Raw genomic sequence first — 72,089 nt, 5'->3', positions numbered from 1 at the left:
ATCTATTCTGTTTCATTTTCGGGTATTTATGAAATTATATTAAAAGATACAAGTAAAATATTAAATAGGTGATCTTTTATGTACATTTTGATAAAAAAATTTGTAGACAGTCGATTTTTTAAAAACTTTAAAATTGCCTTAGTCTCATTATTTTTATTTTAATTATTGTTCATATTTTTTATGTGGCTTTGTGAATCAAATGATTCAACTCGAAAATGTGGTATATTTGGATAGGGGTGGCAATGGGTCGGGTCTGAGCCGGTAGGACCCAAACCTAGACCTGAAAGAAATTATGGGACCCAAACCCAGCCGGACCTGGAACTGGAACCAAAAAAAGTTATGGCACCCAGACTACCACCCAATCCGAAGTGATCAAACCGGGACCCAAACCCAATTGGATCCGACTGAGCCCGAACCCAGACCTGACCCAAAAAATGAAAAATATATTTAAACATATTTAAATGTTATTTTAAATATATGTATTATGTAAATATTATAACTCCAAATATATAAATATATTTATTTAAATATTAATTAAATATTATTATTAAAATATTATATATTAAATATTCCAACCCCAATTAATTGAAAACAAAGCTATGATGAAATTAAATATTATTTATATAATAACACTATTCCGGCGGGTCTACCCAAACCCAAACCCGACTTGAATAGTGTTCCGGTCCAATATTTGAACTCGAACTCGACCCTGACCCCAACCTGTTGGGTCCAATTCTCAGACCCATACCTAGACCCAGGTCAGTTCTGAATGTCGGGTCTTTAGTACGATCCAGATCTAGATCCATTGCCACCCCTAGATTTGGATCGGGAATAGTGATTCCATGTCAACCATAACCAATGCAACATATATTCCAATTCAAAATATTCAACTTTTATGCAAGAATCCTATTTCCAGCATACACTTTTCGGAATCAAAATAAAGTCTCATGCACATGTATCATGCAACACACATTTCTAAGTCAAAAACCAAGCTCACGCCATTTGGATACCTGGAAATATATTGTCTGTGAAACATATTACTAGCATAATACATTATTGCGTCATACATTACTTGTAAATGGATTGTTACTGTTTGGTTAGTATTTAGATGCAACCTGGGAAATATATTGTTATTGTTTGGCTATGTCTGAAAGAAATATAGGAAATATATTACCAATATTTTACTAGCACATGCCTATAAACTATCACTTCTTTCTTTTTTGTCACAAAATTCCACCAAAATGCAGAATTATCATGTCCTTGTTTTTTGTCACAAAATTCGATTAAAATACTAGATTAAAATCATCATCACACCACTCCAAAAAGATTTCTAATAATAACATTACTACCATTCCAAAAAGATTTTCTAATAATAACTTGTTCCATTTTACAGTAATGATGACACTATTTCCTAATTATTTTAAGTGCCTTTGGCACTTATATGCAATCACATGTTTTCTAACATGACATTGGTTTCAACATGATAAGTCATTGGAACAATATGATTGGAATAACATGATTTTATTATAATAAGCCATATTTTTATTTATTTTATATAGAAGTCTTTCAAATGTCTCTCTATATACAAATAAACAATAAATTTATGATACTAAATTCAAAATCTGTAGGGTACGAGCTAAAAAATGGGAAGAAGTCTGATTAGTAAACTAGAAGGTTTTGTAATTGCAATATAAAATTATTATTATTTTTGTTTATATATGACACTGATGCCTTCAGATGAGGGGTCGAGAATAAAAAAGAAGAGATCACATTATGTTGTGTGAAATTTTTTATTATGATTGTGTTGTATAATTTATCATTGATTATTGCTTTTTATTTTTATTATTTTTGTTTTGATATGACACTGATGCCTTCAGATGAGTGACGAGCTGAAAAAAGGAGGGATCACTTTATGTTGTGTGAAATTCTTTATTATAATTGTGTTGTGTAATTTATCATTAATTACTGATTTTTTATTTTATTTTATTTGTCTTTATACGACAGCTGATGGCTTAAAAAATAGGACAAGTTTACTAATTTTTATTTCTATTATTTTTGTTTTTATATGGCAGCTGATGGCTTGGAACGAGCTTAAAAAAGAAGAGATCGCATAGTTATTTGAAGAGAAGGCTTAGAATATTTTTTTAATCAGTGATAGGGTAGGCAAAAACGTAATAGATTTTCCACCAGTCACGGATCGTAATGGATTTTCTGCTTTTTGGGAAAAAATATCGTGTAATTTCTTTTTATTTTCTTACGATTAAGTGTACCCAAATAGTAAAAATACATATTTTTTTATAATCTATTATGAAATAATAAAAATACCATATTTTTTTGTAATCTATTGTGACGTAATAAATTTTTAGATACCCAAACAGCCCCTAAATGTACAACTTACTAATGCGGCTACTGAATTCCTCTCTCCCATACAATAAATTGAATTGGTCCCGAGTCCTCAAACCCTACCCAAATATTCTCGAAACAAATTTGTTGCAACTCCCGAGCTCTAAAAACAGGTCGGCAGCAAGTAGAAGAACTCGTTTACACCCGTCTCCCGTAAATAAAAACAGTATATGACCCATTCATTTTTAATACAAAGATGTCAAAATCACTTTTACCCGTACAATTTGACAATGAAAGTGTGCCACACAATTCAATCAATGGGCCCATTCAATCATATAAATGTCATAGCTATTCAAATTCATATTTAATGATTAATAATGATTGTAGTAAAAATAAATAATTTTATTTTATAAAATAAAAAAATCACATATCAACGCTCCATTTTGCAGGGATATATCTACAATAAACGAGCAGCCTTGACGGCCCTTGAAAAAGTAGGCCATGGGCTACATACCCAAGGCCGAGCTAGGATCATTTGCTGCCCAAATAGGCCCAACCTAGCTCTTATTATTATTATTATTATTTATTTTTTTTATTTTTTTTGGCCCAGCCCAAACTCGATGCCAACTACTAAACTACCCAAAATAACTACCCTTAGTACTCAAATGAAGGGGATGAGTGAAGGCTGCATTTTGCGTAGTAACCCACATCGAAATAATAGACAAAAATACAATGAGTTAAACCACACTTTGTTGGGTGCGGTTTGTATAGAGCTGAGGCTCTAAACAATTGAAGTTAAACGCACTTTTAAATAGTATGGAGAAATATAGTTTCAATACTGAAAATCTTTTTGATAGCTTTAAAAAATATTTTCATCTTTAATTATAAAATTCTTTTTGATAGCCTTAATTATAAAATTTAAAACTTCAAAAATAGTGTAGATCGAGCAGATCTATAAAAACTTGAAAATATTGAAAATTGATTTTCCAAAAATCTTGAAAATTGACTTTCCAAAAATGCGTTCCAAGATGCACTATTTTCAAAACTTGAAATCTTTTTTTTTCCAGGGAAAAGTTTATATAGAGCAAAGGCTCTAAACAATCAAATTAAAGCCTACCTAAAAATTATCACTAAAAAAGGCTGTTTTGATGTCCAAATACCCTCAAACTGGTCATCTCGATATCAAGATGCATAGACGTGAGAAAAAAAATGGATTTCAAGTTTTGGAAATAGTGCATTTTGTAACTCATTTTTGGACTTTCAATTTCCAAAATTTTTATGTTTTCATAGATATGTTGATCTACACTAAAATATATTTTAAAGGTATCACAAAGATTTTCTGTATTGAAACCGTATTTCTCAATACTATTTACAGATAAACTCTAATTTGATTGTTTAGAGCCTAAGCTCAATACAAAATTTGAGGGATATTTGCATCAAAACAACCTCTTCCATTCAAATTTTTGAGGTAGGCTCTGTTTTGATTGTTAAAGCCTCGGCCCTATATAAACTTTTTCCCACTTCGTTAAGGCAGCAGTTGGATTGGCTTTTGCAGGGAGTTTGTGCGAGAGGGACGATTTAGAGAGAGAAAGAGAGGGTCTACTTCCCTATCAGCTGGTTTGCATTCGTAGAGAGAGAAAGAGAGGGGTCTACTTCCATATCAGTTGTTTAGTACTAGTACAGAGAGAAAGAGTGCAGAGAAGAGGAGGATCTAAGTACCCGAAGAGAGAGATAGAGGATCTTCTTCTCGTTGTAGAGAGAGAAAGAGAGAGAGGGAGAGTCTCTGTATGTGTGCAAGGAATGACGAAATGGCATCCTCTGATGACCTGCAAATCAACACAGATTCTCTAACCCAACCTCAAGAGCAGCAACAGAGGTACGAACAAGAAGAGCCCCTCCTCCATGAAAGTCATTCCGAGCTCGACCATGCTCTTCATGGGCTCGAGCAGTTCCTGGGTTTTCTGGGTTTTTACCAGTCACCCATCACCAACATCTTGTTTTCATGGCTGGTCTTTTTGGCCCTCGGTTTAGCCGTTCCTGTTATAACTCTTAAGGCATCACAATGTTCAGGGTGTAGTCAAATTCAGATACTGAAATTTGAGGTTTTTTTATTGGTTTCTCAGTCGTCTTTGGCCGCTGTCTCTTTGATCTGTGTTTCTCATAATCTTCGAAAGTATGGGATTCGAAAGTTTATCTTCGTTGATAGATACCATGGCCAAATGCTTCGTTTTCACAAGGAATATGTGACGAAGATCAGAGTAAGCAATATGTATTTCAATTATTCTTTCTAATTTTCAAACATTTATTTTATTTTTCAATTCTTTTAGATCAGAGTAAGCAATATTCACCTCGATTTCTTCCTTCCCCTTCTTGAGACTTGATTTGTTTGTTCTTTCATTTTTAAATATTGATCTCTTTATAAACACTGTTTAATTACACTGTTTTTTCATTTGTTCTTGGTTTTCACTCTTAGAGTGGAGGCAATTATATGATGCCTATTTTTCCTTTTTAACATGCAATAATTTATGCTCTGGTTTCATTATTGGTTTTTCCTATCAGGGAATTGCCTTGTTGTTGGTTAAGTTCTGTTTTTTATTCACTGTTTATATTTTGTATAGAATTGATGCTCACAATGAACTAAGCATACCCATCTCATATTTTCTCCCAATTTCAATTCTTTTCAATACGATATTTGTTGCCTTATATAAACTTCACTTTATGCCATTTTCATATTTTGTTGTTTGCATCAAGGGGTCCCTTGTCATGGCATGTCATTGAGACCATGCCATGGCAAGGGATGTTACTGTGGTATAATAGGTCATCAGGTTAGGAAACAGTGACTGGAGATCGCAATTTTGTGCATGAGGAAGATTACTTGTTCCTGTATCCATTTAGATGATTGGGAGGACATTGTGATTTGTCGACAAATATATAAAACACAAATGAAAAGTATCAATTCAAGGGATATCTGTTAATTAACCTTATATAACTTTTAAGATAATCAAAAGACCATTGAATGTATAAGTTAAAGATACATACCATCAATTCTACATAAATGAAATATTTTATTTGTGGTCCGCCTCAAGGTGGAATGTTTTTTCTTCTCTGTAGTCTTAGGCATGCACATACTTTTTTTTTTCTTTTTTTTTTTGAGAAAACATGCACGTCTTTTTCCTTGGCGGGATTGCTTCTATTGTTACAATCGGAGGCATTTACATTCATGTCTTGGCTGCCTCTAAGCTCCTTTCATTTCAAAGGTTTGGACAAACATGCATAAACTGAACACTCATCTTGTGGTCATTTGACTTTATTCTACTGTTTCTTACATTTACCAAGTGTCCATCTCATCATAGATGGGCTGGCTATAGGACACAGGTGAATAGTGTCTGAACAATAAAGCAACCAATCTCATCTTCCTCTTCTTCTTAACAACCCAGATTTTCCTTCATGAAGAAAAGCATTCCAATTGTACTTTATCCCAGGCACCGTGGCTCTAAGACCCTTTGCAGTCAACCAGCATTATATGAATGTTCGAATTAATAACCAAAGAAATTCAAGTAGCAACATAGGGTTATAGTTTGTAGGGGAGGGATGGCTTGTAATAGCTCTTCCTCTTGTTTCGATTTCCCCTCTCTGAAGGAAGGCATTTTTAATAATTTAACTTCATATAGTTCCTTATGAAGCATGATTAGTATTTATACTTAAATTGCGTTTTCTTTCTGTATTTTTTATATTACTTAATTGAGGTGTCCTGTCCTGTGGAATTCTAGTTGTATGTATGTCTAGTTATTTGTTTAAATTGCTAGTTAACAGTTTTGACTTGCTATTAAAGTAATACACTTGACATGCTATTGGAATTCATTTTTTGCATTACACCTGTTGCATTGGAAATTAAAAACATTCTAGTATTTATTTGTTTAAATTGCTAGCTAACAGTTTTGACTTGCTATTAAAGTAATACAGTTGACATGCTATTGGAATTCATTTTTTGCATTACACCTGTTGCATTGGAAATTAAAAACATTCTAGTATTTATTTGTTTAAATTGCTAGCTAACAGTTTTGACTTGCTATTAAAGTAATACACTTGACATGCTATTGGAATTCATTTTTTGCATTACACCTGTTGCATTGGAAATTAAAAACATTCTAGTATCTCTGACCAGATGAACATAGACTTGGTTATTAGGTTTCAATACTGTGGTCCTGTTAAAAATTCTGACTTGGTATTTTTTTTTGCAGGGTGTCTTCTCACTGCTCATATGGTTGATATTACCATGTTTACTGGTGAAAACTATTCATGAAGTTCTACGGATTTCATCTATCCCTCACGTTGTTTGGTGGAAAGCTGCTGCTATTTTATTTGGTGTAGTCATATCATGGACTTATCTGACTGCTATTTTTTTATCATCTTGTGTACTATTTAACTTGGTTTGCAACCTTCAAGTCATTCACTTTGAGGACTATGGAAAGCTATTAGAAAGGGATTTGGATGTGTTAGTTTTTCTCAAGGAACACCTGCGCCTATGTTATCAACTGTCCAAAATTAGCCATAGGTTTCGCATATATCTTCTCCTCGCTCTATTGGTTGTCACCGCCAGTCAATCTTGGAGTCTCTTTCAGACCACAGGATATACCAGAACCGTAAATTTCATCAATGCTGGCGATTTGGCTGTAAGTGAACAATGATCTACTTTTTAATTATTTTTCATGGAAATTCTGGCTTCAGACTTGGCTGCTTAACTACTAGGGTACGAAAATCCTTGAAATAATGATCTCAATTTTTGTCAATGATTATTACTAATAAGTTTTAAGAAGTCCAAGATTCCCTGCCTCTTGAATTGATTCCATATTTGGACGCAAAGCCATAACGAAGGGTAACCGTATAGTATGATCCTTATGGTCTTAATAAGATCATGACTTTATCACCATGACTTAGTGGTTATCACTCTCGCGCCAATGGTTTGGACAGTGTTGGAAGAAGAAAATCACGCAGAAAAAATCCAGTTCATGAACTGCAGGACCCTACTTTCTCGCCATCACTGTCTGAGCAATTTAATTTTACAATGTGCATTGATAAGTGATAAACCCATAGGTCATGGTTGTCAGTGTGACACTATGAATCATATTATATTCTTTCTGCCAAATGAAGTCCAATCTTATTTTAAGAATGGCGTTGACAGGTTTCCTCAGTTGTCCAAGTTGTTGGCATAATTCTTTGCTTACAAGCAGCAACAAGAATATCCCATAGGGCTCAAGGCATCTCATCAGTTGCTTGCAAATGGCATGCTTTAGTGACTTGCACATCAACCGATATGACTTTACCAAGTGGCACAGATAATGCTGAAAACTTAGAGGCAGATCCTGCTGGTTTGTTTCTTGGCAGTGAGCTTGGTAGTGAGCTTGAGAGTGATTTGGAGTCTGTTAATGATATAACACTTCCGACGCCCATTCAAATAGCCACTTATTTGTCATCTTACCACAAGAGGCAGGCTCTTGGTAAGTTATTCGGATGCAACTAACAATCATATTTTGATTCATGTATAATGGCTGCATTTTCTAAAGTTGATGATATCATTTTGTCATTATTAGTGAGTCAGACACCTTTTGGTTGAGCATGAAGAATTTGCACTAAACCTAGTTAGTTCCAGCGTGATTAACACAGAAAAGTAATGTCAGCTCTTAATTTGGGAAACATTCACTGTGTAGGTGGTTTGTAACACTAAGATGTAGTTCCCACCCAGTGTTCTCGTTTATTTGATGGGTCATAACTGAAAGGTTATGAGCTGCATGTTGGGTGCATGAAAAGGGACAGGCTAAATAGAGGGAGAAAAAATAACAAAGTAGACTGGATTAATAGATTCCATTACCCTATTCTTAAAACATTTTTTCATTATATTTGTTCTATATAATGTTCTTAAAACTGAAATGAACACAGAATAGTGTGGGATGCTGGTTTGGTTGGCTTCTGGTCAAACAACATAAAATCTACAACGTGGTATGCAAACAAGTGTCATGTTTTATATTCACTTTTCTATGTAAAACCATGTGGTAAACCTTGTAGTCCTTGTCTTTTTTAATGTTCTTCATAAGAGGTTTCACGTTATTTCAAGCTTTTGCCATTGTATTAATATACACGGCGGTTAGTTGAACCCAGATTCAGTTGAATGAAGCTACTCTGGCTTGTACCATATCACATTTCTCTACATCATTCCTCCATTTTTAACTCCTCATCTTGGGAATCTTCGTTAAAATTAAGGGTGTGGTTTCTATAAACCTATAAGTTGTCAACCTTAAACAATTAAAGTGAGGCTGATCTCTAAACCTTGCTAAAAGTTGCGGTTCTGGTGTTGGAAATCCTTATGATGCATTAAAAATCTATTTCTTCACCTAATTATGAAATTTAAAGCTCCAAAAATGTTCTAGATCGAGCAAATCTATAAACAATTTAAAAATTTTGAAAATGGACGGATGAAATAATGTGCTACAAGATGCATTATCTTTAAGGCTCAAAATCTTTTTTTATTCGTATCGATATATCTCGAGGTCGAGATGATCAGTTGTAGGGTTTTTCGACGTCGATACAACCTTTTAGGGTGGGTTATTTAGTGTACCTTACTTTTACAGTATAAGTTCTAAAATTACTTGGTATTAACTTTTACTAGATTTATATTCGCGCAACCATGCAACTGTCATGATTGTTGTATGCTGCACACCAAAACAAAAAAGTATCAGAAAGCAATTAACTCAGTTCTAGAGAAGCTAGGTAAGTAGATTGTTTCGTAGGTTGAGTCAACATTCAGAGTATGTCGGGCGGCTTGACGAAGGTTGGTCAGGGCAGATTCCCCTCTCTTTAGGATTATCAAGTACTGCTTAGAGTCCAATTTGAACAAAACCAAGTTGAACTAACCTCTTTCAACAGGTTTAGGTGACACAAGTTCTCTATGTCCACATGAAAAGACTTCTCTCGCACTTAAATAATGGGCACATTGAACTAACAGTTTGGTCACAGAATTGGATTTTATCAAAGATTTAAGTAACCCCCCTCCTGTGTGCACACATGAAAAGATTTCTCCAATTCTTGAAAAATGGGCACAAAAGACTGAGTATTGGAATTTACTGCTAATGCTAAGGAGAGAGGGGGAAGAAGGTGTTTACTGCCTCGCTGAATTGAATTTTACTAGAGATTTGATTGCTATTGAAGTTTAGGAACATCTACTTTGTTCATTGCTTCATTTTCTCTTCTTTTAGCTACTTTTTTAAATAGCTGAGCCTATTATTAGTTGAGAGCAATAAATGCAAAGAATTGGCTAACCTGGTTTTTTTCCGCTTTCATGATATTGATTTAGTTTAATCTTATAAAGAAACATGCTTGTCTTTAGAGTGTTCTCTATCTCTGTCTCATGGAAACTAGTTGCGTAATATGAGCAGTTATGTACTTGCAAAGTAATCCTGGTGGCATCACCCTCTTTGGATGGACCGTTGATCGTGCACTGATCAACACTATCTTTGTCATTGAGCTCACCCTAGTTCTTTGGGTCCTCGGGAAAACCATCATATCTACTTCTACATGAAAGCTTCCACTCTACATTCAACCTCATTGGCTCCTCACCCAGTGTGAAATGATGATGAACCATGTAGCTTAGAAGCATACGAAGCAGACAACCACTGCAATATACGGAGTTAATCAATTTTTTAACTGAATACCAAATGCCATATTGTACTCAATGGCAGAGTTGTATTATAATCTCATGACCATGCTTGTCATATTGTACTCAATGGCAGAGTTGTATTATAATCTTATGAACATGCTTGTTTTTGAGCTCCGGTACTGTGTACAAGTACTAAATTGGCATACTATATCGAATGGAATAATTTCCTTTTTTGTCTTTCTGTATGTGTACACCACTGTAGGGATGCTTTCAGAAATGGAACAGCCAGGGAAGATGTCTATCAGGGAATCAAAGATTGAAGGCTTGATTTTTCAAAAAAATATATTCTCGAGACGGTAGTGGAGTGTTAAATTGAAGTAACAACTTCATAATATTAACTCTAAAGAAACGAGAAAATAGAAAACAAAGAGGAAGGTAGTGTTTAAATTATTAATAAAGACAAAGTGCAAGTAGTGTTTAAATTATACAAGAGCCATGTCTTTAATAATCTTCCCCAAAAGGTGGCATATCAACCCTACCTGGGGTCTTTAATAATCTTCCCCAAAAGGTGGCATATCGACCCTACCTGGCGTAACCTTGATAGTTATCTAAATATAAAGCTCCCTAAACTGTTTGAAGTACTTCCCTCTCATGAAATAGTAACACATGAAGACTACTAAAGTCGCCCCCTAATCATAAAAATCTTTATGCCCTTATAGCAAATTCTTTTCCAAGGACTGCCTAGTGCTTTTCAATCCCAATTTTTTAAAAAAGTTTAGAAACTTTTATTAGGATCCTTTAAAAAATCTAGTGATTTTAAAAAATATAGTGATTTTTCAAACTTTCTAGAAACTTTTCGTAGGATTTTTTTTCAAGAACGGCCTGGTGATTTTTCAAAAACCTTCCATATGACTTGTAAGGAGGACCTCAACCAAAGAACTTAGCAAATAAAACCATTTTCTTCAGTTTTCTATCGACACATTCTAAGGATCCTTATCATTGGCACTAATACGATGTTAAATTTGAGATTCGTCCCAAAAAAGCTTTTTGAGTTGTCAAAAGATGGGCTCAAAAAATTGGAGAAACAAGAACCATGCCATAGTTTAGGAGCTTATGTTTAGATAACTAAAGCATTGTAAGAATATAGGAAGGGTAGAGAAGGTTGGTTATTGACCACAAAGAAGAACACTGCTCCACTATTTTAGTGGTAGAGTACACTAAACCAAAATGAAAATTTATATATAAAACAAATATCAACTACTTCAAGACAAGCACAGCAATCCACAGGACAGCATCAAATAGGAAGATGTAGAGTACACTCGACCAAAATGAAAATTTATATATAAAACAAATATCAACTACTTCAAGACAAGCACAACAATCCACAGGACAGCGTCAAATAGGAAGATGTTATAGCCAAAGGCCATCGCAGAGCTCCAAAAGTTTACCTCCAAGGGCTCACAACTCAGTCTCTAAGATACTAATGCAGCTACCGATTGACGCAAATTGATGCGTAGCAATAATAACATCATAAAAATAACACCAAAAAAATAAAAAAAAAAAGTTTGAGAGAATATACCCTCTCTCAAGGTCTGAGAGGAAATTCACTCCAAAGTTGAGAGAATATACCCTTTCTCAAGGTTTGAGAGGGAATCCACCTCAAAAATCTCTTCACGAAACCAAATTTTATTAACTCGTCCACTTTTTTTACAATGAAGGGAAACCTCCTTTTAAATAGACTAAAAAATAATATGAACATTAACAACAAAAAAACTCTCTCTACACTTTTCCTATTTTATCTCTTCTTCCCTATTTTCTCTCTCTTAAAATCACATGCCAAATTTTCCCTATCCTCTCTCTCTTTAATTTACTACCAAAAATTAAGCTCGTTTCTATCCTACGTTTTGCCCAAAATTCTCCCCAATTTTGATTATTGTTGATAAGGATAAACTTTCTCTAAACTTAACCTTATCTTATTTATATTCTTAAACTGCCCCCCATAATTTAACCTTATCGATTTATATTCCAAACTAACTAACCCACATCAATCAATAATTAATTAACCCAAATCCATAAATATCAACTCACACACAAACTCAATGCCCACAAATATCCCTGCACGCCTCCTCTCTCATTGCTGAAGAGATAAACTAAATAATAATAAAAAATTAAAATAACCCCAATATTATTTGCATAAGATACTCATGCTTTTCCTTTTTCTTACACTTTATACCCAAAACATCTCTCTATATTGAGGTTTTTCTTGTAATTTTCAGCATAGATATTCAATACATCTTTTATATTTTAAAAATACCTCTTTGGTTCCAACACCCTCTAAGAACCTTCTTTTTCTTTTCTGATAATTCCACAGAACACTTGGAAGCCCTAGAAAAACGAAAAACAAACTACCCCTTCTGAAAGTTTTGAATTAAAATTTTGACATCATCAAATTTACTTAAAATTTATTTTGCCCGCCAAAAAAATGTTGGACACTTTTGAAACTTTAGTTCTTGCACCTCAAACAACTTGTTAATATTAGATATAATTTTTCATTACTTCAATTATGGATATTATGCTAGACTCACATAACTAGATTAAACTTTAATGCAAGTTGCAGTATATTGTTTAACTATACCTTTTATTAGGAACTAAATTTCGTTATATATCACAAGGGAAATCATATGCAAGTGTCTTCTAGGGCCTTATCTGAATTCGAAAAAAAGACACCGATTGGGAGATCTTATGTGTAGTGCATTTGGTGTTTTTTTTTTTTTTTAACAAAAGTAGTACATTTGGTGTTATGTTCTCATCACCAATGTGTACAACCATAATTATTGACCAAATTAGATCCCAGATCTGGTTGGAGCCATGGTAGCGACAAGCAGGAAACTCTCGGAGTCAGTATACCTTAAAATCTTGGGATCTTGATCCCAATATGTGGGGGAGTTTGATCCAAGATTAATATGGATTGTATGATAAATAGTAAAGGACCAAATTCATGTAGTGGTTAAAAATCGAGGTCCCCAAGAGTATTTAACTAGTTAAGTAGCACAAAATATACTACCATACTATACCACACTCCTATATAATAATATCCTGCTATATTATACTACAATACTATGTCATATAATATATTCTATTAGACTATACCGTATGCTAGTATATGTAAACTCACCATATACAACCAATGTTTGGTGTCTTAAGTGTCTAGTACGTTGGTTTAAAAAGCAGTATGGCAAAACATATCCGTACATTTATTTTTAGAATTACATTATTGCATTATATAATATAGCATTCCATCGTATAAGACTAAATAAATGGTTGGAGAGGTGGTAAGAGTGTTCTTAAAGCAAGGTATTGAGAGTTTGACTCGTTATGAGCATATCCTTTTACAACTAATAAAATATTTATTAAGTATATATATTTTAGCTGTACCTTTTTTTAACATTCAACAACTAATGGTGATGTAATAGCATGTGAGGCCGTGGAAGAGTTCAGTTAAAGTGGGGTCTGATTCCCATGATGAACATGGTTACCTTTTTATTACTAAATAATAGTAGAGAAAGAGAGAGAAAAATGTTGTAAGCCATGGGAATGGACCAATAGACTCGCCAAGAGAAAAAAAAATAAGTGTTAAAATTTGAAGATCTAATATTATATGTCAAAAATTATAGGATATTCAATTTAAACTCTCGATACTGTATTGAAAAATGATGCCATCAGCCAACACATATGTTCACGTTTGTGTTGGGCCCTTGTCAAAACATGCGTTAACATGCAATGCCGGCCAATACATGGAGTGTTGTGGTAACATGGTATATAATGATATAATGTACACTATACTATAATGTACATACTACAATAACATACCACACTACCATAATATACTGCTATAATATACAACATTGTTATGCTATAGTACATTATTATACTATGCCACATTACTAGGGAATTTAGATCACCTATAACTCAAAATCTCGATAGCTAAAAAAACGGATCGAGATTCCAAAATTTAAACAACGTGAATGAGTGAGATTCCCTTCCTTGGAGCGTAGAAGCAAGCATGCAGCACGGAATCGAACCCTTGGTAGAACAATCCCGGAAGCTAAATGTCACCTCAACACTCCATATATAGGTTGGTGTCGTGTGTCAACAGTTAGAAACACGAGCTACATGTGACATACGCATTGGCTGATGTCATCATTTTTCAATATTATGTTTTGAATTAAGTATCATATAATTGTTGATATATAATATTAGATCTCCAAATGGTAGCACTTACTTTTTACTTTTGGCAAATTCATGATTCCATTCACATGGCTTGCAATGTTTTTTTTTTTTTACTATTCTTTAGTAATAAAAAAGGTAGCCCATGCTCATGATGAGAATGGAACCCCTCTTCAACTGTTCCATACCTTCACATGCTATCACATCACCATTAGTCATTGAATATTAAAAAAAAGAAAATTAAATTATGCATATTTAATAAAATAGTTTATTAATTGTAAAAAAAATATGGTCACTATGGGATTCAAACTCTCAATACCTTGAATTAAACCAGCCGTTTAATTAATATCATAAAAAAAATACTACATTATACAATATTTCAATTATAAAAAATAAATATACAGATGTATCTTACCGTACTAGCTTTATAGATCGACATACTAGACACTTGTAGACTCCATGTAAAACAAGGTTATATGTATTTAACATTTTGTCATTTTCTACACGCAAAAGGGCATATAAAGATTACACCGGTCCTTGAGAAAGGTGTTTTACCTCCATTGTAGATAAGCCCACCTGTTTGTTAGCTATTCCCATAGGCCGTATACATTAGATAAAATATAAAAAGGAAATTTATCAAACCCGCCACACAAAATACACCATTTAGCATTTCACTCATTTGTTTGCTCCTAATTTCAAAAGCCCTCAAAGGATAATATTAAAATGGGTCAATAATGGGTTAGAAATTGTGGGAGGGGCGATGTTCACTTTTGCGACTAGGCAGTGTTCAAAAAGGCACCCACCTAGGCGGGCCAACGCCCTAGGCACTCACCTCGAGGGCTCACCTAGGATATTGATGTATTTTTTATTGTTCACCAAATTAAAATAATAAAAAATATTTTTAACAAAAAAGATGACTTTAATTGTTTTGGGGGTATTTTGGTCAACTATTTTGTTCAAAATTATCTTTTTATTATTTTTATTTGACGCTTCAAATAAAAATGCATTTATGCCTAAATTCTAGAAAATACCTAAATAAAAAATAAAATGCAAAACTTTTTTTGGGCCATTGGATGATATTAGGTTTAATTTGAACCATCAAAGTGTTCTTGTGCACTGTTCAAGCGTCCACAACACGTGGAAGCTATATCATCCCATAAAAGAATTTAAAAATTTATTTTAATATATGAAAATGTAGACAATGTGACAATTAACTTTTGATACAAGGAGGTCACAATCATCATTAACTGTTAGATTTGAAATTCAATGGTTGAGGATGTGCCATTGTTTTGACACAAAATCCAAAATAAAAATTTCTTGAATTGGATTTCACATCCAATTGTTAAAAGTAATTGCGACCTCATACCAAATATATACCTTACACATATAAATGCCAGGTCAAATAGGGGTCACCCTACTCAAACCAAATTGATAAGATTCAAGTTGGACTAAGAACTACACCCTAACTAAGATGGGTCTAGGTCAAATAAACCTATATCCGACCTGTCGGCTCCATTTTGTGGGTCTAAACTTGGACCCTGTTGGGTAAAGCTGTCGGGTTCATAAGTCCTTAGGAACAATGTTAAAAAATGCAGAGGCAGCCGTCGAGGCTGTGGCGCCTTGCCTACTTAATTGAGCGTTTCATAACTAAGCCCTCCCTCCCCCCCCCCCCCCCCCCCCCCCCTCCCTCTCTCTTTTCTCCCTCTTCTTTCTTTTCGGGGCACCTCAATCATCAAACGCATGCCTAGGTAGGCAAAGCGCCACAGCCACCGCCTCGACGGTCATCTCCACATTTTTTAACATTGTGCCTAGGGATAGGAAATGGTTCACATTGACTCGACAGGTCGACCCGACAATGTCTAGGTCTGGAACCACAAAATCGAGATGACATGTCAGAACTAGGTTTATTATACATAAACCCATCCCAGTTAAGGTCTGATTCTGCTTCCAACTTGGATCCTCTTACCAAGTTGGTTCAAGTTAAGTGACCCCCTACCTGACCTGGTATTTATGTGTATAAGGTATATTTTTTGTACGATGTCGCAATCACTTTTAGCAATGGACGTGAAATCCAATAAATGAAAATGTGTTACAACATTTGAGAAATTTTATTTTAGACTTTGTTTTGACATCCTCAACCACCCAATTTCAAATCTAACAGTCAATGATGATTGTCATATCTTTGTATCAAAAGTTAGTGGTCTCATTTTACATTTCCATATATAAAAATAATTTTTGATATTTTTTTATGGAATGGTATACCTCCCACATGCTGCGAACAATTGAACAGTGCACAAGAACCCTTTGAGGATTCATAGTTGAACCTAATATCATCCAATGGCCCAAAAAACGTTTGGCATTGTATTATTTGTAAATGACATTTTCTAGAATTTGGGCATAAGTGCATTTTATATGGAGAACCAAATAAAAATAATTGAACAAAACTATTGACCAAAATACCCCCAAAATAATATAAGGATATTTAAGGTCAGTTTTTTTGTTAAAAATATTTATTCATTATTTTTATTTGGTGAACCATACAAAATACATCAACATTCAAAATTATAAGTAAATATCATTTTTAAATAAAAAAATAAAATATGAAACTCTTTTCTAGCCATTGGATGTGGAAATATTTAATCTGAACCACAAGCACCCATCCACCATCCACATCATGTGGACAAGAGGCTTTCTTTATATTTTTAGACTTGGACCCAACCCAAATAAGGCTAGCAATGGGCCAAGCCAGCCCTGGCCCTTGGATCCATAAAGACGGGCAGGGCCAAATAAAATAAAAATAAAAAAATAAAGAAAAATAGGGTTGCAGCGGGCTGAACCATGCTGGACCTATCGTAGCCCTAGCCCAAGCCCAAGCCCGGCTCTGCCCTACCCTCGGGGCACATTTCATGGCCCAAGCCCGGCCCTGCCCTAGTCTTTTAGGGCCTAGTTGGATGGGCCAAGCAGAACCGACCTAGTATTTATGTGTAAGGCACATACAAATATACAGTAACATATTATAAAATGAACAATTGTTTCATGCAGTCTGGACTGCATTTATACGGCATCCATCTTAAAGATGGATGCAAATAGGTGGTCCATCTAAAAACAATTGTAACTAACAGTCCAAATGTTTTTTTAATATAATTACGATTTTTAGTTTTCAAATTTTATTTACTTTTTCATATTAATGATCTCCATGTTAAAGATTATATATTTTCTAAAAATTAAGATCAGATTATATTTAAAAAATATATTTATTGCCGAGCTCGTATTTCTACATGTGCGGGCTTGCCCGCACGCTAACCACATCCTTATAAAATATATAGAACTAACTTTTTATTTTTTTATTTCTAGACCAGGACTCACTGGTCGGGTCCAGGTCCAATTAACCTGGACCCAATCGGGTCCACCTCTAACCTATACCTAGGTCTGGTCATGGTCCAAGTCGACCCACACCCAACCGACCATTCCCGGACCTATTTGTGGCTCCATCAAAACCAAAGTAGTTTCTTAAAAGATTATATGCTCCCCAGGGAGCAAATGTGCATATTTGCTACCTCGGGCAAAACCATAGCTAGAAGAATGATTAGGACCCCAAATTTTTGGAATGTGACCAACTTAACCTAGAGACCAAAAACAGAAAAAATAAAAAAGAACTTTATTACGCACCCTGGATTGCAGAATGACCATCCAATTTTTTGACTGTCAAATCTAGTTGTTTACATAGTATTTTTTTTTTTTTTAACGTAAATTTACTCATCCAGTGAGAAAATGCATTTTTTGTTCCCCAGGGAGCATAGTACACACGTGAAAAAATATTGGTATTCAAAAAATATCAATATCTCATATTGGTGGTATTCCGAAAAACCACTTTAGTTATGATGGAGGGGTAAACTTGGACATTGCCCCTTCATCCTATGATGTGCACGTTGATAGGTTTTTCACAAGTAGGCCAAAGGGAATGCGTGAAATGTTAAATACAAAATTTCTTAGAGTGTGCTTCAATAAAGTTCCCATTATAAAAATAATAACTCTATATAAATGTTCAACGACAATTATTTTCTCTTTAATATATATTTCAGCATCATAATGTTGCACATAAAGTAAATATTTCTTTTATACTTATTGTATTACAAAAGCATGTCATTCAGAATTTTTGGACGAGCATGTAAAACACCCTACATGTGGCCGAACGAGTAAATATTTCTTTTATACTTATTGTATTACAAAAGCATGTCACCATGTCAGAATTTTTGGACGAGCATGTAAAACACCCTACATGTGGCCGAACGCCAACACCCGTGTTAGCATCATGAAACTCAGGGAGTCGCCACATCATATATTCTTGACTTCAAGTCCTAGCCCTCCTCCATAAATGCTCGATTCTGCTGTGCCCACACTGATCACAATAAAAAAAAGGAAAATATTCCATACCCAGCAGAAGTATGGAATGGGATAACCAGACCCAAGATCCACCGCCAGTGGGACCATGGATGACAAGTTGTTGCTCAATTTTATAGCTGCCCAGTTTTTTTGGTCGGAACTAGTGATTCAAAAGTCGGCGAGTCGAACCGAACTCATCTGATTTGATTCGAGAATCGGCATACTTGAATCGGTTCCAATGAAATATCGAAAATCGTCACCCGATTGTAGAGAAGAATCAACGATTCCATGCTGTAAATCGTCACGTGTGACGTCATGAATCGGAGAATCATGACGTCGTGGGTATTTTTGTAAATACCCAATTCTTCAATGGGTATTTTTGTAAATTTTAAAAAGTCACGTGACTCTCCTCACTTTGCACGCGTTATCCTCGTTAACTACAAAGAGGTATTTATTCACTACAACTTCCTTCTGCCTCTTCGATGTGGGATAATGTGAATGTATTAACTTGAAACATTAATATATTATATATATTGTTTGTACTTTTAATACTATTAAGTAACATGTGACTTACTAGTTATAACTTTCTTTCTTTCTTCATGTGGAGGGCGCTTCCATTCTCCTTGGGACGAAAGGGAGTTCTCTTATCAACTTTTTTTCTTGCCAATTTTATTTTTTTGAGGTCAAATTTTTTTCTTATATAAAAAAATAAAAGGTTTTTTTTATCAATTTCTCTTTTTGTCAATTTTTTTTATTATCAAAAAAATGAAAGGTTTTTTTATCAATTTCGCATTTTGTCAAAATTTTTTCTTATTAATAAAATAAAAATTTTCTTATAAAAAAAAATGAAAGGTTCTTATCAATTATTTTTCTTGTCAAATTTATTTTTTTTGTCAAAAAAATAAAAAAGTTTTTGTCACAAAAAAAAAAAGTAATAAAAAGTTATTGTCAAAAAAAAAAAAGTTCTTGTAAAAAAATAATAATACAATCAGTATTTTTGTCATAAGAAAAAATTGAAAGGTTTTTTTATCAATTTCGTTTTTTGTCAAATTTTTTACTTATAAAAAAATGAAAGGTTTTTTTTATCAATTTTGCTTTGTGTCAAATTTTTTTCTTATCAATAAAATAAAAAGTCTCTTATAAAATAAATAAATGAAAGGTTCTCTTATAAATGAAAGTCTCTAATAGTGGTTAACAATATCTTAAAGTGATGTAAAACTTAAAACTGGAGTATGTAAACATATATGTGTGCTTGTATTTTTTAGTAATAAGCATAGACTAATGTAATGTTTTTTCCTAGTTGCAACACCTGAATATCTAGAGTGCATATTTACATTGGGTAATACATTTGTTGTAAAGTGGTGTAAACTTATTATCAGACTTTATTCTAGGGAACAAAAAGATTTATGTGACCTACTTGAGATCATGTACAGGACCATAGTATTCAAATATTAATTTATAAAAAGTTGTATTAATTTTTTTTGGTAAGAAAAATGTATGGAATAAAATATTATACATTTAATTTAAGTTTTTCTATTTTTTTAAAAAAAAATTTAAGTTTTTTTTTTAAAAAAAATCTACTTGACCAGGTAATCTGGTTAATGCCCCGATTAGTTCAGTTATGGTTCTAACTACTCTCAACCCCCTGTCTGGTTAACTGTTCAATCTTGCAAACAGTGGCATCATTTTGATGCTTCCAAATTTTCAAATTTCTAATAACAAATTTTTGCCTCAAATCCCCTTCCTCTCTCTCTCCGGACCCATTTTTCAGAGTCGAAGACCGTTTAACTCGAAGAAAACAACTTTCCTTCAAGATTTTTATATTTCTTCTTCCTTTTGATTAGTTAAAGAGTAGGAATGGGGGTGGTAGCAATTCGACACTGACGGACAATAAAAACCTGAAGTGTCGACTGAAGCTCTCACTCTCTCTCCTTTTCTGCTTTTTTCGAAACCTGACGGACAATAAAAACCTGAAGCGTCGTGGAGGGAAAGAGAGAAAAAATGGTTTTTGCTTCACTTGCTCTTCAAACAACCAACAGGGAAATATTATGCAGAGCATATTAATTATAAGCAATGTAAGATACTAAATGTCCCCTTAAGATTTATTATATGGAGAAACGTATGAATATAGACAAGCTTTTAAAAAATTATACCTTCCGTCATAAAATCACAATCACCCCTATCGGTTCAATGCGAAAGGTCATGTCATTTTTCTGCAGAGTCTCTGATACTTTTCTCGGTCAATGGAACACAACCCCAGCCGCCCCAAGTGACAACCAGTAGTGATTGAGACCTTTTACCAAAGAAAAAAACTTAAAACGTTTCTTATGGATTTTTTTTGTCCTTTTCATTGTTTTTCCAAGTTTCTATTAAGAAATGTCCAATTTTTAAAACTCTAAATTCTACCAAGAAATAACCTCGCCACTACATTCCCCCGAAATAGAACTGCTATGCCCTCCATACTCCTAAGTCCTAACTCATCATAAATTGACATTCCCCTATTGCTTGTGATGAATATTGTGAGCTTCCTCGACTAATCCAAAATCATTTCTAAATGAGCAGGCAATAGTCACCTTTTAATGCACAATCAACATGGCACGAAAATGCAAACCTCCATACAATTTACCAACAGTTTGCAATCCAATTTTTTTATTTGTAGCTTCCGGGCCCTGGGCATATGAATATTAGGGAAATTTAGTAACCTAAGAAAAAATGAGCACTGAGGTTCACAGAAAAGCCCCGCCACAGTGGCCTTAATGCCATAGAATCCTTTTGCTTTTTTAATAGCTCGTCTCTAACTCGCTTGATCTACATTTCTCGTTCTAGTAATAAGAAAATATAGAAAAAGAGTGACTAATTGGAAAGATAAATTTGTTTTGTGTCATTGCGCTTGATCAGCTAGCCTTTTTAGGAAAGTGGATCATGATACAATAACAGTTTACCAATTCAGGTCCAGTAGAGCATTGGCGAAAGCATAATAACATAATAAAATAATGAAGTTTGTTTCCTAGTTGTGGAAGATAAAGCATTTAACTGCACAATAAGCGTGTTAAAGTTGGAAGAGAAATCCAATTGCATTACTGATCAATTTTGACCGGGAACTTTGGAAATTTGACAAACATCATTATATTTTTTATGATCAAAATCTCATTTTCTATTTTGACTTGACCGTGCAACTAGATCAATGCAAGCTTCATTAGGGTCAAAAGATCAATACAAACACTCATTTGAACACTAATACTACTAAGCAGTATTAGTAGTATGATGATAATACTATTTATCATCATCATCATCGTCAAAGTCTTTTCCCAACTAATTGTGTCGGCTAAAGATTCATCATAAATTTTAGCAAAGTTTTACGTTTGCTATTTACTTAGCACAACCCAACTCCTTTACCTAACACAACCCCATTGCTTTTTACTCTGGCTAAAGGAAAAGAACAACTTTGATCCCAAATTGGTCCATTCCAAATGGGGCTTTCAAAAGTAGTTGGGGATATTGTAGCTATTCCAAAGGAAAACAAGGAGAGAGTTTTGACTTTTGAAAGAAAGCACGAGCTTGGGCCCTGTTTTTATTCACCCAGTGTTTTAAAACCGAGATTAGTGGGATGGAGAGATCTGTATGGGATCTTTGGATTGGTGATCTGGATTGAGTCTGGATCTATTCGAAACGATGATCTAAAATATATTAAAAATAATAAAATAAAATCAATATAAATTAGGGGTTTATGGTATGAGGATCTACGGGGGCCTCAGAAACATTAGATACACTTCAAAAGGAAAATAAAATAAATATAAAACAAGGGTAGTTTTAAGGGAACCATGTTGGGACCCTTACCATCCCAGAACCGATTCGGTCCTAATCAATTTCCATTTAGATTCAACATTCTAGATCAGAAATTCACGTATACTATACTTCCTCGAGAGCATAGTTTACTTCTACCTATGTGGGAGGCTTTTTTAAGCTGAAATTTTGGGAAATAATTGAAAATTACTAAATTATTATTCTCAAAAAAACAAAAAATTGAAATTTGAGTTTTCTAACACTCAGATCTTACCATCTAAAAAATAGATGGCCTCCCTTCAATCTCGACACATTATTTTTTCGAAGTGTAGAAAGAATACAATTAGAAAATTTCTAGATTAATTTATGGATCGTCGAAGTTGTATCCCTAAAACTTTGGGGCCCTACAACCAATTCTTGCTTAGTGTTACCGGAGAGAGTGATGGACATTATACTCCCACTAGAGTAAAATGTCTTTTGGCATAATTGGCAATCCATTGTCAGGTGTTAAATTTAAATATTCAAGAACTCAAAATCCAAATTCTCTTGCATTATAAATATCATCTGTAAATATCCCAAGGTTTCTTGTTGATCCTTGCACTTTTGCCCGGAGGAGTAATCGTACAATAAGATCCTGCGGGAGTGCCGTTGTTTTTGTCTCTCATTGTGGGTTAGGGTTTCTCCATTGAGGCCTATAAAATCCCTCAAGTTGGGAGAAAACCGATTATGTAAGGGATAGGGTTTTTATGTTCCTCCATTAAAATCGCCCCCTCTCTCTCTCTCTCTCTCTCTCTCTCTCTCTCTCTCTCTCTCTCCATTAAAATCCTGCACGATCAAGGCAATGCTCACGACGGAGCTCTTTCTGTGGTCTTTCTCTTCCCTCAAATTCTTTGTTTTTTTGTCATCACATTCTTCTCTATTCTGTAATTTTTCTCAATTGCTATTTTCTCTTTGTTCATTTTATTTGAATTTTGATGTGTTAGCCAGTGATGATGTTAATACTTACATCCATTGCCTACATCGTTTGATTTTCAAGATGATAACACATGCATAACATCTGAGGCTGCCCTTCTAATGCTCTCTCTCTCTCTTCATTTTTCCTTCTTATTAATGGAAAAAGATGACTTTCTCTCTCTACATTTCTCCTTATTATTCATAGAAAAACATGAAATTCAGAAGAAAACCACCCTCTTTTTACACTTCTACTGCCCTTTCTCTCTAAGAGAAATAATCTAATCTTCTTTTCTCTGAAGCTATTTGATTCCATCATCTTCCTCTTCGCATGGGTTTTACTTTCTGTTGATTATATGTAATAGAAATTGAATTAGAACCTTAAAACCGTAAATAGTAATTATAAACATCATCAAAATTCTATGAAATTTGGAAGGAAAAAAAACATAAAAGATAGATTATGGAAAAAAAAATGATTTATAGCTTGAAGTAATTCAGAAAAATCTTAAAAAAAGGGATAATGACTCCCTCTTCGGTGTATGTGTGTGTGCGTTTCTTCCATGTGTAGTTATGTATGTGTAGTTATGTATTTGGTGTTTTTGTTTGTTTCTGCTTTTTTTTGTTTTACGACAAATTTCGATTGGGCTTTGTTGTGAACCAGTTATTTTTTAATTATTTCTTTGATTCCCCATAAAAATTTTACAAAATAGATACACCTGGGATTATTATTCATTTATTTAACTGGATCATTTGCGATAATCAGCTATTGTCAAGTTTATATCATGCTTCTATGTGATACTTTTTTCCTTTGTGATTGATAAATTATAAAATTTGATCTAATTCATGAACCTCATCATATGAAATGCTGGTTTAATCAATTTTAAATTTTTGTTTGCTATATGCTAGAGTGCACGGATTTAGTGTGATGTAAATGAGACATTATTACAATTCTTTCCTTCTATTCTTGCATGATCAGCTATTGCCTAATTTTATGTTATCTAGTATTATGTCATAATCACCAGAAGTGGAAAGTGCTTGTGTTTATGCACTATTCACAAGGTACAAAAATGTTTCTATTGTGATTTGGGAGCCAGAAGGCTAGCCACTTAAGTATGTGTAAGGAATTTTGCTGGTTAGATGTGAGATTTTAATAAAACCGGTTTAGTATTTGATCAGTTATGAAACTTTAGATGATGTGAAATGATTCCTTTTTGGTTTTCAGGAGTTAGGGCTTAAAAGACGTGCAGTTTAAGACTTCATTCAGTCGGCCCTGACACGAACACCATCAGAAAAGTACAACCATCACTCTCATCCCTACCACCACCACCAGCATTGCATTGATACCACAGCCATTGTCACACTATACCATCACTATATATCATCACTACTCTTACCACCAAATACAATATAATAACATGTAGTTCAACTATACTAAAATATATATATTCATGATATTAAATTTTTTTTTTTTAATTTTAAAATTTTTCCAGATTGCCAATTTGGACCGTATTGGTAATTTAGCAATCTGACATTGATTTATAGGGTGGGCAATCCACCTCACGTACCTAGATTTTGAAACAAGTTCAAATTAAGATAATCAAACTACCATATAGAGCAAATGATAATTCATCAGATTGCCATTTTGTCCATTATGAAGTGAAAAAGGCACCATTTATTAGAATTTTGCACTCAATTTAAATCTTTTAGCTGGAGCCCCTTCATGGCACAAGATCACCTAATGCATCAAAGCATTGTTAGGAAGATGACCAAAACTAGTAGAATGGGGGCTCTTATTAGAAATCTTAAAATGTATGGGTTTTGGTTTTAAATGGAGAAGTTGGATGTTTGGGTGTTTTTCCTCTGCCCTCTTCCAAGGTAGTTTGGCTGGTTTTTTTCAAGCTACTTGGGGTCTTCGCCAAGGGGATCCCATATCACCCTTCTTATTTACCATTTTTGCAAAGTGTTTTAGTTTGATGTTGTGTAATGTGGAGATGAAGGGTCAGTTCTCAGGATTTGAGATTGTGAATTCGGGATTGATAATCTCCCATCCACAATATGTAGACGATACTCTTATTTTTTGTGATGCGGATCCTAGGCAGATTAAAAACATTGCAAGATTTTTAGAAATTCATGAAGTCACAATTGGTTTTAAAGTGAATTTGCATAAATCATTTCTATTGGGTCTTAATTATTGTGAGGCTGTAATTGAAACTCTTGCCAAGGTTATGGGGTATAATGTGCGTTCTTTTCCCCTTCTTTATCTTGGCTTACCCATTTTAGATTCACGTTTTCCTATATCAGTTTGGGATAGGGTTGTGGAGAGTACAATGTAAGCTTGATCTTTGGAAATCAAAGTACCTTTCTTTTGGTGGTAGGGTCACGCTTCTGAGCACGTGCTTGGCCAACCTTTTAATTTATCAGATGTCATTGATCAATATGCTAGCTTTGATTGCTAGAAGGATTGAAAAGATGGTGAGAGATTTCCTTTGGGGCTTTGATGGCCCTTATCGCAGATTCCATTTACGGTGGTGGGATAGGGTGCACCCCAAAGAAGAAAGGTGGTTTAGGTATCAAAAATATAAATTGGTTAATCAATCTCGTAAATGGTGGTGGAGGGTATTAAGTCCTCCTTGTTAAGTATGGTATGGGTAGATCGGACATTTGGATTGGCTGAGGTACTGGAAGGGAGATTTCTCAGATGTGAAGGCATATTGTGCATGTTTGGCCCACGGTTGCAGGCTATTTTAGATGGTCAATTGGGAATGGGAATGATGTTTCCTTTTGGCATCATAGGTGGGTGGGTGATTATATACTCAAAGTCTTTCTTCCCAGATTTATTTGCTATTGCCTTTGATCGCAATGCTAAGGTATCTCATATGGTTGAGAGAAGAGGAGTATCTTTAGCATGGAATCTCCCCTTGAGGTATTACCTGGGTGAATAATAATCTATTTTCACAGTGGTGTGCGCTGATGGCAGTACTTGATAAAGCCTATATTGCATCCGATGCAAAAGATGAAATGGTTTGGGCAATTGAAAATGACGGTGTCTTTAACTGTTAAGTCATGCTACAACCTTATTTTTCATGATCGATGGAGGTGGTCTTACCCCCAAATTGCCACTATTTGGAAGTGGCCCATACCCCGTAAAGTGCAAGTTTTTATCTGGTTGGCTGCACTTAATAAAATCCTAACTATCGACAATCTGATTAAAAAAGGTAAAGTTTTACCAAATGTTTACTAATTTTGTAAGGCTGACGGTGACTCTATTGCGCATCTGTTTTTACATCGCTCGGTTACACGCCAAATTTGGTATTGGTTGCTTGGATTGGTCAATACCAATTTGGCCCTACCACTTGCAGTTGATGGGATTGTTACACAATTGTCTTTATTACGATGGTAAGGCTTTGTGGTGTATAGCAAAAGGGGTGATCCTATGGGAGATATGGAAAGAAAGAAATATGCGGACTTTTGAAGGTATTTCCCTTTCCTTAGATTGTTTGATCCATTCAATCAAGTTGTCTATATGGTCGTGGATATCTGTTTCTAAAGAAGGTTGGCGAACATCCAGGATCGATGGTTTGGCTAATTTGGGCAATCTCTTTCGTCTTGGTACCTTTAGCAGTCGATCAAAATTAAGTTGGGTTGCCCTCCCATTGGGTACTTTAAAACTTAATTTTGATGATAGTTCCCTTGGGAATCCTGGAAGGGCGGCAGTTGGTAGAATGGTAAGGATTCTTGTGGCAATACTCTTTTTTGGAAGGGCTGCAGTTGGTAGAATGGTAAGGATTCTTGTGGCAATACTCTTTTTTCCTTTGCAAGGCCAATTGGATGTGCAACTGCAAACCACTGCAAACCATGTTGAAATGTAGGCTCTTTATCATGGTTTGAAGACTTTTAGGGAAAGAAACTGTGGGGATATGTGTTGGATTGAAGGGGATTCACTTAATGTCATTAAGTGGTGCAAGAAGGAGCAACGGGTTCTTTGGTATCTTCGTTTACTTTGGTTATGTATTATGGACTTGTCTGTTCCCATCTCGGTTATCTTTTCACATCTCTATCGAGAGGCTAATTCGATTGCTGACGAGCTGGCTAAAAGGGGTGCTCTTTTACTTTCTTTTTTAATATCTGATAATGTAATTTCCTATTCATAGTGCTAATATAAGTAGTAACATTTGTCAAAAAAAATAAATATCTCATGTATTATTTTTTATAGGAATTGTCATAAAATGTACAAAAGGGGATGAACAATTAAACATGAATAAACTTAGGAAACAATGACTATTATTTCTTGTATGAGGAGATCATAATCATTATTGGTCATTAGATGTGAAATCTAATTATTTAGATTGTGTTATTGATTATGCATATAGTTTAAATAAAATTTCTTAAATGTTGGGATGCATTTAAATCTATTGGGTTTCATATTCGATGATTAAAATTGATTGTGATTTTTTTTTTGTCAAAAGTGAAATAGTCTTATTTTATACAATCTCATAAGTTGGGATTGTATAATATAAGATATTATTTTTTATAATAGGAGGTCACAATTATTATTTTTAATCATTGGATGTGAAATTCAATAGATTGAAATGTATCACAATATTTGAGAAATTGTATTTGGATTTTGTGTTCAATCAATGAAATATCTTTAACCACTTGATTTAACATCTAATCGGTAATAGTGATTGTGACATTCTTGTAAGGAAATGGTTTTATTTTATACATTTCCATAAATTTAATGGTATTTTATACATTTTCATAAATTTAATGGTCGAATAAATACTTTGATGATAAAGTTTAGCTTATGTTTTGCCCATAAAAAATTTATTCTACTGTTAAATATGATTTGGGGAGGGAATCAATTTGGTCGATGCGATAAACTAGTTGTTTTATGGATAAATTTAGTTTCGGATTTTGTGCAATGAGATATTTTATTTTTAATACAAAAAGTCAGCAAAGGTATACAATTCACTGTTGGGGTATGTCTTTTTATTGAGTTTTAAAATTATTCTCTTAAGAGTTCAATCATTTATATATTTCCAACTGTTAGATGTTACGTTAATGGTTACGAGTAATTTTGATCAATTTACCAAAAACAAATGATATTTGAATTTAATTTTATATTTATCAAGATCTTGATGGCAATAATATGTATTTGAACTACAGATGTCATTAAAAATGGCCAAGTAAAAACTAAAAAGTAAGAGCTAATAATGATTATTGCCTTTTAACCAATGGTTTAAAAAACGGATCGGTGACCCGGATAGGGCTTCCAAAAAATTTTCAAAAAATTCAATCATGGATTACATAAAATTCGATCATGGATTACATAAAATTCGATCATGGATTACATAAAATTCGATCATGGATTACATAAAATTCGACCATGGATTACAAAAAAAAAACAAACAAAAAAAAACAAAAAAATTCAATCGTGGATTACAAAAAAAGAAAAAAACAGTTCGATCATGGATTACAAAAAATTCAATCATGGATTACAAAAAACTCTATCATGGGTTACAAAAAAAGCAAAAAACAAAAAATTCAATCATGGATTACAAAAAAAAAAACAAACATTTCGATCATGGATTACAAAAAAAAAACAAACATTTCGATCATGTATAACAAAACATTCGATCATGAATTACAAAAAATTCTATCATGGGTTACAAAAAAAAAAAAAAAAACAAAAAAATCGATCATGGATTACAAGAAAAGAAAACAAACATTTCGATCATGGATTACAAAAAATTCTATTATGGGTTACAAAAAACCAAAAAATTCGATCATGGATTACAAAAAAAAAAAAACAATTCGATCATGGATTACAAAAAAATCGATCAAGTATTACAAAAAAATATATCATGGATTACAAAAAAAAAAAAAATCCGTACGGACTCGTCGATTCCGTACAGTAAATCGGCGATTCACTGTGCAGAATCGTCCGGTTCTCTCTAGAACCGGACGATTTTCGATTTTTTAGGCGATCTGGTCCCCTTTGCACGATCTCCGAGTCGAACCGGGCGAGTCCGGTTCGACTCGGCGTTTTTTAAAACACTGCTTTTAACTAAGAATAAGGTTTTTATGTCAGTTAACTCATCTATTTACATGAGTCTTCCCTCCATAATTCATCTTAGAGAAGGATTTTGGATTAAAAATTTTAAGAGTTGAGAATCTACAATATAGTTAACATGAATGTTAAAAATAATATTGTTGGAAAATTATGTTTTTAATATGTTTTAACACCTTTAATTTCAGGGTTTTAAGGGACGACCATCATCATGATGTTTGATGCGTGTTATATTGTACCTTTTTATTGAATTATATATCCATCTATTGAGTTCTTCGTGGCAATAATAGTCCTTTCAATTTTTTTACAATTGCATTATAGTAGTGGAAAATTACATGAAGATTTGTGAAGCAACTAGAATTAGTTAAGGGGTGCGGTTTCAATATTGGAAATCTTTGTAATAGCCATAAAATAGATTTTTAATCTTTATTTATAAAGTTTAAAGCTTAAAAAATACAATACAAAATATATTATTTTCAAAACTTGAAATCCATTATTTTCTATGTCCAGATGATCAATTTGAAGATATTTGGGCATCAAAACAACATCTTTTAGTAAACTTTTTTGTGGTAGGCTCCGATTTGATTGTTTAGAGTGCTCTACAAAAGCTTTTCCATAATTAAGGGCAAAGTGTTTAATTAAAAGTTGTGATACCTTCAGACAAAAAATTTATATAGACAACGGAGGTGATCGGTAGAATGTTGCTTGCAAACCCGCCCCTCGAGGTGACCCGGCTACCTACCAGATTTGGGTCTGAGTTGGCTTGGCGGATTGGGTTGATTTAAAAAAAGCAAAAGTAACAATAGAGGAAAGAACGGAAAAAAATAAGTTTCAAGTGATAAAATCAAAACCAAATTTGTATTGTTATTATGGGGATTGTATATAATGAGACTATTTACTTTTGAAATAAGGTGGTCACAATTCTTTACAACCATTTGATATGAAATTTGGTAGCTGGCATGTATAACAAAGTTTGAAAAAATTCCTTTTGAAGTTTGAGCTTGGCTATGGAATAATTGTATCCACCCAATTTTATATCCAATAGTCAAGATTAATGTGATCACCTTGTATCAAAGATTAATGGTTTTATTCTAAACTTTCTTTTATTGTGCATAATATTCGAATCAAAATCACAAATTAAAATAAGAACATTTTAGAAAGATAATGGTTGAAAAATAGCCAACAAAAGATTTGATATGGTTTTGATTCATTAAATTTTGGTAGGGCTCTTGTAGATAAACATCTTAAGAACAGTTTGGAACAAATTTGAATTTGTTTAGTTTTGGCACAAATTTGAATAAATTTGGCAACACATTGAGTGAAAAATCCAGGATTTTCAATTCCAAGTAATAAAAAGTCTCAAATTTTCAACTCTAGATCTCTAGAGATAAGGGACTTGGCCCAACAAATTACTACATGTATTTTAGAGGGATCCAAAGGATCATTTTGGAACAAATTTCAAAGACTTCAGTGGAAAATTGATAGATTAACTATTAGAAAGGTGGATTGGATTTCAAAATGTGGAAAAAGTTGAAATTTGTTATTGAGATTTCATAGATTTTGGGTCTTTATTGAAAATTTTCTTTACGATTGTTATAAATTAACAAGAACAAATTGGGACAACTTTAAGAGATTTTCCTAAAGAAATAAAAAAGACATGAATGTTTCCAATTTTTAATTTTTTGTACAAGAGAGCCACGCACTTATTCTTGGGGATAGTCGGACTGTTCTCCCCACCCGTTCTAAGCCAACTCGGGTCATTCCAAATCGGCTTGGCGATTTTTGGAACCTAAACTTTGTATATTTTAGATATTGTATATAATAATTCTTTATATTTTAAAAAAAATATTCCAAATAGTTTAAGGAAAACTTACTATAACTTTGTTATTCATATATATTTTTCCTACATCCCCATCTCCTAGCCATCCAATCTAAATGGGTAGTTGTGATGGCTTAAGCCATAACGCTATAAGTGAGTCATTGATTGTTTGATTTAGATCTGATGTTTCAGATTATTTTATTTTTAATTTTTTTTCTACTAATCATATGAAGGTACAATTTTGTACTTGTCATCATCTCAATGAGGCACACTTAAAAATAATATTAAAAAATATATTTGAAAAATAAAATGATTAAAATAACCTTAAATTTTTCAGGGGTGTTCTGGTTATTTTATTTTATCGAGAATATTTTTGTCTATAATTTTTACGGGTATGAGTTTAAGAGAGAGTAGATGCTCAAATTTGGTGTCAAAATGTTTTGGAGAAGAAAATTAAAAATAAAACAGTAAATAGGTATGACATTGTGATTGGGGGTATCTTAGCCGCCCGTTCACATCGAATGGCTGGGAGATGGGGTATGTAGAAAAAATATATATTTGTGGGGAAATACAGTGAGCTTTTCCATACTCAAACTGCAAAAAGTCATGAGCATCTCAAGCAGTCGAGTGTAAAACCAGACAATTGGGATGTGTCATTTTTCCGAGCAAAATTTAAGGAGGATTTTTTTCAAATTTAGCATAGAGAAAAACCTAATCTGTCTCTAGATTTTTTTTTTTTTCAGACTTCCAAGCAAAATCCTAATCTCTCTTACCACCTCCTTAAAAATCTTCCTGAAGACGAGACTTAAAGGGCATTGGGAAGCCCCTGTGGTGGCAAGCATTAAGTTAAATTGTAATTGGTTGTTCGGTAGGTAACCCGGGACCAATTGGAGTAGAGGGAACTTTGGTAGATAATGCTTTGCCATGCCGGTCCACTTGGCGTTAAAACGGCAAATGAATCGGAATTGTTAGCAGTGTTACCGGAGCTGAAAATCATTAAAAAGTGGGCTATCAACCATTCTTCGAGTACCATTGAGAGGGATTCTTGGAATGGTGTAACCTGATGCTCGTGGTAATTGAGATTTGTATAGATGGAGATTATGGACATTGTGCGTGGTTTGAATGTGGCATTTAGACATTTGTATAGGGAAGGCAATGAGGTAGCTTAATATTTGGCCGAAAGAGGTGTTGCTTTGCGGACCTTGATTAATTTGGACGTTATTATTGTTTGGGTCCCCCGTCATTTTTTTTTTAATTAATAAAAATGTGAAACATTCGGTACAAAGAGTTCTTGATTACTCTTATGTTTCAAATTTCAAATCAAATGGATTTAAGAGTGTCATTGATTGGATTAAAAATGTTAAAAAATTTCTCGGGCTTTGTGACAAACCTCAAGCCATTTAATTAGGTATCCGATGATGAAGAGTGATTATGACTTGTTTGTAACTAGGGCAGCCAATGGGCTGAGGCAAGGTAAGGCTTAGAACTGTTCAGGTCCGGGCTGGTAAGGCCCAACTCAGAAATTGTCCATGAAAAGCCTGGTTCAGAATGCAACAGTGAAGCTCGGCTTGCCCCATTTATAAGGATTTTTTATTTATTTTTCTCACTTTTCAATTTTTTTTGGTAGTAAGCCAAAAAAAAACATATGTTCAAATATTTTTTTAGAGAAAGAGACCGATTGAGTTTTTTAGAAAGATAAATATTTTTTAGAGATAGAAAGAGATATTGAGTTTTTTAGAAAGAGATTGTATTTCTAAATAGAGATAATGGATTTTTAGATAAAGAAAGAGATATCGAATTTCTAGAAAGAAAGGGAAATTGGGTTTTCAAAGAGATAATGAGTTTTTAGAGAGAACACCGATCAGGTTTTTAGTGAGAGAATGAGTTTTAAATTTTCTAAAAAATATTTTAATATATATTTGTTTTATTTTTTTCCATCTTATTACTAACAAGAAAAGTTTGAAGAGTGAATATATTTTTTTTAAAATCTAAATGGGCCGGGCCGGGCTAGGTCGCCATATGTTTTGAGCTTGACAGGCCCAGCATGTTAGGCACATTTTTTAGGACTTTTTTGTCCAGCCAATTTGACCCGCCCTGTTAAAGAATACCGTAGCTGATGGCCCAGCCCAAAGCTTGAGATAGGCCCGATAGCGGCCCAAAATCAGGCCTGCCCTAGAGGCCCAAGGTCTAACTCAGACCATTGTAACAAAGATAAATTATTTCATAGTATGCAATCTATTGTGGGAATTAAAACTTGGATAAAAGTCATATTACCCTAAACCTAATGGGATCAACAGAAAGAAATGGGACTATACGAGAAAGGTTATATGCCCTAAACCTAACGGAATTGAGAGAGAAAAATGGGGCTCTAAAGAGAAAGAAAGGTCACCTATCCTAAACATATATATATATATATATATATATATATATATATATATATATATATATATATATATATATATATATATATATATATATATATATATATGAAAAATACTATGCAACGTCTATAGGTGAAAATGAATAATGATTTTTTCTACTTTCATCATCGTCTAAAGTTTATCGCGTAGTCACGATTGTTTGGTAGTGTTTTATTTTTTATTTTTTTTCTACATATCAGAATGACCTGAAATTTGGAGCGTGTATTCATAAAAATCTTCGAAGAATATAAAAAAATATTTCATATAAAAACAATTGACCAAAATACTTCTGAAACTTTTCAAGGGTATTTTGGTCAATTGTTTTTTCATGAATAACTTTTTTTATATATTTTTATTAGATGCGTTTCAGTAAGATGTATATACCCTCTAAATTTCAAGTTATTTTGATTTATTAAAAAAATGAAAAATAAAACACTACTAGACAATCGCGATCGTACGATGAAACTTGGACGGTGATGAAGGTAGACGAAATCATTATTCATTTTTGCCTATTAACATTAAGAAAATATTTTTCATATATATATATATATATATATATATATATATATATATATATATATATATATATATATATATATATAAAAGAAAAAGCTGAGATTAACCTTACTAGTTTATATGAACTTATGAGTTCAATGACCCTATATAATTTTAATTTTTTTTCTACAAATCTAAATCATTTGAAATTTTAGGTGTGTGTTCTTCTTATCAAGGCGCACTTAATAAAAATTATTCGTGAAAAAAAGACCAAAATACCTCCAAAACTTTTTAGGGGTATTTTGGTCAATTTATTTTATATAAAATCTTTTTTTGATATTTTTTGAAGATTCATCTATTTTTTATGAACACACTCCTAAATTTAAAATAATTTAGATTTGTAAAAAAAAAAAATTAAAATTCAAACACTACCGGATACTTGTGATCGTCAAATCGCTTCAGATTCAATCTGACCGTTAGACTCATATGTTTACCTGAACTAATGAGCTCATCCCAACTTTTTCTATATATATATATATATATATATATATATATATATATATATATAAAATTTTCTGAAATTCAGATGGAGCATTTTTAAGACCAAAAGGCAAGATAAACCATTTTTGTGTAATGACTTTATTCAAAACATTTACAGATTTACTCGTTGATGTTTCTCTATGTTGTGGATGAGATGTTCTGATTAGGTGGTCAAATTCAATAGAATCTGTATCAGTATCTATTCCTGGGGTTTCATTTTGGAGTTCTAGAATTTGTATTCGATTTTTTAATTGAGCAACTTCTGTTTTTACAATATTTACTTCTTGCTTGAGATTAGCAATAGTTGGTTCTTTTTTATAAGCTTCATGCTGACTTATACGGTTCATTATATCAGAAAAATTATATTCATCTGGAGGTTTGATTAATGGAACAGGATTTGATTTTGTTTTAGCAAGATTGATAAACTGAGTAATTACTTCTTGTTTTTCATCAGGGTCAGAAATTTTCTCTATTAGATCTAATATGAGGTTATCTTCTATTGTCAAAGTATGAATATTAGAAGTAGGAATAAGACATTTACATATGTCATCATCATTTTCAGAACTACTGGATGTATTTGACCAATAAAGTTCTTCATCATGGATATTACCAAGAAAAGATGTATTACTGGATGAAGTAGTATCTGAATCTGAACTAGATGGAGAATCGTAGATTTGGATAATATCATATATTTTATTTCTTATTTGTTCATCTAATATTACAGCAGCAATTTTTTTTTTGACTTTACATTGGCTTTTGTAATGGCCAACTTTTCCACATTTATAACAGACAGGTAATTTTTTATCCTTTCTTTGGGATGATTTATTAGAAGCAAATCTTTTTGTAAATTTCTTTTTCTTTTTAGAAACATTTGGAGGTTTATCTTGCTTTTGTTTTGATTTAAATTTATGTTTGCGTTTATGAAATTTATGTATATCATGGGGTTTATTTTTATCAATGTGATAACCAAACTGTTCACAGAAATCTCATAATTCCTTTTTACCACTTATATTTTGTTTATCGATTTGTTTCTTTAATTTCATATCTGTGCATAAGGCTAATCCTTCTGCACGTATTTCGGCCGATAATTCTCCTAAGGTGTATTGGGAATAGTTGATTGTACCTCCATGCTTATTTTTCAAGCTTTCTTTTATTTTTTCAGCAAATAAATAAGGTAAGCTGGCTATGAATTTTTATTTCCCTAGTTACTGTATCTAAGGAAACTTACTAAATTAATCTATTAGAGAAAGTTGGTCCGAGCATTGAGGTTAGAGACGCTCAGACACCCAGTCTAATGACCGTTAAGGCCAGGAGAGCCGCTGAGGTCGAAGAAGACATAAAAGGTAGTCACAGAGGACTGTCCAGATAACACTCAACCGCAACCTAATAATGGAACAATTTATTAGGAATCTATCGGATAAAGCAACTAATTCAACTAGTAGTACTCTAAGATTTAAAAATAAAGAAGAAATTATCATAAATGATATAGAAGTCCAAATTCAAAATTGGAACATACCAAAGGTTTCAATATCTGATGTTTATAAAAAAGGTACTTTTGATCTTAAAATAGGATATGCTATCAAAATAGTAGAACAGACTCTATCTGTTACAAGTAGCCAGGAGGATTTTCAATTATTATCTAATAAAATCTTACAAGTCCATAAAACAAAAAATTATAAATATCTCCATATAGGTTTAATACAAATTGCAGTTAAACCTTTAACACGTTTAGGACTTAATAATTCTATCCTGGTATGTCTACGCGACACTAGACATAATAGATTTTCCGACTCATTACTCGAAATGGTTGAATCTAACCTATGTAGTGGACCAATTTATTTTAATTGTTTTTCTAATTATTCCGTATCACTTACAAATCCAAACATCTTAAATGTTTTAAGCCTAAACTTGAAAACTCAAGGATTTGATATGATGTTAGGTTCCCAAAATATAGCCATTGTCTATCGTATTTATTATAAAGTAATGACTACATTATGTCTTAATGTACTTCAAGTAGACACACGAGGACAGATTATATTTTTCCAAACCAATATAGAAAAATCCAATACCATCATACCAAAAACAATATTCTGGTCAGACATTATCTTACCAGAATCATGGTCTATTCATAATGAAAACCAACCATCCCAAACATCTATACAAAATATTCCAGATAAAATTATAGAACATACAGATGAAAATATTAAAATCCAATTTACTAATAATAGAACTACTGTCACAGCAGAGTCTATGTCTTTTCCTCAATTTTCTCTCAAAATTGAACCGTCAAGACAATGTGTTACCACATACACCCATAGTCCACATCTAAGGACTCCTTCATCCACAAGTAATACTCCTAGGAGACTAAAAATTGATGGATTAAGAAGAACACCAGATAATATTATTATTCCACAATATAAACATGCTCAACAAGAACCTGAAGAATCTGATTTCCTTCAAGTCTTACAACTTGAAGAACAATTCGATAATCAATATATCGAAAATGACTATTTATCTGTTGAAAACACAAGTATAAGATAATGGTATCTTGACTATTTTGAACCCAAATTAATATATTTATTTCATAAAAAATATAACAAATTCCGCAAACAAGGAAACAAAAGTACTTGTTTCTTCACATGGTTAAAAGACATTTTACACCAATACTCTATTCTTATACCAGAATTGCATCTTCAAACACTTGAATTTCAATATACTGTATTTAATACAACAGAGGGAAAATCGATTACTTCAATCCATCCTCCTGAGAAAAGCCTCAAAATCAAGGGAGCACCTTCAAAAACTCCCACAGACACTGACAATGAAGATGAAGAATCAACCTCTCAAAACCAAATGGTCCTTTATGAAACTATAACTACTCCTTATAAATTAAATAATACAAATATGTCCCGTATTGAATTACTTCCCCATATAATTGAACAAAACAATTATACAAACCTTTATCTTCAAACTCTCGGAAAACAAACAGTTAGAATCGAGAATTTGTTAACTCCCATATGACAAAATGAACCAAAAAAAATTCTCTTTAAACCTCCTCTAGAAATAAATAAAGACAAATTCTTTATAGGAGATGATAATAAAACTCTCATGGATCAGTTAATATCCAAATTATCCAAATTAGAATTTAAAGAACCCAAGAGAACAATTATTAAAACAAGTCTTAGAGCCACATCAGAAGACAGAGGAAAAGCTAAAATTCCAGTCCATGATAATATGGCTCTTCAAGAAGAAGACCCTGAACCTCAAATTAAAAATACTTTGTCAAATATGCAAAAGGCATTCACAGAACATAGTATTTCTTCAAACAATATTTATCGAATCAATTATAGCAAAAATTGGCAGCCAATAAATGCTAAACCATATTATAAGAGACCAACTTCTGTTGATATACAATTAGAAGAAGATCTAGTTAGTCATACATCAACTTATACTGGTACAACCATCAGTAATTGGAGTATTGATGGAATTTCAGATCACCAAATATTAGATATTATGCGACATATGACAATGTACGCATCAGCATGTAAGATGGTTGGAAGCCATGACCAGGAAATAGCAAAAGCCATCGTGTTTGGATTTACTGGTTGGCTTAGAGGATGGTGGGATTTCCACCTCAATGATCAAACAAAACAACAGATTTTGACAAATACCCGAAATTGGACAGCAAAGAATGAACACAACCAAGATATGTTATACACTGAAAGTGATGCTATTAATACTTTAATATATATCATCGCCCTACATTTTATAGGCAATACTGCTATCTTAGCAGCAAGATCTGCTGATCTTTTATCAAACCTTAGATGTCCTATATTATTCCATTATAAATGGTATAAAGACGTTTTCTTTTCTCGACTACTTATATGAGAAGATAGTCATTTAGATCATTGGAAAGAAAATTCGTAGCCGGCTTACCTTATTTATTTGCTGAAAAAGTAAAAGAACGCTTGAAAGATAAGCAAGGAGGTACAATCACCTATTCCCAATACACCTTAGGAGAATTATCGGCCGAAATATGTGCAGAAGGATTAGCCTTATGCACAGATATGAAATTAAAGAAACAAATCGATAAACAAAATATAAGTGGTAAAAGGGAATTATGAGATTTCTGTGAACAATTTGGTTATCACATTGATAAAAATAAACCCCATGATATACATAAATTTCATAAACGCAAACATAAATTTAAATCAAAACAAAAGCAAGATAAACCTCCAAATGTTTCTAAAAAGAAAAAGAAATTTACAAAAAGATTTGCTTCTAATAAATCATCCCAAAGAAAGGATAAAAAATTACCTGTCTGTTATAAATGTGGAAAAGTTGGCCATTACAAAAGCCAATGTAAAGTCAAAAAGAAAATTGCTGCTGTAATCTTAGATGAACAAATAAGAAATAAAATATATGATATTATCCAAATCTACGATTCTCCATCTAGTTCAGATTCATATACTACTTCATCCAGTAATACATCTTTTCTTGGTAATATCCATGATGAAGAACTTTATTGGTCAAATACATCCAGTAGTTCCGAAAATGATGATGACATATGTAAATGTCTTATTCCTACTTCTAATATTCATACTTTGACAAAAGAAGATAATCTCATATTAGATCTAATAGAGAAAATTTCTAACCCTGATGAAAAACAAGAAGTAATTACTCAGTTTATCAATCTTGCTAAAACAAAATCAAAACCAGTTCCATTAATCAAACCCCTAAATGAATATAATTTTTCTGATATAATGAATTGTATAAGTCAACATGAAGCTTATAAAAAAGAACCAACTATTGCTGATCTCAAGCAAGAAGTAAATATTGTAAAAACAGAAGTTGCTCAATTAAAAAATCGAATACAAATTCTAGAACTCCAAAATGAAACCCCAAGAATAGATATTGATACAGATTTTATTGAATTTGACCACCTAATCAGAACATCTCATCCACAACATAGAGAAACATGAACGAGTAAATCTGTAAATGTTTTGAATAAAGTCATTACACAAAAATGGTTTATCTTAGTAACAATAGTCATAAGTGATGAATATGAATTTCAATCTTTAGCAGTAGTAGATTCAGGGCAGATCCCAACTGCCTAAATGAAGGACTAGTTCCTACAAAATATTTTGATAAAACAACCCAAATCTTGAATACTGCAGATGGAAGCAGATTGTTTATTAAATATAAACTCTCAAATGCTAAAATCTGCAATGACGGCCATTGCTTCCCCACTACTTTCATAATGGTCAAAGGACTCAGCCAAGCTGTAATTCTTGGAGTACCTTTTCTCACCCTTTTATATCTAATGAAAATTACTCATCCAGGAATTGGAACAAGTGTTCATGATACTCATATTAAATTCGATTTTCTTGATAAACCAAAAATCAAAGAGATCAATATAGTTAAAAATCATATCAAATAAAAAGAGGATTTTTTAGGATCATTACAACTTGAAATCAAACATAAAGTTGTTACTGAAAAACTCCAAACGGAAGATATGATACAAAAAATACAATGACTAAAAAGTATTATTGAACAAGAAATATGTCATGAATTACCAACTGCTTTCTGGAACAGAAAACAACATATTGTTGGATTACCACATGAACCCGATTTTAATGAAACAAAAATCCCAACAAAAGCTAGTCCTATTTAAATGAATACTGAATTACTTCAAATATGTCATATGGAAATCAAAGATCTCCCTCAAAAGAAACTCATCCGTCCAAGCTTATCTCCATGGAGCTGCTCTGCTTTTTATGTCAATAAAAATGCTGAGCAAGAACGAGGAGTTCTACGATTAGTCATCAACTATAAACCTCTAAATAAAGTCTTACAATGGATTCGATATCCTATTCCCAATAAAAAAGATTTATTAGTACATGTTGTTATCTTCTCAAAATTTGATTTAAAATTAGGATTCTGGCAGATTCAGATAAAGAAGAAGACAAATATAAAACTGCTTTTAATGTACCGTTCGGACAATATGAATAGAATGTAATGCCTTTTGGTCATAAAAATGCTCTATCTGAATTTCAGAAAATTATGAATGATGTCTTCAATCCTTATTATAAATTTATGATTGTTTATATAGATGATGTACTGGTCTATTCTGATTCTTTAGATCAACATTTCAAACATCTTCATACTTTTATCAATACTATCAAACATGTTGGTTTAGTTGTTTTTGCTAAAAAACTGAATTTATTCCAAACCAAAATGCGATTTTTAGGACATAATATTAACCAAGGAACAATTATCCCCATTGATAGATCAATTTTATTTGCTGATAAATTCCCTGATAAAATTGTAGACAAAACCGAATTACAACGATTTCTAGGATGTCTTAATTATATTAGTAATTTCTATCAAAATCTTGCCATAGAAGCCAAACCTTTATATGATAGGTTAAAAAAGAATCCTCCACCATGGACTGAGATTCATACTTTGGCTATCTAACGACTTAAGCAAAAAGCCAAAGAATTACCTTGTTTAACACTTTCCAATCCTACTGCATTTAAAATCATTGAATGCGATGCCTCTGACTTAGGTCTCGGCGGCATACTAAAACAAAAGTGTGATTCTACTGAGCAATGAATCCGCTTTACTTCTAAAGCACAGAATCCTACACAAAAGAATTATTCTACTATCAAAAAAGAATTACTTGCCATTATACACTGTGTTACTAAGTTCCAAAGTGATATTTTGAATCAACACTTCTTGATACGTACTGATTGTAAAGCTGCTAAGGACATTCTGTAAAAGGATGTTCAAAATCTTGTTTCAAAACAAATATTTGCCCGTTGGCAAGCGATATTATCCGCTTTTGATTTTTCTATTGAACATCTTCCCGGCTCTGCTAATTCATTACCTGATTTTCTTACCCGTGAATTTTTGCAAGAGGGGCCGTAAAAAAAGAATCCTCCACCATGGACTGAGATCCATACTTTGGCTGTCCAACGACTTAAGCAAAAAGCTAAAGAATTACCTTGTTTAACACTTCCCAATCCTACTGCATTTAAAATCATTGAATGCGATGCCTCTGACTTAGGTCTCGGCGGCATACTAAAACAAAAGTGTGATTCTACTGAGCAATTAATCCGCGTTACTTCTAAAACATGGAATCCTATACAAAAGAATTATTCCACTATCAAAAAAGAATTACTTGCCATTATACATTGTGTTACTAAGTTCCAAAGTGATATTTTGAATCAACATTTCTTGATACGTACTGATTGTAAAGCTGCTAAGGACATTCTGCAAAAGGATGTTCAAAATCTTGTTTCAAAACAAATATTTGCACTTTGGCAAGCGATATTATCCGTTTTTTATTTTTCTATTGAACATCTTCCCGGCTCTGCTAATTCATTACCTGACTTTCTTACCCGTAAATTTTTGCAGGGAGGTCGTATATTACCACCACTACCTGAGCCAGATAGTATTCTTTATGGTTTACAATTATTTTTGCAAAATACTTATAGAAATATGAATACATCTCAAGGTAACAATCATGACAAACAAAAAATGCACTTGGTACCCTGTCCCATATTTGTACAATAGAAGAGTTTGAACATAACGGATTATATATAATGAGACTACGAAAATATCACAATTAGTTACTCCCTCTCGTTCGAAATGAAATCATTTATTTTTAGTTCAAAGAGGCCGATTATTTATTCTCTCATTCTTTCATGGAAAAGTATTTTTTCCTCTTTTGTACAAGAAAAAGTACATAAAAAAATTATTTATCTTTTACAATATGGTTACGATTAATGTTAACGTGAAGGTGAGATGGATTTTGACAAGAGTGAGACGGTGAGAGGGAATGGTGGTCTAGAGAGAGAAACCCTTGGATTTTGGGCATGAGAGAGAGAGAGTTTGGCAAGGCACGAAATGAAATGCAAACAAATATCTATCTTGTACAATCTACAAGCACTGAAATCAACTCTTGCGTAGCATACAACCATGGATCTCGCCACTCTTATCCCTTCTTTTCTCTCTCTCTAAATTCACTCCTACTCGCCTTCTCCCACAGACTCCATGCTTCTTCCACTTGCCTTTCACTCTCTACATTTCCAATCTCGAGAGTGAGAGAACCAAAACCCAAATGGGAATTTGCACTGCCCCATTGGATTTCCTCCCTCACCATGCTTTCTCTCTCTTCTCTTCAAATGGGTCTTCTTCTTCTAGGTCGATGGTGGCTTCTGGCCATGGTGGGAGCCTGTTTCTCTCTCCTAAAACGGTGAGAAGGGCCTGTGTTTGTTCAACTTCGAGTGCTGATACATTGACGACTTCTTCCAGGACTGGAGGGGGGAATTCTCGTGTTCTGGGATCCAAAGAAGGTGAAATCGATCTCAAGTCATGGATGCACAGTCAGGGGCTTCCTCCTTGTAAAGTTTTGTTGAGAGAGAAGCCTTCTCATGATGAGAAGCATAGGCCTATTCACTATGTTGCAGCTAGTGAGGATCTTCAGGTAGTTGATGTCATTTTTGTTCTTCTCCCTAGATTTTCTATGTGGGTTTTGTTTATTGTTCGTATTATTGTCTCCCGATTTTCAATGTGGTCTTTTGTTTATTTGTTTGTAATCTAGTTTTCCTCGCTGGATTTATATCAGGGACTCAGGGTTTTGCTTCTTGTTTTTTTATTGTTATTCTTCTCTATGCAATTTCTACACGGGTTTTGTTCATAGGTTTTTTTTTCATTATTTTGTTGATTTTATTACGAAGATGTGTTCTCTATGTGGGTCATTGCTGTTCTTTCTAGATTTTCGTAGTGGGTGTTGTTTATCAATTTTATTTGTTAATTTTGTGAGAATTATTGTTCTATATGTCGTTCATTGTTGTTCTTCTTTCTGTATTTCTTTTTGGGTCTTTCTAAATTTTATTCGGCGTTGGTGCTCTTTTTTTTTTTCCAATGGGTTCCAATTGGTGCTCTTTGTGTGGGTCATTGTTGTTATTCTTTTTAGATTTTCTTTGTGGCTGTAGTTTATATGCTTTTGTGGTTTCATTGTCTTTGTTAATTTCACTGGGGATTGGTATTCGTTATGTGGGTTGTTGTTGTTGTTTGTATATGTCTTTGTGGGCATGCGGTGGTGTTTATATTTGTTGTTTCATTTTCTTAGTTCGGTAATATTGATTCATTAGGAACTGGTGTCCTTCATTTGGGTCATTGTTGTTCTTTTTTTCTAGTTTTTCGTTGGGTTTTTTATATATTTGTCGTTTTACGAGATCATTAATTTTTAAGAATTGTTCTTCTCTGTATGGACCTTTAGTTGCTCTATTTTTTGGGTTTTAGTATATATTTTTTGTTCTATGGTATCATTAATTTTGTTGGGAACTGTTCTTCTCTATAGGAATCTTTATTTTAGTATCTTTTATTTTTGCTGGTTTTTTTCTACCAAACAATGTGCAGTGCATCTCTTTGGCTTTTCAAATTTTCTTTGGTGCAAAGTGCCTTGCTCATTGCTGTTTTGTTTGGGAATTTTGGCAGGCAGGGGATGTAGCATTCTCAATTCCAAACTCTCTCATTGTGACACTTGAAAGAGTTCTGGGAAATGAACATATTGGTGAGGCATATTTTACTTTTCATTAAGTTTTACAATTCTCTCTCCCTCTCTGAGAGATTTTGTTTGACTATGATTTCATAGTTGTATTACGTAGTTAATGATGCTTTTGTTGTCCCCATTCATTTTAACTGGTAAAATTACTCATTTCCCTTTTAATTAACTCGATTTTCTTCATCATGACATAAATTTCCTTTTGTACTTTGAGTTAGAAGCTATTGGAATACAAAAAGGTTTTGATTGAGGTTTCTCATGACATAATTTTCTTGAACCTGTTTTTTCCTGAATTCTTTCTCTAACTAGCATTTGAGTTTACAAACTACCATGGAAATTGACTGCTTTTACATGGAGTTCAGGAAATGAAATTGCAAAACATTTGGTCCTCCTGTAGGAGGATTGTAATAGTGTCCTCCTATTCCATCTCCACACTCTGTTCATTAGATCGTTGGATATTGACGAGTAAAACCTAGAAACAAATATTAAAATGACCAGGGCGTTCCCAAAATGAAGGTGCGGCAATGGTGGTTTCCATCAAGGTTTTTTCTGTTAAATGTTGTGGTCTAGGTGACAAGGACATGATACAAGAAGCCTTGTCTGATTTGGATTTGAAGAGTCCAACTCACCTGCCTATATTTTGCCAAGTCTAGAACGACACATCTTTACAAGTCTATACGACGCATACCTCTTTATACATATTTGTTTATAAAATCAATTTCTGACTTCTTGATAATAAAATTAACTTAAAAAAAAAACGTGTGGGTCAAAATCAAAGACATGTGTTTTACCAATGCGTGTCTTACAAAATAGACACATGCCTTAAGATTATGTCACATGTATATCTACATGGGAGACATGCCATGTCTCACATCCAAATGAAAATTTCCAAACATGCATGTTGACAAGGATTTCCTGTGACTCTAATGACATGTGTGTCTGGTGTGTTGGCACGTGGCACGTTGGTGCGTGGCACGATGCACGTGGCACGTGTATCACTGGCCAAATAAGCGACCACGAACCCCAACACCCGGCAGACTTCGTTGATAAACCTGTGGGCTTTCGGGTACTCCAACCTAGGATCCAATGTGAGATTTTTGCTAAGAAAGTGTTTGAATGGCTCTCTTGGACATTTTATGTGACTTGTCTGGCCTGCCTCCCCACACATTCACTCATGCAATGCGTGCGCTCATGCTGAGTTCTGCCCCCAAAATCATGAAGTTCAGGGCAGAGGCATGGGAGCCCACCGGATTTTTACATAGGTTGTCGCAAAGGTGTTTTCATCAATCACTTGGCTGGCTTGCTGGAGACCTCCACAAGTTCCGGTCAGAATTGCCACATAATAAGACAGGATGATACTATTACAGTCTTCCAACAGGAGGATCTAAAGTTTTCCCCTAAATAAATAACTAGTAATTTGTTAATGTATTGAAAGAAACTTGTTAACGGCGATAAATTGTTGATTTCTATGCAGCGGAATTGTTGACAACTAACAAGCTCTCAGAATTGGCCTGTTTGGCACTATATCTCATGTATGAGAAGAAGCAAGGGAAGAAGTCTTTTTGGTATCCATTCATCAGGGAGCTTGATCGTCAACGAGGAAGAGGGCAGCTGGCTGTTGAATCCCCTCTTTTGTGGTCTGAAAGTGAACTAGCATATCTAACTGGCAGCCCAACTAGGGTATTATGTGCTACTCTTTTTCTTGATAACTAGGTCACCATGTTATATTACTCACTTTGGATTTGAATTACTTGTCTGGATGCTACATTGCATAGATGCTTCTATGTATCTTGCATGAATGGCAAAGAAATACCAGTTTATTGTGGTTTGCTTATCCCTAGTGCAGCTTCAGTGGCTTATAGATGCTAAATAGATGCTTGATAGATCTAAAGTTTCTGATGCGATTATTCTCCTGTAATGGCTCAGGCTGAAGTTCTAGAAAGAGCGGAGGGTATCAAGAGAGAATATGATGAACTTGACACAGTTTGGTTTATGGCTGGTTCATTATTTCAGGTTTCAACTGCATCTTAATAGCTCAAGGATTTTATTCTGGTTAACAAATGGCTTTTATTGTTCCATGTATGTTATTGAATGACATTATTTTTGTATGATTTTGAAAAGAAAAATCTAGCATCATGTTGTTTATTGCTTTGTGCTTTTACATGTTGCAGCAATACCCATATGATATACCAACTGAGGCTTTCCCCTTTGAAATATTCAAACAAGCTTTTGTTGCAGTCCAGTCCTGTGTTGTACATTTGCAGGTAATCCTTTTGGCGTGATATACAAAATAACGTATGGATATCCTAGTTCTGGCATTCTTGTGGCCCTATATTCAAAAATGCTTTAATGTTATGATGACGAGGTTCATGATGATCGTGACAACAATTAAAAATTATAAAGACTGACTTAGTGAGACTTAGCCTTTTTGAATTTGGCTAAATGAGTGGTTATGTTTTTCTTTTATAATTTACAATTTGATTGGAATTTTGTGAATTGCTACATTAATGTGTGAACATCTTTTAATTTTTATTTCTTACTTTTGGTAAATAAATCTGAACAATTGTGTGATTGATGTGCAATGATGGTGATCACAATATCTTAAAAATGTATTATCTTAGAATTTTCTTCTTTATAATTTTTTTATTTTTTTGATTTTCATGTGTCTTGTATCATTCTATACAGTACAAATCTGAAGTCTTCATTTGAAGCCCTAGGGAGCCAAAGCATTCTCTTACTCAGCCAAACTGAAATATGTTCTAAAGGAAATCACGGCATTTTATTGAATTGGATATTTATAAAAATCAAGGAATGGTATTTTTCACTTGCACGCTATTGTATTACTGGTGACAGGTCGCTATCGAAATACGGGCTGCTACAAACCAATGTTTCAAAAAAAGGTCTGCTCGGTGCCTAGGCTCTTGCCTAGGCATTCTGGACCAAAACACCGCACACCCAGCCCCAGGCGGCCCAACATGGGCGGATGTACTTGGGCGAGCGCCCAGGTGGGCGCCTAGTGCCCAGTTTTGGGTGGGTGCCCAGGGCCGTGGGCCCTTTTTACGTTTTCTTAAACTCGCCCAAAAGGGCAAAGGGGGTCATTTTGACCTCCAAGATTGTATAAATTCATTATGGGGGTTATTTTTAACCTCCAAAGTGAAAAAAAAAAACCCTCAATCTCTATGTTGAATGTATTTTTAGAATCTAAAGTAATTTTTGAGAATCTAAAGTAATTTTTGAGAATCAAAAGTATTTTTTGTGGATTGAAAAAGTTTTCTTTTTCCATTGAAATTATTTTTAGGGTGCTATTGGTGGTATTAGGAGACTTTTGAGTTGATTAGTAGCTCGATTTAAAATATCTTAAGAATTTGTACTACAAGGTGCCCAAGGCTCTGGGCACCAAGCCAGCCGCCTAGGGGCCGATTTTGAAACCTTGCTACAGACTTGAGGTTTTCAATAGCTAGGTGCTACTTAGCACTCCTCTGCACTATTGCATTTTAGGAGATATCGAATCCATGAATGAGTTACTTGGTATTCTTGTAACCTGTTCAGAAGTTAACTTGACCTGAAGGTTGAGGAACTTGAAAAAAGCAGGTTAAGACATTCATTAATAAATCAAAATATAATCAGTATAACCATTGTTAAGAGGGATAGGGTTGGAACTTCAAATTTGAGCTTGCAATCTTGAACACCTTAACCAATCAAGTCTAGTAAAATCCCCACATTAGTCTTTTTCAGATGGCTTCTTAGAAAAATAATGATTTTTTTTTCTGACTGTTATTTTTCTAATGAGTAGCTCTCTGAAGAGTTGATGCTGCTTCTTATGACACGCTGTCATTGCTGGATGTAGTAGTTGGTGTGGCTGGCAAAAAGATATTGGGGCTTACAATATGCTCTTCTACCTAGTAATTGTGCAGTGTCTGCCTTTTATGATTGTAGACTGTAACAAGATAGTTGGGCATGCCACTTGACACGATATTTTGGATCCCTATAGTTCATCGGAGTTTGGGGGTGGACTACCTACTTGTATAAAAGTATTCCATTTGTGTCATGTTTTAAGATGTTTAGCGACCACACTAATGCTTTTTGCTTCTTTGGTGCAACCAGAATGTCAGTTTGGCTCGTAGGTTTGCTTTAGTTCCTTTGGGGCCTCCTCTTCTTGCATATAAAAGCAATTGCAAGGCAATGTTGACAGCTGTAGAAAATGCTGTTCAGCTGGTAGTTGACCGTGCATACAAGGCTGGAGAAGCAATTGTTGTCTGGTATTACCATTTGGAGATAGTTCTTCTTTGAATGTCATTTGTTAGCTCAACATCAACATTTCAAAAGAAAAAAAAAAAAACATTTATTCGCTTACGATTGTGATTGTCACATACTCCAGTTCTATCGCTCGATGGGATGCTATACTACAATCTGGACCATGGAAAACCATAGTCTATTGGGTTCATCGCTCTTGAAATGATGGATGATGAAATGGTATTGCGGTGAATTGGTGTTGGACTGAGAGTACCCACCAGAACAGGACATGACCCAATTGTGGGTGGGTCCCACTGTCCATCATCGTCTGTCTTTTTATCATGCAGTCATCACTGTCCATTTTATCAGCCAGTGATGATCCCAGACTAAAGTTTTCCATAGTCTATTAGCATATAAGTTTGAACTTCCCCTTGCGAGACGCATTGATTAGTATGCTTTAGGATGTCTTTTAAAGATTGGCAGATATCTGTAGGTGTGGACCACAACCAAATTCGAGGTTACTTTTGAATTATGGTTTTGTGGATGAAGATAATCCTTATGATCGCCTATTTATCAAGGTAAATTATGGGTTTCCTCATTTTTGTCTGTAGATTTATATTCCCCAAATTTTCTTTTGTACCAACGTGTTCCTTATGAACCCTTTGATCCAGGCCTCTCTCAATACAGATGATCCTCAATATCAGGACAAACGAATGATTGCACAACGAAATGGGAAATTAACTGTGCAAGCCTTTCATGTATGGGAACATAATCTTCTGGAGAAAAGTATATCCTTCCGGTAAATTTTGTGTGGCAAAGTATACTGAACCTGTGTATGGTAGACCATACTCAGGTGTGTATGGTGTACTACTACAGATACCTATTAGTATACTTTCCCATCTCGAATTTACAATTTAGGGCTAGATCGCAATTAAATGGCCTAGACTGATTCAGGTGTATGCTGGAAGAGAAAGGGAAGCTGTCACGGATATGCTGCCATACATGCGATTAGGCTATGTTTCAGATCCTTCAGAGATGCATTCAGTTATTTCCTCCCAAGGCCCTATTTGTCCTGTAAGTTCGTGTATTGATTTAACATCTTTATTATGCGATAACTATTTGAATTCTTTTGAGATAATTGTTTCCCGCATTCACTTTTGGGAAGTAGATCTATCAGGTCCTAGCATTCAATTATGGAAGGTATAGTGAGAAAGTGGAATCCATTGCATTTCATCGTTTATATGGACAGTGATGACCCAATTGCCTGCATGTTTTCCAAAGTCCAGTGGATTATATTCTATACATTCTTTTGAGAATTAGATTACATAATGTACTCTTTTTCCTTTGTTAGTTTTCTTTGCCTCACTCATTCTTATATCTTCTTTCATTCCTTGAAAATAATTATTTGTTATTAAGGATTAATGGCTAAGAGTCTGGACAGGGTGGCTTACTATATATCTGCCTCTATTTAAGCGATTATTATCTTATGTATTATTTGGTAGGCCTCTGTATGCAAGCCTTTGTAATTGTAATAACATCTAAACCATTGTTGTTGGGATCGGGAGTGGGAGCGGTACCGGGATCGGGAACAGTACCAGGATCAAGATCGGGATTGGGAGTGAGGGATCGTGAAACGCTAGAAGATCCCTATAGTTGGGAATGCCATCCGTACAATGCATATATTAGGGATTGAGATTCCAACTTTTTGGGGTTCTTGATCCCAACTTTTTGGGGATCTTGTTACCAACAAAGTGTATGATAATCAAGGATTATGTATACTCTTTAAATTAGGGATTTTATTATTGATAGCAAGCAAGTAATAGTTGTGTTGCTAGCTGACTATAAACAAAAAAATCATCAACTTGGTTGTTCCATTGGTCTTTAAGATTGGGATTGAGATCCCTGACAGCAGGAATTGGGACCCCTATTAGCGAGGTCCATGATCTCAAAATTTAAAAATCGAGATCCCTGAGAAATCTGTTCTAGGAGCGACAGAATCGAGATCCTAGAAGGGATCGCCTACCAAGATCTCAACAATGTGCATACTACTTTGTTTCTTTTATTGCATATGATGGAACAGTGTACTGCTGTATGTTTACTCTTGTTCAAGAACCCTTGGTTTGCATGATAACATCGATATCCATAGAGAAGATTCAGTAACTTTTATTCACGTCCTTTTTAAGTCTTACTCTACAGGTGGCTTATTGGTTCTGGCCCTGTATGGTCTCAATACCATTGAGTTTGGGTTTTGTCCCATCATTTTCCCCAATGGCTATGGGCAATTAGTGAATCGAATAGTGATTTCATTGCTTTATAAGACATTAGTTCCTTGTGTGCAGTAGAACGTGAAAGGCAAAGATAAGTACCCCCGCCCCTAAGAAAATTGCCATCTGCCTATGAATAGAGACATGTGCAAGAAGAAAACCAAAATGCTTAGTAGTTAGGATTTGTAAGGATAGGTAACTAACCATTTTTGGATGCAAGACTATATTATGTTGAGATTGTACACCATGCTTACTGCATGTTGCGTACTAATATTACACATGTATTCTCACCATCAATTGTAAGTGACAGACAGTTAAGATAAATTGTTCCTGCACTGAAGACCTCCATTGCCTGCTCAAGCCGGAAAATGGTTCATCTCTACCATCTGTCATGGAATACAAACAGTGTTACTGACTATTATCGTACTCCATGTAGTATTGCTATAATTTCCCTATTAAGCTTTAGAACCTGTTAATTTTATGGATTGCATTCTCCACTGGAATCTGGGACTAAAACTTTGATTTGGAGTTAATAAATGCTCAAAAATTAGAAAGAACTTCAGAAGTTCATTGCGTAAGAAAGGTTAACTTGTATCTTGAAAATTCATCTTTAAAAATTAATATATATTTCCCTTGTCAAAAGGAAAAAAAATATTAATATTTATATCCAACTTGGACGAAAGAAAAAGGGGACTATAAAAGGGGATTCCTAAGAATGCAATAAACAACTTAAAACAAATCCTTATAATTACTTTTAGAAGAACAGAAATTATTGAAAAGAAAATAGTAAATGTAAATGGTTTCATTTCAAGCTTTACAGAATTGTGAGCAATACACTGCATTGGAGGAAACACTTGTTAATTTCGTTAGTAATGATTACCTCAGATTGACAACTGTTGAAAATAAATTAAGTGAAAAGTAATACCTGATCGTTTTTGGGAAGTTTAGTATCAAATATCCTTTAATCCCCCATAAAAGGAATCATTTTTATGTGCTCTTATGTTTTCTTCTTGCTAGTATATTGGGAGAATGAGGTAATGTATGGTTGCCTGTGGTGGATGGTTTATGTCATATGATATGACAATGTTCACAGGTGAGTCCCTGCATGGAAAGAGCAGTTCTTGACCAGCTCGCTGGCTATTTCAAAGATAGGCTTGCTGGCTACCCTACAACCTCATCTGAAGATGAAGCCCGGGTAACCTCTCTCTCTCTCTCTCTCTCTCTCTCTCTCTCTCTCTCTCTCTCTCTCTCTCTCTCGTGAAACCCGCAAATGGTTGTTCTTAATATGTTCCACTTTGTGATGTATCAGTTGTCAGAGAGCAATGTGGATCCAAAGAGAAGGGTTGCAACTCAGCTTATAAGGCTGGAAAAGAGGATGCTCAATGCATGTCTTCAGGCCGTGGATGAGCTAATAGAACAGCTACCAGATCAAACTACATCTCCATGTCCTGCACCTTATGCTCCTTTGCTTAAATGAATGGTATGAAGTCTTGTAGTCTTGCCATTATATGAGAATCAGTTTGCCTTTACACCTTTTGGGGAGCACAAATGGAATTAGCTTGAAAAACATATCCTAAATAATTGAGGTTGAGAGGGGGTGGTCAGGAGAGAGATTCATTTGGATGGGCATGGATAGATCTTTTTTTTTGGGTGAGTTAAAGTGCGATGTCAGTGGAGATTTGAGCCCCTACCCTTTGGTGAGAATGGACTCAAAGACCTCACCATGGGGCTCAGCAATACTACTGCCAAGGCACCAGGCCATTCTTAAAAAAAAAAAAAGGTGGGATTTATGCCCCTATCCTGTGGTGAGAATGGAGTCAGATACTTCATCATAGGTCTATGAATTCTTTTTAAGTGAATAATGTATTTTAGTCCTTCAAATTCAATGCTAGTTTTGGGACCTGTGATATTTATTTATTTAGATGAGTTTTACTCGTCATTCTTTTCTTAGTTCATCTTAGTTCATTTTGTCTGAGCTTCCTTTTTTCCACTGTTTGCTAATTCTGTCGGCTCAAACATACAAGCAATTCCATGTACCTGGCACGAAGCAGCTTGGGAAAGGGTCGGACACAATTGTAAGAGAGATCAGGTGAGCCCAACATATTAACCATGATGCATTATTCTGTAATTATAATCTGATTTCTGAAGAAAATATATCATGGAATAGCAGCTCTATTATCTATGGTTGGGTGGTGCCTAGTTCTCTGTCAACCACCTCTTTCGCGGCGGTTGGGTGGCAGCATGCGGTAATATGAGTGCCATGTATTTATGTGTATCATTTCATTTCCCTCAATTATTTTGATTCGACTGAAGATTGTCATTTCATTTCCTTAAATTTTTGGTTGGGCTCGGAGAGTATCATTTCATTTATGTCAAACCAACTCTCTCTCTCTCTCTCTCTCTCTCCTCCCACCCCCCTCCCCCCTCCCCCCCGGTGTGCAAACTAGTATTCGAAGCTTGCAAAATGAGTGTTTTTAAGAAATGGGGAAATTGAGTATCACCCTATGTGGCTTAGGTTTGGCAGCCAGGAAATTTCAATGGGTTTCCTTGTCAGTTGTAAACCTGCTAACCAAGATGGAGATAACTTGGTTGCTTGTAGGTTATGAGCTGCAGTATTAGGCTTAGGTTTCACACTCCGTCTCTTTTGTCGAGGGATATTTATCAAAATGTACAGTTGGATTATATATCAATTTGCCCATTTTTTATATTAATTTGAAAAAGCTGGCTAAAATATATATATCATTATGTGATAGAATCGTTGAAATTGAGTAAAATGTTAAATAGTTGATAAGTTATATATATTTTGATAAATTTCCCTGAACTCATCCAGTCCAATGGGTAGAAGTATTAGATATAAAGATGTTATTTGGTTTCTGATTTCACATGTTTGATGCCTTCTCTCTCTCTCTTAATTTTGTTTATGAAATGGGACAAATAAAAGGAATTAGCTAAAAAAAGGAAAACAGGATTTTCTTTATGAAAATCTACACCTTTTGGGCTTTAATCGTTAACTACACCATTGGGATTTTCCCTTCAAACCCATCTTTTCCTTAATAACCAATTAATAATGAACTCCTATTTTGTCTTATTGATATTCCCATGAGTCTTTGTAAATGATATCTGAAAGGGAATGTTTTCTTGATACAAGGTCTTGTGCTAAATGATTGTAATAGAAATTTTCATTTCCAGGTTCTTTTTTTTTAGTGATACCATTAGCTGATGCAGCTCATAAATAATCCAATCTTCTCCCATTTGAGACCACTTTTTATGGGAAAGCTTTTTATGTGACGACGATACCCATAAATTCATCTGCAGACCTCATTTCTCAGTCGTTTGATGGGAATGAATAGCTTGGATAGTTCATGTCACAATATCACGTCAAAATACTGTTTGATTTTTAATTATTTTTTGATAAAATATTTTTTTAGGAAATATGGGGTGTCCCATTTTCTTATTGGGTTGCACCTAGAAAAAATTAAGACATTTTTGGTAAAAAATAAATGATCAAAATACCTCAAAAAATTTTAGTATTATTTTGGTAATTTTTTATCCAGAAAAATATGTTTTTTTTATCATGTGCTCTCTGTTAGATATATGTATGTCCCAAATTTTGTTGCAAAATAAAACACCCTTAACCGTCGTATCAAGATTGATATTCAACTTGTGACATTGTGATTCAAGTCATCCCAACCATCTACTTAAATCTAACGGCTGAGGGTTTGGATTATATAAAATGTGGGTAGAGTCACATCTAAAACTTTACCGATATTTAATGGAAAGTAGTAATGTGGCATGATGGTATCGATATAGAAATGCAGCAAAAATATACGAGCTTCCAACTCTAGTGACCTACACACATTAAAAGTAGAGATTGTAGACACTGCTGTCGTCCTGTTTCCTACATTTTGCTAGCACCTGCCTAACCGTCAAATTAAAAAAATGATGGTTGGTGCTACAATTTGCTAATATTTTCTATGGACCTTTGAGGGAGGAATTACAATCTTAGTCGTCCATTGTTGCATCAGACGGGTGGTGCTAGGTAAGAAAGCCAGCATGGAATATTTACATATTTAATTGAGCGCCTAGATACTGTTACTCCCTCGGGGGAACTTGAAAAAAAAGAAGGGAAGTTCATGTGGAATTCTCGGGATAAACTTTAGAATGACCATGAGTATTTTGCAAAGGAAAAAGTTTATATAGAGCTGAGGCTCTAAACAATCAAATTAGCGCCCACCTCAAAGTTTCACTCGAAGAGATTGTTTTGATGCTTCTTCAAATTGATTTTCTCGACATATTCCAAGTTTTTAAAATAGTAATAATGCATCTTGTAATGTATTTTTGGACAGTTAATTTTCAAGATTTTAAAGTTTTCATAAATTTATTCGACTTGCATTATTTTTAAGCTTTAAATTTTATAATTAAATATAAAAATATTATTCAAGGCTATCACAAACATTTCCAATATGAAAACCACATTTCTTGACACTATTTGAAAGTGCGCTTTATTTTGATTGTTTAGAGCCTCGGTTCTATACAAGCAGCACCATTTTGAAAAAGCAAGTTTGGATTTTAATTGAACACAGATCCAAAAATTGGATTATCTTTTTTTAGATGTTACTTTTTTGGGCACTTATAGAGTGCTTATGATTCGGTATGGAAGTTGGTTTTCAAGTTTACCTATTGAGTAATTTTATAGAAAGCACTTCACCTTTTTTCTTCAAGGGAAAATATATATATATATATATATATATATATATAAAAGGTTGAAATTACTTACAATATCACTAAAAGGATCAAAACATTACAAATATATAGTGTTACTTTTAGATTTCTATATTAATAGAAAATGTCATCAAAAATTTTGAAAAATTCCTAAATTACTCCATATTGGGAAGTCTGAATAATGTCTAAATAATTTAGGTTACTTTGATAATTTTAATTAGGGGTAAATTACTAAAATACCCTATGTTGTTATGGTTTCCAAACACTGAGATTGATATAAATTTATATATACCTCTTTTTTGGCGGTTTGAATATTTTTTAACCTTTTTGATGATATTGTAATGGATTTCAACATTTTTTCTTTTTTTTTTTTTTTTTTTTTTGACACTTTTCCTTTTTTCTAATTGGTCACTAGATAAGGAGGTTACAACCCCAAACTTAGGTCCTAAATCCAACGGTGGCATGATATTGAGGACATTGGAAAAGGTACAGTGAAATTTCAGGCCAAGACCTATGCGGTGTGATCTTACTTGTTTTTGGGGTGATTTTCATATGCAGTTGATGTGGTGTGATCTTACATGCTTCTGGGGTGATTTTCGCATGATTTTTATGTGATATTTCTACGTGATTCTTTACCTTGCTATCAACGTTATCTTGAAAATAAGATTACCATTGCATTATCTACTTTGAAATTTTTGGTATTTGAAGAGAACTTCTCTCGCTAATAAGTGTGACTAATTTTCTATTTTGATATGATTGATACGGTGGCACTTTGTGCGACTAATTTTCTATTTTGATATGATTGATAATGTGGCACTTTTAGGTATTGGAGTATTGTGATAAATTTGGTACTGTGGCATTTTCAGGCATGTAGGCCGAATTTCTTAGACCGAATTCAAAATAACAATAACTAATAAAAAAAAAAAAGCTCTAATGTTGCTCATGTGCATTGTAAGACTTGCTCTAATGTTGCACATGTACATTGTAAGACTTGTGGACAAAATTTGAGCATGCATGCAATTTGTACATACTTTATTAAAATTGTAAGATTGACTAGTAGAAACAAAAATATAAAACAAATAAACATCATTGATAAATATATGTTATGTATCTTATATTTTTTTACTTGTAAATATTTGTCGATCTTCTATCTGAAGTAATAATATTGTATACATGGCTTAACTTTCTACCTCCCACCCTCCCTTCAATCAAAGTATCAATGCTGGAAATCTTTGGGATGGCACCTAGATAGTGTGGGTCACATTGATACAAATTGATCCCACAGGTTGGACCACCTCCTTTTGTGTCAAAACATCATCTTACACGATACTCTTAAATGTGTTGAGTTCTTATAAAGCCTCTCATTAAAATTCCAATTGCTAGCAGTAATCTACTACTTGCAGCTTCTCACTTATACCATACTTTTCCCAAGTTTTTTTAGAATTAGAAAAATACCAGTTTCATATATTTAAACTTTCTAATTTTTTATTTCTTGAGCAATTTAGTGATTTTAACATTTAAAATATAATTAATATTTTCAACTTATTTCTCTTTAAAGATGGTCAGACCGGTTCAATTGCGGTTTAGACCAAACTGGAATACTTGCCTGATCAACCTCGAGTCACGGGTCGTGTCCTAATAGCTGCTCATCCCCCTAACAACTATCATGAATATGATACAATAACCAACATTTAACGACACTGCTCACGAACTCCTTTCTTTGAAATGGTTATCAAATTGGAAACCCTTCCGAGAGTAACAAAAATAATGTGGTTATTCATAAACTCAACTTAGTTCTCCATGTGCTTGCGATAACTTTCTTGGGAGAAGGATCATTTGGGCCCCTGTCTCTCTGCCCGGATGTGAAATACAGCCACCCATTCCAGAACCCAACCAGAGTAGTTTTAACACGAAACGGCATCCTTCCGATTGTTGACCATTCCTGCATGCACAAATTCATTACCCACTTAATCTCGCAATTAGCAAGAATCTCTCTCACTCTCTGCAGTTAAAGAACCTGTGAAAATAACAGGAAGCACATTATCGCAGTTCCTGTAGATTTTCTAGACTGTAAAGGCCTTCACAAGTGTTTTATTTTGCAAAACTTCTGTGTTTAATTCCTTTTTTGAGTACCAATTTTACATTTATTCTGGGTTTCAATACACATAAGTGGAAGGACATTTAACAAAGAAATATACAAGTTACTATTGTAACTGTCCAATATTTAGCATAGCAGACTGGCTTTGCCCTTAACTGTCGAGTTTGCAAATCAGAAAATGAAATTTGTGGCTAGAAAAGAAAGAGGAGACTCTACGATATTATTTTCCAAATAAAATATTTCTCAACAGTGGGTTCCATAATTTGGTTTGCTATGTTCAGCTTTACAAGAATTGGTAAAGGAGGGTAATAAAGAAAATCGGTAATAGATATTACAACAGAAATGGGAAGGAGCTACTCTTTTGATTCTCAGATATTCCAAAAAGAGAGAGCGCAAATTGATTCAAAACTGGAAAAATGTCGTAAATAGGTTTTCAACAAATCATTGAGCTTTGGGCATGTCAGTCGTATCGGCATGTGACATAGGCTGTATCCATACATCTTCTCTATTTATATAAAGCAGGTAGGCACAACTACTGAGCAGAGGTGTAAAGCAGGCAGGCACAACTCTTAAAATGGGAGTGCAGTTATAACAGATATAGCCTGAAATATCATATATATACTAAGAAAGAATAATTAATAAACAGTACTATATGTATTTCTTTCTGTTTTTGTTTTTCTTTCCACCTCACTATAGATATAGACACAACTTCTCTGGCGCAAAGTTGAAGTATAGCCAGCAAGGTTGAGTCAGATGCGCTCCATGTTTTGTTGCAAGCAAGATGTGAACATGTTCTCATTGATGCACACAATGAACTCTCCTTAGCAACTAAATCTGATAAACTTGGACTACTTGTTCTATGAGGACCTTTAGAGGGTTGATGGTGAAGGAATCATCTCAATTCGAAAATGGAAGGAACAACCGGATACGATGATTGTGAGAATATTGGAGATTAGTGTCCCAAGTCCCCAGCATAGCAAAAAGATAATGAATGATGCCAATTGATGGATATCCAACATGACCTAGCATACGGATCGTAATCCAGATTTGAAAAACCTTAACAGTCAAAAACAAGTCCCACAACTACATACACAATTTTTGTTGACAAGTATAGCCATCAAGCTTGAGTCAGATCCGCATTTTATTTGGTTACGAGCAAGATGTGACCATGTTCACATTGGTCCACACAGTGAAAAAACAGTGTCCATTAGCAACTAAATCTGATATAGTTTGACTACTTGTTTCCTGTGAGAGGTGGTTCGTGGAGAAGGAATCATCCCCAGTTCGATAATTAAAAGTATACCTGGATACAATGATGGTGAGGATGATGGGGATTAGAGTCCTTAGTCACCAACATAGCAACATGATAATGAATCACACCAATTGACTGATATACAACATGACCTAGTACACGGATCATAATGTAGATTTGAAAAATCATAGAAACAGTGTACCTGAGCCAGCCTTAGTGATTTTACGTACACTAAATTGGATCTGTATGGTCCGGGCCTGGGATATGGGCCCATTGTCTTTCTGTAAGAATGAGCATGAAAAAGTACCAAAACGAAGGAAAAAGACAAGAAAAGGAGCAGCAATATGAGTTAAACAAGTTGTTGCAAGGAGTACTGCATATTTTGTGAATTCGTTGTATGTAATATATTGTTCATTGAGACTCGAGGTATTGTCTTCTTCCTGTCGTAATATGATAGTGTACAACTATGTTTTTAAATTTCGATCCAATTTAATACACAAAAGTATGAAATGGAACTTTTCCTAAGAAAGTTATTAGACCTGACGGTGCATCATGAATTGTCCTCTTCCTGTCGTAATATGCTAGTGTACAACTATGTTTTTAAATTTCGATCCAATGTAATACACAAAAGTATGAAATGGAACTTTTCCTAAGAAAAGTTATTAGACTTGACGGTGCATCATGAATTGTCCTCTTCCTGTCGTAATATGATAGTGTACAACTATGTTTTTAAATTTCGATCCAATTTAATACACAAAAGTATGAAATGGAACTTTTCCTAAGAAAGTTATTAGACTTACGGTGCATCGTGAATGTTATTTATTTTTTGGTATAGAGATATGATTGGTAATGGATACACCCGTAGCCACAGAGAATTATGAGTTCTTTTAATAAAATGAATTAGTCTATAAAGTCAAAAGGCAAAAGTAATTGTAAACAATAGCTCAGAATGCACGGTAAGACTCGGCTGAGAGTCTCCTGGTTCACCTGGAAAGCACTCTCAAAGAGGGAAAAGTACTTCGTGAGTCGGTCGACACTCACCTATTCTTGTGCAGTCTCCCTCCAAAACATATCTCAAAGATGTATTTTCGATCCAAAATTTTACGGTTCAATAATATCCACCATGATAATCATCTAAATTTGGAATTTTTCTTTTTCAAAAAATATAAATATTGTTTTTTGAATTCCTTTTTCCGCCGTCCATTTAACTTCTAGTGGATATAACATTTTTTAACATACATCTTGGAGAGGGACGTTTGATAGACAAGGGACCGCATGGCGATAGGTGAGTCGGCTGACACACCAAAACTGTCTCTCTCAAATAATAGCTTAGCAGGAAAAGCAAAGCCCTGGTTTGATAGTGCTTTGCTCAAAAGCTGCAAATACACTATCATATTACAATAACTTTTACATAATGCTACATCTGATTCATTTCTTATAAATCACTACTACTCTTTTTTCCCCCCTATAATTAACACTCAAGTATGCCTTTTTTTTTCACAAAACTAATCATCATATATTTCATACATTTTCTATATTTCATTTTAGGTTTTTAAATTGTTCTTAAGTTTACTAATGGAACAAATTTGAAAAGTTGCTAAGTTGAACTGGGTTTGCCAGGGTCCAAAATCTTTCCCTAAAGATATTTTCTACATTGATTTATAGGAAATACTGAACGACGAAACAACACATCAGTTCAAACTGAGAGTCTCGTATTATGTAAGCACTAACCCAAAACAAGATAGTCTAGATGAGCACATGTATCAATAATAATACATATGCATGATGATATTATGAAAGTGCAGCAGCTAATTTCCAGCAAAGAAAACATGAGCATGCTTTGGTATCTCCTTCCGAAAACATATACTTGAAGAGAAAAGGTAGGTACCATTCTATTTAAATTGAACCGGAATATTTCTCCAACAAGAACCATCTTTTTTGTCACTGGATTCTTTTCTGTTGTGCCACCAACAATAATGATAGAGTTGTTCACCACAACCCATGCAAATTCTATATGAGAATCAGGCTTGGGCATTGAAGGTAATTGCTTCCACTCCTTCCCATCATCCAGCATGTAGACATCCCCATATACTACCTGTCATAAGCATGTAACATGACAATCATCAGTTGACAATGCAACAAAATAAAGGAAAAGCACAGGTATCATCAGTTCTTGACTTCTTGTAAACAGTTGTGCACTTTCACTTCCCTCTTAGTTAAACTAATATTTTTTTTCTTTTGATATGTCAAACTCCCTAGAATAAACCGTTTGCCCAAAAAGCCCCTTTGTTGACTAAGATCCTACAAGGGGAATATCCCAATACTTTTATATTTTTCTGCCAACAGTTCTTGTACTTTTCTAATTCATTAGGTTGCAAGGTTCCTACATTAGCTAAACAAGCTTTTCTCCCAAATAGGGCACATAAGTAATACTATAACATGAAGTACTCGCATGTTATGAAAATTCAGGAGTGTTCAAAAATAAGAGGTGAATATAGCAGCTTGCCCAGGGTATACATACAACAGGATCCAACAAGAAGTGTACACCTAGAATGTAGGATTGCAGGCAAATAATCAAAATATTACGAAATTTTTAGACAAATTCTGTGTTGATTTGAAAGTGTAGATATCAGGTGAAAAAAGACATGATATGATTATGTAATAAAAGCAGATACCTCATTCCTGCGGGAGCACTTGAAAATAGGTGATCCTGGTTTAGCCATAAAATCACCCTCTTGACCACCAATAACGAGAAGATGATCATTGACAACTATGCATGCCCTGATAGTGTAGCAAAGTTCTAAGTCAGTACTAGTGCATCTACATATGTTTCAAACAATGAAAACCAAAAGGTCGATGACCCTCAATAGCAACAATCAGCATGTGAGTCACTCGACCTCGGAAGATCAAACTTCCAGTCAACATATGCCACAAATATGCATAAGGTTTCACATATACTCTATAAAAGTTTTACATAAACCCATGCAATTGAGGAGGCATTGTCAAGAATCAAGAGCATCAAGGAAATGTTGGGTCTGCAGATCAATATCTATCTCTATGATGGTTGACAACGTAAAACACAAGCACAGAGTTCGGGAGCAAGCACACAAATACTAAATGTCATGAAAGTTCAAAGAAAATAAAATACAGAGACACAAAAACCGAGTTTAAAAAGTAGAGACAAGACATTGAAAATACCATAGAGAAATTTATAGGAACTTCAATATAAAATCTCATTCAAATTGACCATGCTTAATGCTTGTATGGTAATAGTTATTCTATAGAGGCTATGGGAGTTCTTTGTTATTATCAATATAACAATAACAATAACAACAACAACAACAACAAAAATCCCATCAGATTCCAAAAAAAAGAAAAAAAAAAGAATCCCATCACCTCCATGCATGTTTAGAGTTTCGATGAAGCTGGGAATGGGAACAGATTAGCAGGTCCCAATGGATAAGTGTTCAGCATGAATCCAGAAAATGTAAAGAGCCATTGTCTTCAGAAGATTGCACAAGTCCATAAGATTTATGAGATAAGCATGCCCTGGCTAGAGGCATGATCCTCATTCAGCTGAAAACCATCATACTAACAGCAGAAAACCTGCTCTTTGTTATCAATCGCAGTTCCTAAATAAATGAATAAACAAATAAAAAGATGCCATTTGGACAGTAACGTAATAAATTCATATCCTCCGGGAATTTCAACTTAGGGATCATATTTATTAAAAAGGAATTAGAAAAAATATGTCACTAGGTACCAGCAAAAAGGCAAAAGGAACTCAAAGAAGCAAATTTTTCCTTCCGGTGAGTAACCATGTAGGTCTGTAACATTGATGTTGTGTTTCCAGAAAGTAAACTTGAAAGGGATATCAATGCAGTTCTAAAAATTAGGACATCTGTTGAGGGAGTGGGATATCAATGAAGTTCCAAAGATTAGAACCGCCACAACCACCCTCTACTTGCCAATAACTGCCAGTAATTGGCCTCCATAAGCACATGCAAAGGGTCAAAGCCAGTGAGTTCCTAAAACAATTTTAAATGACTTTATTCTCAAGTAAGCCATTAATGACTTTATTCTCAAGTAATTGGCCTCCATAAGCACATGCAAAGGGTCAAGCCATTAATGACTATATTCTCAAGTAAGCTCGTGCAATAACTACAGATTACTCCCTCATGTTTTCAGAGAGAAGTGAAAGGACCACATCTTAACATGTTCGGAGAGAAGTAAGAGCAAATGGACTAGCAAGAGATGGAACCCTATCAAACTCCCTAAGAATGTCCTGAATATTCATGTGTAGATCCCTTTTGTGCAATTTTTTGGACCATCTCATGCAGCTTCTTTGAACACTTTTCGTGCAAGTGTCGATTTGGGCCATTTCGTGCAGACAATTTCAAGTTTCACGCAGTCAATGTAATTTACAGTTGACAATAAAAAGAGAGAAGAAAAAGAACCAAAGCTTACTCAGCTTGTAGACACACCTACTTACCCAAAAAAAAAAAAAAGCTTGTAGACACACCATGCATAAATTACGTAAGAGAAAGGGTACCTACATCGAACATTTAGAACTGCTTATAACTGGATGCTCAACCACTGTTTACATCCTCACACCAAGAACAAACAAGTAGCAGAGAGAAAGGAAAAAGAAAAAAGCAGGGGAAGGGAGGGTGGTTTACCTAGAATGTCTATAAATGTACGCACCTTTCTAGTACAAGTTTTAATAAAAAGACAAACATGCCTACATAATACACAGAAATATGTACAAACCACCAAACAAGTATCGGGATTGCAAGCAAACCTGTGAGGTCCACCACGAGGAATTGGGATTTCTGGTCGCCAATCATTCTCCAAAGCTTTGCCATCCTTTACAGCAATGCTCCAATGTTCCAATGCAGGTTCATGTCTATCCTCCTTGCTTCCACCCATAGCGTGGAGCCTGCCTCTCCATAGCTGGGTTGCTGGGGCATATCTGTAAGCTAATACATCAATAACTTTTACACTTCTGATGAACGCATGATTATTTCGGTACAATTAAGGAAAACAAACATTTAGGAAGGAGTGTATACAAAGAATCATTAATTACCACACAAGTATCATGAATCTAACTAGTTTAACAACAATAACCACATGCAATGTCAAGTAGATGTAAACAAGAAAAGCTGATAACAAAGAATTGTTTTGCTAGTTCCTGGTCAAAAAGAAAAGAAAAATAAGCATTTGATAGCCACACTAGCAAAATCCAGACCTCGTAATCAGTCATGCATAATCATGTTTCCTATGAAGTTTCAATTGTATGGCATAAGACACATATGTTGCGTCAACCATCACCAAGAAGTGTTGACAAATAGTGAATTGAGAAGTGTTGACAAATACTAATTTTGCGAAAGTATTTTCACATGAAAGAACTCCCCCATGTGATCAGATGTGGGATGTTTTTCACACCAACTAACTGCCAATTGGTGTGAAAAATGCGCTAGGACCAATTGGTGTGAAAAAACTGGCGCACCTAATCATATGGAAGAATTCTTTCATGTGAAAATACTTTCATAAAAATATTTTCACGCATACCAAATATGTCCTTTTATGAAAATATTTTCACATGAAAGAATTCTTCCATGTGATTAGGTGTGCGACTTTTTTCACACCAATTGGTCCTAGCGCATTTTTTCACACCAACTGACTGGCAATTGGTGTGAAAAAACTCGCGCACCTAATCTTATGTAAGTGAAATACTTTCATAAACGTATTTTCACGCATACCAAACATGTCCTAACAAGACATTGTTCTTGAGAAAAGATTCCCAAGCGAAACTTTCCCCTTGCAGATGACAAAAATCATAATAAAACCCAATCAAACTAGAGCGACTAGGCAGCCAGGTGGACAGATTTTTCATTCGCTGTAGGCAATCATGTTTCATTCCAAAATTCTGTCCTGAAAAAGTGCCAATGTGATTCTGCTATTTGCAGCTACTTACATGTAGTTATTCTCCTATTGAACTGCATCATAAACTCTGATCCATATGAACGTTAATATATTCTACCAATCTAGGCAGCCCAAGAAGGCTCACAGCTATCAGGCAATGCAATTTTGTAACACTGATGACTATGGGCTTGACAGGGTTAGTTAACAAAGAGATCCCCTGCCATGCATACTCACATTCATCAGAATATGCACATGTTCACATAGCAACACACAACAAAAAGTTACCAATTATGCGTGCAACAACCAAAGAGTTCCAAATGGTTCTGCCTCTGTTACACTGTTAAGTAAGCAACACAGACTGTATTTATGATTCCAAAGGTACAGAACATAGGACTAATTACATAAGGATGCACATGCACGAGGTTAGTTTAGGACCTTTAGACATCAATTAAGCTACAAGAAGCCATAACAATAGAAGTGGCGCCTGAGAACAATCATAAGAAGATTTCACACAACATATTTACCTATAGTTCTGGATAACTATTGCTAAACAATTCAGAATGCGGTTAAAGAGGCAATATTTCCATTTCCAACAGATGCAAGCATCAATCTAAAGTTCTAAACTCACTGAACAAGATAAAGAACATTCTAGAAAAAAATACCCATGAGATTCTAAATTAACACAGGAAAACAAAATTGCATTGCATTAGAAGCTAGAAAATCTTCATAGCAAGTTAACCATGTAAGCTGAACGCTGTATATACCTAGGAACAGGTAAAGGGGGCAATTGACTCCATTTTTTAGTCTTGGCGTCCAGTACAAAGCTTTTAGCAGTAGGTCCTCTACATTGTGGGCCGTATTGACCTGTCACCACATAGATATATCTTCCATCTGTTGCCATTCCTAAATGTGAATGCGCCATTTCCTTCGGCATGTCAAACTTTCCTCCCCAGGTATTTTCAGTAAAGTTATACACATCAACATGAGAATGTACCTGCAAAAGTCTAATAGTGTGTCACTATATAAAACTGCTAAGATTATGTCTTATATCTCATAGAGATTGCTTCCTTCAACACGGCCAATAGATGCGTGCATATATAGCAACAGAAAAACTACTGCCATTCATAATGGTCCAACAACCAATCAGAGTCGGATCACCAATAATCATCAGAGAGCCACAAAAAGATGTTTTAAGCAACTAGCTTAAAGAAAAAAAGTTAAGGGACAAAACCTATCACAAAAGGTAAAAGATCCCAGCAACATTGTGTGGTGTACCTTTGAAAAACATTTCTTGAAAACCCCCCTATTTTATCGTCAGGAACGAGTCCATTAAAACGAGTGAATTTTTTCCATCTTTGTTTTAAATGCAATTTCATTTCATTTATTTTTTTTGTTTTTAAATGCAATTTCATTTCATTTATTTTTACAGTGGTATGTGAATTTCTTCTTTTTCTTTCTGATAGTATAGGGAAACTCTCATGTAACTGGTTCTAATATAGAGAAGGGCTGGTTGAGGTGGAAGATTACCTCCGTACTAAAACGGTGCTTTCCAGGTGGTTTATGAGGGAGGCATAAGCATAAAGGCAATTTCGATCCCAAAGGCCAGAAATTCCTCCTTAGATTGCAAGAGAAGGAATTGGAAGTTAGGAATACGGTTACAATTTATTTCAGAATGATCTTTCATGCTGCTAGGTTTTAGTGTCCAGATTGGAGGTGACTTATTTTAACAGTAGAGACACCCACCCATCATATATGCTATCAATATTTCTTTTTTCAGTTGTTAAATGTTTCATGACATATTCACTTTACAAAATTAAAAATATTGCTAACTTCAAACCAAATAAAATAAAACAACAAAAAAAAAAGAAATTGGAAATGGTTGTTGGGAGACACAACTAGCCCATGCAGCCAAAGTTAAGGTGGGGCTAACACTTTCTAGAAAACTATCATTAACTATAGCCAGAATGGTGGAAAGTGGTTCTCCTGTTGAAGAGAAGTATCATTTTTTTGTGGAAGTTAAATAAAAAATGAAAACTAATAACATCACCTCGCCCATCAAAAAAACAAATAAACCAAAGTCCATCATTCTGCAAAAGAAAGTTCACCCTGACCTAGAAAGCCTGGAAAGATATCATCTTGACATTACTCTAGCTTTAACACCTTCATCAGGGTGAGGACTAACCAAGGCGATAGGGTTCATCTGTAGAGGGATCTATGGGTAGAAGATCCATTTGCAGTTGGCATTTCCAAGGACATTCACTGTAGCCAATGTCCCCAACACCTTCATCAGGGCGAGGACAAACCAAGGTGATAGGGTTCATCTGTGGAGGGATCTATGGGTAGACGACCCATTTGCAGTCGGCATTTCCAAGGCTATTCACTGTAGCCAATGTCCCCGACCCCTCAGTGGATGAATCCTTTGGGCTAATTGCTTGCCACCCAGTATGGATGCTGGCTTTTAGAAGGACCTAAGAGCGCAGAAGTGTGAATACTTCGCCTCCCTAATAAACCTGCTTCACTCCACCTACCTTCTAAGTTAAGTGGTAGATGAATTAATCTGGACTCCTGCCCCCTCTGGTGTCTTCTCAGTTCGAAACTTCTACCAAGTGCTCCATAACACTGTGCCCTCTACCACATTCTGCAAATCTTGACTCCCTAATACATATACACCGTTAAAAGTCCAGGCCTTTTGCTGGATTGTCTTGCATAATTAAGTGCTACTGCATGATCAGCTACAATGCAGGGGCATTCCTTAAACTAGTCGATGTGTATGCAGAGGAGATGGAGAAACCAGGGTACATTTGTCCCTCGACAGCCCTTTCTCAGTCTCAATATGGGACAAATTGGTAAGAACTTCAAAAAAGAAAAATATGGACCAACTTGGTATGCAGATTCAGTTGGTATGCACGCTGGGTCTTCCGCCAAACAATCCAACTGATGTTCGAGGATTAGTTTAACCTCACCCTCTGCAAGTGGCCTCTTTCTTTGGAGGGCCCAATACTAGCAAAATCTTGTGAGTAATCTGGTTGGAATGAAACCAAAGAATTTTATGAAGGAAGAGAGACTATAATCCAAATGATGGAATATCATATTTTATCCAGGTCATATTTTGGGCCCAGCAACACAAGCTATCCCAACAATGGCCTAGGACTGATTTGATGCTCCTCTGGTCACATGCGCGCTCCAATTCAGGGAGCCCAGAGCTTCAAGGTCTGGCCTCTGGCTCCCACCACCTGTGGGGGTCAGCAAAATAAACTTCCATGGCTGCACCCTGGGCAGCCTGGGCGCAGAGGGTGTTGGGGAAGTTTTACAAATAGCCAATTGTAAACTATCTTCTCTTGCCCATTGGTACAGCCAACTCCACTGAGGCTGAGGTTGAAGCTTTCCTTCAAAATACAAAGTTGTTCTGAACCGAAATGAGTAGTTCTCTATTGTCGAAGGGGACTCGTAGAAATCTATTTGTTTGGCTTCCAGGGTGTCTCCCTTCCCGTGGCATTGAGAGTGCTTTTTCAACCAAATATTTTATATCACTGGTTCATTGATGATCACTTTCCAACATTTATGGACAGAATCCAACTCCATTGCTGACTCCCTGGCCAAGGAGAGTGCTGTTTCCCCCAATTATGTATCTACAACAATATAACAGGGGTTGCTGTTTTTGTGGAACCAAGGACGTTGCCCCATATTGCTCTTGGAGATTTTAAATGTTTATTCTTTGCTCTCTTTGGACAATATGCCCCATTTAACGATGGGGCGACATTGTAATCATCTATTAATCATTAATAGAGTTTCCTTTACTCAAAATAGAAAAAAAAGTCCATCACAGTCATCATAATTGAAACAGCAAACATAGCATCAACATGTGCAGGTCAGAAGGATGTACTCAAAATGCATTACATCAAATTCCATATTAATTTCGAATCAATGAAATGTTACTCACATAAGTCCATATTAATTGATTATCAGCGAAATGTTTACATAATTCCATGTTAATTGGGTATCACTGAAATGCTTCATAATTCCTTGTTAATTAGGTGTCAATGAAATGTTACTCACATAATCAATGGTACCATATCCTGCAAGCACATAGAGAAGGTTCCCAATCTGAATGGCTGCTCCATCAAGACGTGGGACAGGTGCCTGCACCATCTCCTCCCATTCCAATAGGGGCACCGATAGATCTTCAGGGGTCGAATTTTTCTTTTCTCTCGCTATGGGTGCTTTATTGTTATTAAAATTCTTGGTCTATCAACAACAAAAGTAACAAAAAAAAATCAAGAAAGGCGTAAGTATCAAGCAATGAAGAAATTCCCCAACTACAAATCCATGAACCATCAAAATAAATTTATTGCAATGCAGTCACCAAGTATGACAATCGCAATCAGTCAATCACATGTTTTTCAGGCAAAAAAATGAAATCCATAAAGCCGCAAAGAATTCCTTTCATGATAAACTAGGAAGAATAATCACAAGAAATTTGCACATAAGATAGTGCTCTTCTACAGTTTAAACAGGATACCCAGCATTGATGAGTTGATGCGCATTGGACACTGATAGGCATTGATGTGTTGATGCGCATTGGACACTGATAATGAGTAATAGATTGAATATTATGGAGCTTATAAAAAATTATTGGACACTGATAATGAGCAATAGATTGAATATTATGGAGCTTATAAAAAATTTAAATAGAAAAAAGTAACAAATGTCCTCTTTTGTTAACAAAAATAACTTGAATATCAAAGAAATTGTGGAACAAGCCAAGGTATCTCAAAAAAGGAAAGGTAGACAAACCGTGCAAAGCTTTCAGATTTACAAGCATGCGAGGCCATTAAGGCTATGAAATGCGAAAAGTCATTATTTTACCATGTAAGATCCCCAATTGGGAAAGATGAGTTACCACCCAAAACTATAAATAGCTTAAAAACAAAAAGACATCAAGTCATGGAACTTTTAAACAAGCAAAGATCATATACTGAAACAGATAAGTACCCATTACTCTTTGATCTCCAAAGTTTCAACCATCCTCAATTTGCAAAACCCCAAGAAAAATTGAATGAAATGTCTCAAAAAAGGAAGAAGTTAATTAATCAATTTCATTGCGTAAATCAACTAAAAAAAAAAAAAACAAAGTTTGAAATGGATCAAACAAACCTCTATAAGTGGGATAACTTTACTTGAATCTTCACTAGACTCCCAATAAGAAATAATAGAAGGTCGAGAAGAAGAAGAAGAAGCCCACAATATATTAGCAAGAAGACCAGCAACAAGAAGCCCTACGCATGCAGCTGGAATAATGTACTTGAGAACTGGGGCTTTGCCTCCTAATCTCGCCATTAAATACCTCAAAATCAAGCATAGAATCTAAGCAGTTAAGCCACTCTAAATGGATCTATAACCAGGGGAATTATCAGAAATGAGAGAAGCTCTGGAATCTTTTGCTCGAATGACGGCAAAAAGGAACTCTATCTCTCTCTCTCTCTCTCAATTCGAATTTATACAGTGAAGCGTGTGTATATGGGCAACTGGAATTTGATGGAATAAGAGAAGCTGTGGGCGGGCGCGGTTGTTTAAATAAGGGCAAAAAGGTGATATCCGCGTTTTCTCTCTCTAAAAAAGGGGTAAGAATGGTTGTCTCTCTCCTGTACAAAAAAATCCCTTTGGAGAGGACTGCGGAGTTATCAAAATAAGTAAATCCTGATCTCATAACTCATCGAAAATTGCAAGCCATTTGAATAGCTGTACTTTCATCATCTCGATTTAGCTTTTGAATAGCTGTACTTTCATCATCTCGATTTAGCTTTATGATTGCGAAAAATAAAGAGCATTTTCTTATAAATTCGAAAAAATTATGTACATATCTATTTTATTTAATAACGAAAATATTTTAAATTTATCGATATTACACCTATATCTGTTTTTTCAACTTCATAATATTTTTTTTAAAAAAAAGACAAAATTGCCAATTTTTCAGTGTTTCAAAGACCGAAATTATCATGTTTTCAATTAAAAACTGAAAACCCAATTTCAATTTCCAGTAAATTACTGGAAATTAACTATCAAAAACCAAAAATACCATATTTTCGAGTTTTCAAAAACTAAAAACTCAATATCAACATGTTTTAGACAAACTCATTGTAATGGGTGATTATGATTGGTTAAGTTGGTCTGTGCTAAGGTGGCGTTCGTTACCATTCTGAACACTTCTCACCACTCATATTGCCGTGTGAATGTGAGCTTGAAGATTGATTGGGTTGGAATTTGAGAACTTCTGGATTGTAAGTCAAGACCATAAGATTTCCATGCTTATACAATTGTGAAATATGTCACATAAACCCTAAATCGACTTTTATATACTCAACCGTGAAACCTTAAATCAAAATCTTATACAATCTAAATTCCCATAAATCGACCGACAAATTAATATTTTTCATATACATACCTTCATTACCCATCTAAAATTCATCAAATGCCGTCAAAATCCGTCCAATATAGTCCAAAGCTTTAGAATAGGATCTCTTGTGAGAGAGCTAAGAGATAGAGGGACGGAAATGAAGAGAGAGGAGAGCCCAAAAAATTGCAGAGATGTTAGAGGAAAAGGACAAATGGAGGTAAATGGACGGCCCTACATTTTGGTTTTCCAAACACCGAATTCAGTTTAAATTCAAATTTTGAAAAACCGAAACTAGGCATTTTCATTTTTTTTTTTAAAAAGTGTTTTGGAGATGAAAATATAGATATAAGTGTAATAACATAAATTTATAGGAATTTTTGTAATAACAGTAAATATAATGGATATTTACATAATTTTTTCAATAAATTATCTAGACCGTCTATTTTGCCTCAAAAATAAATGGAACAATTATTCATGCGGGTTGGACTACATTTTTACAATATGCGGTCCAGAGGTAAAAAGCATCCATCTTAAAGATGGATGCAAATAGGTGGTTCATCTAACAGTCTAAATATAATTATTACTTATAGTTTTTTTTAAAAAAAACTCATATTCATAATATACACGTTAAAGATTATATATTCTCTAAAAATTAGGATCAAATAATATTTAAAAAATATATTCATTGCCAAGCCCGCATTTCTTCAATATGTAGGTTGGCCGCATACTAACAACGTCCAAATAAAATGTCCACGGATCCACAATATCTGTACCATTTTTTGAGTTTAAAATTTTATTGTTGAAGTTGGAAATTGATTTTAGAGCCATCGTAGATATTTCTGTCACCAAAAGTATTTTATGGACAAGGATTTGATGTGACGCTTTCTTTTGTTTACATAAAGCTGAGGAAACCTTATCCAAACATAAAGGATGAGGTTTCAAGAT

At 34.4% G+C, this 72,089-nt stretch overlaps 3 protein-coding genes, 1 long non-coding RNA gene and 1 other non-coding gene across 16 annotated transcripts; 4 read left to right on the top strand and 1 right to left on the bottom strand.

Moving 5' to 3' along the window:
• Positions 1-3,930: 3,930 nt before the first annotated feature.
• On the top strand, positions 3,931-10,231 carry LOC18441896 (zinc finger CONSTANS-like protein (DUF3537)). The gene is made up of 4 exons (XM_006852121.4): positions 3,931-4,601; positions 6,585-7,016; positions 7,526-7,841; positions 9,774-10,231. Exons 1-4 carry the CDS (start codon positions 4,131-4,133, stop codon positions 9,914-9,916), a joined length of 1,362 nt encoding a protein of 453 aa, XP_006852183.2. The 5' UTR covers positions 3,931-4,130; the 3' UTR covers positions 9,917-10,231.
• A 12,872-nt stretch (positions 10,232-23,103) lies between these two features.
• LOC110007901 (uncharacterized) lies at positions 23,104-27,527 on the top strand. The gene is made up of 2 exons (XR_002282226.2): positions 23,104-23,254; positions 24,561-27,527. It is a non-coding gene; the product is annotated as an uncharacterized LOC110007901 (long non-coding RNA).
• On the top strand, positions 23,366-23,455 carry LOC148781836 (small nucleolar RNA SNORD34). Its single transcript, XR_016058678.1, has one exon. It is a non-coding gene; the product is annotated as a small nucleolar RNA SNORD34 (small nucleolar RNA).
• A 15,107-nt stretch (positions 27,528-42,634) lies between the features above and the next one.
• LOC18441897 (Rubisco methyltransferase family protein) lies at positions 42,635-53,130 on the top strand. 9 transcript variants are annotated; one of them, XR_002282221.2, is made up of 13 exons: positions 42,635-43,173; positions 44,190-44,265; positions 45,731-45,936; positions 46,183-46,269; positions 46,428-46,520; positions 48,361-48,515; positions 48,983-49,067; positions 49,161-49,247; positions 49,444-49,563; positions 51,847-51,948; positions 52,063-52,233; positions 52,778-52,842; positions 52,924-53,130. XR_002282221.2 is itself a non-coding variant. In XM_006852122.4 (12 exons), exons 1-11 carry the CDS (start codon positions 42,808-42,810, stop codon positions 52,228-52,230), a joined length of 1,545 nt encoding a protein of 514 aa, XP_006852184.1. In that variant the 5' UTR covers positions 42,635-42,807; the 3' UTR covers positions 52,231-52,233; positions 52,778-53,130. The 9 variants fall into 9 exon arrangements, 2 of the variants coding, with proteins under 2 accessions (XP_006852184.1, XP_088725086.1); XR_966922.3 differs by having other exon boundaries at positions 52,921-53,130; XR_016057043.1 differs by having other exon boundaries at positions 48,973-49,067.
• Positions 53,131-57,190: 4,060 nt separating this feature from the next.
• LOC18441898 (kelch repeat-containing protein At3g27220) lies at positions 57,191-71,477 on the bottom strand. 4 transcript variants are annotated; one of them, XM_011627853.3, is made up of 7 exons: positions 71,193-71,477; positions 68,807-68,995; positions 65,515-65,744; positions 63,627-63,797; positions 61,501-61,606; positions 60,714-60,920; positions 57,191-57,417 (listed from the first exon to the last, which is right to left on the bottom strand). In XM_011627853.3, the coding sequence occupies exons 1-7, from the start codon at positions 71,214-71,216 to the stop codon at positions 57,253-57,255; spliced, it is 1,092 nt and encodes a 363-aa protein (XP_011626155.2). In that variant the 5' UTR covers positions 71,217-71,477; the 3' UTR covers positions 57,191-57,252. The 4 variants fall into 4 exon arrangements, with proteins under 4 accessions (XP_011626155.2, XP_088725085.1, XP_088725084.1 ...); XM_088868959.1 differs by having other exon boundaries at positions 65,515-65,754; positions 71,193-71,396; XM_088868958.1 differs by lacking the exon at positions 71,193-71,477 and adding an exon at positions 69,905-70,292 and having other exon boundaries at positions 65,515-65,754.
• Positions 71,478-72,089: the final 612 nt, after the last annotated feature.

This window comes from Amborella trichopoda, chromosome 6 (assembly GCF_054954075.1).
Source record: "Amborella trichopoda isolate Santa Cruz 75 chromosome 6, AtrichopodaSantaCruz75HAP2 v2.0, whole genome shotgun sequence".
NCBI lineage: Eukaryota > Viridiplantae > Streptophyta > Magnoliopsida > Amborellales > Amborellaceae > Amborella > Amborella trichopoda.
This window is presented reverse-complemented; position numbering and strand designations above follow the sequence as displayed.

Bases quoted from the DNA above. Each gene is read 5' to 3' on its own strand.
- LOC18441896 (XM_006852121.4), top strand. From the start codon at position 4,131: ATGTGTGCAAGGAATGACGAAATGGCATCCTCTGATGACCTGCAAATC. The intron at 4,602-6,584 runs GTAAGCAATATG...TTTTTTTTGCAG, and splicing joins AATATGTGACGAAGATCAGA to GGTGTCTTCTCACTGCTCAT. The intron at 7,842-9,773 runs GTAAGTTATTCG...TAATATGAGCAG, and splicing joins CCACAAGAGGCAGGCTCTTG to TTATGTACTTGCAAAGTAAT.
- LOC18441897 (XM_006852122.4), top strand. From the start codon at position 42,808: ATGGGAATTTGCACTGCCCCATTGGATTTCCTCCCTCACCATGCTTTC. The intron at 46,270-46,427 runs GTTTCAACTGCA...TACATGTTGCAG, and splicing joins TGGCTGGTTCATTATTTCAG to CAATACCCATATGATATACC. The intron at 49,248-49,443 runs GTATGGGAACAT...AGACTGATTCAG, and splicing joins TAACTGTGCAAGCCTTTCAT to GTGTATGCTGGAAGAGAAAG.
- LOC18441898 (XM_006852123.4), bottom strand. From the start codon at position 70,087: ATGGCGAGATTAGGAGGCAAAGCCCCAGTTCTCAAGTACATTATTCCA. The intron at 68,996-69,904 runs GTTTGTTTGATC...TGTTGTTGATAG, and splicing joins AAGTTATCCCACTTATAGAG to ACCAAGAATTTTAATAACAA. The intron at 61,607-63,626 runs GTTTGCTTGCAA...CTACACTATCAG, and splicing joins CCTCGTGGTGGACCTCACAG to GGCATGCATAGTTGTCAATG.